Below are 72,089 nucleotides of genomic sequence, written 5' to 3'. Positions count from 1 at the left end.
TTAGGGACAGTTAAGAGTGTCTTTATAATTTTACACAGGTTAGTGAAGTCTGAGATTACCCTTAGATGGTTTCCGTCTGATAGTGTGCATGAATCTATCAGGTGTTGGTGCTTGTTTGTAACCTGATCGATTATGCTTCCACTATCCACCCTCCTCCATTTCAGTCTTAAATTGTTTGTAACGGGGGTTATGTCTCTAGCCCCCAGAGTACTTGTAAACACTGGGGAAGTCCCTAGTCTAATATTCGCCACTAGAGCATTATGGTCCCCAAAGGCAGTCTCAGTTACCTTAGCCATTGTGAGGCAATCAAAAAGCTCAGGTGACATAAAAATATAATCAATAGTTGTCGAATAGTCTCTGCCTCTAAATCTTGGGATATAATTACTTGTGGGAGTGGGGCTTACATCCATAATATTAGTTAATATGTGTTCACGAGTGAAAAAATCCAATTCTAAGCCCCTTTTTGCAGCTCAATCACTTTGGGTATTTATCCCAATTAATTCAGAATTTGGAATCTTAGCATTAAAATCCCCAGCTAGGATAATCCTTTTGCCCATACTTTTATCTGGTGACTCAATAACGTCTGACAGAAGTTTAAAAAGTTCTATAAAAATTTTGTTTGGGATTGAATAGAAATCATTATTATAAACATTAATCACATAGAAAGAAACCTTTCTTTTACATTCAATGATCTGTATATTGGGACTTTTAGTAGGTATTATCTTAATGCTACCACCTGCAGCTATCCTAATACCAATTAATAACCCACCCATAGGTCTACCGAAATCAGGTTTAAATGCAATTATACTATTGCAATGGAAACCCACTATGTGTAGATTGGTAGTGGCCCATGTCTCCTGGAACATTATTATATCTTTATCAGATAGAATCTTTAACCAATCTGGGTCAGATAGTCTTGGTTCCAGCTCTGCGACGTTCCAACTAAGGATCGCAAGGTCAGTTTTAGTTGATGTATTTAGGCAGGCTTTTCCAGTAATGTCATCGTATGCAGTCCCCTCATTTAAACATTTTTGTTCAGGTAGGGACCTGGTCTCACCCTCCCCGGTGCTTACAGTCGCTACAATCTTCTCCTTACTATAGTTTGTCCGTATGGCTGAAGGGCATTCCACTATGGGGGATACTGTTACATTTGCTTCCCTTTCATCCGGGTTGAGCAACAGGTGAATGTTAGGCATCTGATTACCTCTTCTATCAAACTTTCTAGACCCTTCCCGGTCTTTGTGAGATCCGATGGTTGCTGTCAGTCAGTCAACCATCTCCAAACAACTGTATCTATTTGCGGTCGGGACCCCTATAAAGTTTTCCATTAATGCTTCGTCTCTACCCATGTTCCCTCCCCAGTTTCCCCAGTCTTCTCCCCAGTCTTGGTGGCCCATTCTGCTCCAATTCCTATCATAACCTGGCCAAACACGGCTCCTAGGGGGATAAAAGAAGGAAAGTAATTTGGTTTCTATATGTTTATAACGACCTTGTGTTCTCTAGGAGCATATATAATCTACAGTACGCTGGTCCTCAAAAGGAATTTTGACACAGTCACCCTGGGCAGTTTTCCGCTCTTCTCCTATCCAGGGGACTCTGCGCACCGTTAGAATCCTACTTGAGCAGTGTGGGGGTAGGGGTCGGTTGGCGTTGAGCCAGTATTGTACTTTGTTCTTTAGTGACCAACTGGATTCAACAATGTGGTCTGCCACCTCTGGGACCCCAGTCATGACTACTACTAGTGGACTTGCTTCTGGGGGGGAGATTGACTATAGGTCTATACTCTTTTCTCCCCTCTTCTGATCCCTTTCGGGGGGTTTTGGGGGGGCCTTGGGTAAGCTGTCTTTGTGTCTAAAAGGTGCAGAAGGTGCAGAAGAGTTAGCCGGTATAACTAGTGTTTTGTTAACTTGGGCTACTGGTGTCTTTGGCATTACATCTGTATTTACTACTTGTGCAGTCGTTTTCTTGACAGCTGGGTCTACACATTTATTGTTTCTAGGTTTTGTCCCTCTGGCTGAGGTTGCCCCGGGATTAGATGTATTCTGAGTATTATTAGGAGCGTTTTTGGAGGGGGCACTCAATCCAGCCAGTTGTTTTTCTATGTGTGAGAGTCTAGTCTCTATTGGGGACAAATAGGTATTAAAAAGCTCCCCAATTTTTGCTATCAATTTACTAGTTGCGTCACAATGGTTGCATATTTCCCCCCGCGTGGCCAAAACCTCTATACTTTCTGTGTCCAAAACCTCGTTTGTCGCATCTGGGAGTGATTTTCCATTACCATTTTTTGGGGGGTGGTCTATTGCTTCACTTAGCTTTCTCTTTGGTGCACATTTCTCCTTAGCCGTTAGCACCTTTGCTTGTTTCTTTTGCTTCTGTATAGCACCCTCCCTCCTTCCCCTTGACTGCCTATTGCTTATTTCGTCTGGCGTAAGATTAATAACTAATTCTGGTGACTTTTCTAATGCCAGACTTAGTTGAGAGTCCGATAGAAGTTGTGACGTGGACAGATCAACTATATTTGGCATACTATGTGCTTCTGGCCAGACATCTGCTAGAGAACCAGGGTCCTGAGTTTGTTCTGGGGTTCTAGCTAGTGCAAGGGGTCCCAAGGATGAACGTCTGGCCAATGCCAGATCTTGGGAGACTCTGCATTTTAGGAGAATAATGCCTTGGTCTGTAGCTTCATTTGCCCTTGATATGAAGTTATCCAGAGGACCTATAATCTGTGCTCCACCCGCCGCCGTTTTACTTCTGCTACCCCTCGTAGACATATTGCTTATAAGTATGTATTTAACAGATATCAGCTGATACTGTATAATATAAAAAGTAGAGCATACATACAAGATAACTGTGTATGGAAAATGGTGTAAAATAAATAAGCAAAGAGGGGGGCCCGGTCCAGTCTCGAACGGTCTCTAACGGGCTACAACGGGCCCGCCCTTGGCCCGGGCTTCGCGCGACGCGGGGAATGGTGCGAGATTTAATGCGCCTCCTGGCGCGATAGCCCGGTATGCGACTTCCGGTCGCAGGGGCTGTAGGGAGTTGTAGTTTAAAGTCCCCCTCGCTCTCCCCCACTCGGCGGCAGCAGTGAAGATGTGGAGAGTGCTGCAGCGGAGGGGGAGCGGAGACAGCAGCACTGAGAGACAATTTGCGCCTGGTGAGTCAATAGTTCCCGCTCATGTCACCTCTCGGCAGGAAATGAAATGAAAGGAATGGTCCCCGCTCCACCGGGAATGGTGCGAGATTTTATGTGCCTCCTGGCGCAATAGCCCGGTATGCGACTTCCGGTCGCAGGGGCTGTAGGGAGTTGTAGTTTAAAGTCCCCCTCGCTCTCCCCCACTCGGCGGCAGCAGTGTAGATGTGGAGAGTGATGCAGCGGAGGGAGAGTGGAGACAGCAGCACTGAGAGACAATTTGCGCCTGGTGAGTCAATAGTTCCCGCTCGTGTCACCTCTCTGCAGGAAATGAAATGAAAGGAATGTACGTAGTAATCAAAAGGTATTAACCACTTATGATATACAGCCCTATTTACAAATCATGAAGGGCACACATGACTCATTTGTTTTAACTGACTTTAGGCTTGGCACTTTCCATCACCTAAAAAGTTTTTTGGTAAATAACTACTGGTCAAGCTTGCTCTGTAAATACCCATGTGAAGGAATGTCACAGCAAAAAACAGTCCAGGTAGTGCTTTTCTGTAAATTTTACAAAGTAAAGAGAAAGTTTTGGATCCTAGTGATTCTAAAGCTGCTTGGTCTTATGCCATACCGCCCAGTTTTTTTATTTCTTCAGCCTTTAGATAATGAGTACATCAATGGGTCTGTGGCAATCTTCTTAAAAAATGTAATTAGATGTAGAGAAACCGTCCTATTGTGATCCGTTGGTGATGTAAATACAATTATATTTCATGATGAATTCCTTTTCAGTCTCTGCTGAAGATTTGTAACTTTTTAAATAAGCCTATTGTATTGTTATTCATTTTGTATATTACTTTTAGACTTATAAATAGCATTTGTTTTATGTTTGTATGTTGCATTGAAGAAACAGAAAAAAGCTTATTGTGAATGAGTGAATGAATAAATGAATGAATGACTAACACTGGTGATTATTGACGCTCAATGTGCCATGGGCTCTGCTAACCAGGCCAAGGGCCAGTGCTCAGTTTAAAAGGTATATGGAAATTGGTGTAGTTACAATTGGTTCAGGCAACCTATCTGTAATTTCCTAGTATATGCTGGTAGGTCATGTAGGTTTTGAGACCCAGTGGACTTACTTCACTTAATTGTGCAGCTGCTGTCAGCTGTCATGCTAAAGTCCGCACTGTCTTGCAGGCTGGTTTTCAAATAAAACTGGTGTCTGAATTCAACTTTGGAATTAAAAGTATTTTCAAAGTCTAAAACTACCTTTTATTACATATGTCTCCCCTAAGGTCTGCCCTAGATAGTCCAAGGGTAGGGTGCCTTGTTATAAATAGCAGGGAGATTTTAAAATATGTTTTATATGCCCTGGTGAGGGAAAACAGCCAAAGTCATCTTTCCCCATTGTAGTGCTGCTATCTTGATCGACTAACATGGGAAGACTTTATTCAACTTTAATAAAGTCTAACTTTTGACAGGAGTGAACTAGCAATATAATTCAAAGTATCAAAATAATAGTTTCAATAAATCCAACAACTTGCCAAAGTCAGATTTATTATAGATATTGCAGAAAATTGAGTTTTATCAATTACTTTCCTGAAGTTATCTAAAGCAGTACTGTAGCAGCCTCTTTTAATTGACCTGACACCCTGAGCCTAGCTTCTCCCTGATGAGGTATGATGAGTCCTGTGGATGAATTAATACAGCCATTTGTTAGTAGGAGATTTGGCTCCTGGATAAGCAAGGGATAGGAAGGTGGATGGGAAGATAAACTGGTTTTCAAAGAGAGAAGCCCAGATGTCACAGGACTCAGCCCAGCCCCTACTCCTTGACCCCCATCTAGATGGGAGCCCCTTTAATTTGGTTAGGAGAAGGGCTGGAAGGGGATTGTAGGGAAAAGTTGCCACATCTGTGGGTTGGGTTATCCAGACCTGAACTCCAGGAAAATACTTTCTCCATTTAGATTTTTACTGAGATGTGCATTCTGGAACAAAAATATGCCACACTGCCCAGGAAGTTGTCATGGCAGAGGGTGGCAACTTGAAGACCATTAATTGGGGTGTCCAGACCACCACAAATCTCTGCCTGAAAACATCTGGAGAAGAACAACTGCCCTGCTGGATCCCAGAAGGACTGCACCTGCTGCTCTCTAAATGCTATACAACAGAAGGATTTTGTGTGTCTTGAAGCATAGGAATGGACTCCCTGAACAGCCACAGGTAGAAGAGTGCTGGAAGATGATACCTGCAACAACCACTTCAAAGAGAAACTCCAGCAGACCAGCTTCGCTTGGAGTTTACTTGGATTGACCAGGTGCATTGTGGGAGTTGGCGTCTCAGACCCCAAGAAGCACACCAGAGTGTATGAATCCATGACTGTTGCTGTGGACCCTATCTTACCCTCAAGGAGTATTTCAGAAGAAGATCTGAAAACTTGGGAACTTTTTGGTAACTTTTGTGAAAAAGCTCCACGAGAAGATCAGCATCGATGATGAGAGTCAAGCCGGTGACATAGTACTCTGAGTCTGCCTGACTGTACAGAGTTTACCCTTCTGAAAGCTCCAGAGCACCTCATTATTAACGATGAAACGATGAAGACAAAGACCTCCAGGACTCATCGCTGCAGCAGGCCAGCATCTTAGAATCGAAATCAGGATCCGTGGACCAAATCACTCAACCTTGAGAGAAAAAGGTCCAAAAAGTGACCAAGTCAGATGTTAAAAGCTTGACAGGGCATTTGACCCATGCTCCAACTCGGTTGGCCTGAAACTTTCACTTTGTCCTGGTCCAGCTCGACCAGATAGGTGAAACTTTTAGGTGCTACATTTATTTATTTATTTAAACTTTAATAATTCATATCTCCAGTTCCCTATATTGAATATTTGTCATTTTGGTGTCATTTCAAACATAAAAATATACTGTATTGTTATCATTCGGTGTTTGATTTGCTTGTGTTCTGTCTTGATTTTAGAACATGCTTTACACTCCTGACAGTTTATCAGCCAAGCTACCAAGAGTTGAGCAAGGATTAATTTATTGAGATTTAACTGGACCTAATTTGTGATTGTGGTGTTATTACTATCTAATAATAAACCACCTTCCAACACTATTCAAGCAGCAGGGTTTCCCGGGTGGCACAACCTCAGTTGTTCTGCATTGTGTCAGTACTCTGGGGCCACAATTTTGTTAGTGCAGGCCAGTTCCATGACACTCTCAAGAGGATCTTCCAAGCGGTGCTGACAGCTGTCCCCTCACCTCTTCCAAAGACCTGCCAGTCCAATCAGTCGGCTTCCTAGTTGGCTCATCCTCATTGACCCTGTATTACAGTCAGATTGTAGGAGCTGACATGTATTTATTTATTTGCAAAGTTTAATATAATGCTGGCTAGACCTGGAGGTATCAGAGCGCTTAACATGCGGATCAGTGAGTTATAGGTTACATAATTACATATACAGGTATAGACGTAGGAGAAAAAAACATGTGAATTATACAATAATGTGAGTTATCAGCGCGTAAACACATCTTATGGGGAGTGACAAGGTAGAGGGGTAATGGTAAACAGGGGTTAGGAATGCAGGTAGAAAACACAATGGGGAGGCGAGGAAAATAATGTCCGAAGTCCGGCTGGGTAGATGCCGGCCGATGGGTGAACCAGAGCCAAACTCCTCTACAGCTGCACAGAACAGCTCCACACGGCATCAGCCAAGGTTGCTCCGGCACCACGGTAAGTACAGAGAGTTATGGTTTCCGCCCAGGGGGCATTGTCAAAGTTCCATCAAGAGCACCGGTCACGGTGTTGCTGGGAAATGCCGCCTGCCTCATCCTCCAGCTCGCCCCCAGGTCAAGAGCGGAGAGAGGAGAGATAGAAGGGACAGTTCCCAAGTCCGCAGACCTTCCCCATTCCCAGCAGCTGTGGTGAGTGTGGGACATTTGAGCATGATCCCAGTGGTAGGAGGACAATTTGTGCTTCGGAGTGCTACTCCCCTACATACTCTGGAGCAGTCTCCCTGCGTACTCCTGCAGACATACCTCTCTAGGAAGCGCCGCTGGGCGCTCTTACAAGCTTCTTTTGTCATTTGTATTCTATTGGTGTAAATTTCCAGCTTTTTCAGAATGTAGAGAGCATTTCCATGAAACCTTCCGAGAAACTTCACCACTTGCGGTTTCCCACGAATAGCTCTTAGACCACCGCAGGGCACCATAAAGGTATGTTCAGGTAGTCCAGTAGTACCCTAGTTCCTGGATCGCAATACTCCTCCCCATCTGAGGACACTCTGTGGCAGCGTCGCTGGTCTGACACAGTTATCAGCATGGCCATCAAACAGCACAAAAACGCTCTCAGGGATGCGTCCACATACCAAGTGGCTAAGATCTGTAGGTTCCAGCTTCCTGCCACAGTCAGGGATCAGCCTCAGGGCCAACGGAGTCTTGCAGCAAGCCAGGGGGTGAACCACCAATCCAGGGGTGTACTACGCAGGTCTTGCATCCCCCAAGGCCCAACACCGGTTCACCAAGATATGTAGGAGGGCCCGGAGTCTTCAGTTTAGTCAGCAAGTTCTGACTTTCCCTTTAATTCCTATGGGCCTAAAGGCCCATAGGAATGAATGGGGAGTCATTCCTTATTTGTGATTAGCAATTAGCGAATTGCAAATAAGCAAGCAATTTCAAGTGTGCCAGGGTGTCCAAAGGACACCCTGTAGCACCCCTGAAATGGTAATGTACACTGATGTTGTGCACACACATGTCCAAAGGACATGTGTGTGTGTAACATACAACTTAGAAAAATGCACTAAAGTGCATTTTTCTACGTTTTTGCTATTTACCACGTAGTTAGAGTTCGCGGTAAATAGCGGCCCCAGATTGCGAATTCGCAATTTTAAAATGGTTCATGAATTGCATTTAAGGAATCTCAAATTGAGATTCCTTAAATGCAATTAATTGCAATTTAGCGATTTCTAGAATTGCGATTTTTGCATTTGCGATGATGAATCCCAAATGCAAAAATAACGCTGGCAAAGGGCCATATTCTTAGAATCTGGCCCTTTGCGAGCCGATTTCAGTTTGATGAATCTGGCTGTAAGGGTGTATTCCCGGGGATTAGACTACATTTAGAAAGCAAAACTATGACCCTGCTGAACCTAATCATAAAATACTTACTATCATGATCAAACCACTCCAACCCATACCGTACTCAAAAATAATATATTAGCCTCTTTTCAATAAATTCCAAGCAAACCTTCTAGCTCGTAACCAACCTATAATAAAAAAGACTAAAACCTACACTTGCTGTACCATACCTAATCCATACTGTATCACACTCATTAGATAATTTCTCTGTAATGAAGTACCTTCTAACCCATAAACGACCCTGTTTGTTTGCTTTTGGAACTCTGACGTTTGGATGTCTGCTGTGTGCTGGGCCCTCTAATGTAGCCGCAATGACAGTAAGCTACATGGTAAAATGGATTTAGGATGTGAACTCTGGTGACTACCTTTTAAATTCAGGCCTGCTGCTGCACAGCTGGGGTAAGAGGCTCTGATCCAGTTGTGTGTAAACATATGTACACTTGCATGTTCACATGTGCTGGCTAAGAAAGGAATAATATCCAGCTTAGCATAGCATCTGTGCGCAGTATGCGCTGTTGTTCGGAGACACAGATGTTTTTATAAGTCGCTTAATAAGATATTATAATGTGTTAGAGATTGGATATCTGGTTGGCTGGGTACGCACCTTAGCCAGGCAGAACCCACCACAAATAGCTTTTAGTCCACCGCAGGGCACCATAAAGGTATTTTCAGGTAGTCCAGTAGTACCCTAGTTCCTGGGTCGCAATACTCCTCCCCATCTGAGGACACTCTGTGGCAGCGTCGCTGGTCTGACACAGTTATCAGCATGGCCATCAAACAGCACAACAAGGCTCTCAGGGATGCGTCCACATACCAAGTGGCTAAGATCTGTAGGTTCCAGCTTCCTGCCACAGTCAGGGATCAGCCTCAGGGCCAACGGAGTCTTGCAGCAAGCCAGGGGGTGAACCACCAATCCAGGGGTGTACTACGCAGGTCTTGCATCCCCCAAGGCCCAACACCGGTTCACCAAGATATGTAGGGGGGCCCGGAGTCTTCAGTTTAGTCAGCAAGTACTGACTTTCCCATTCATTCCTATGGGCCTAAAGGCCCATAGGAATGAATGGGGAGTCATTCCTTATTTGCGATTAGCAATTAGCGAATTGCAAATAAGCAAGCAATTTCAAGGGTGCCAGGGTATCCAAAGGACACCCTGTAGCACCCCTGAAATGGTAATGTACACTGGTGTTGCGCACACACATGTTCAAAGGACATGTGTGTGTGTAACATACAACTTAGAAAAATGCACTAAAGTGCATTTTTCTAAGTTTTTGCTTTTTACCACGTAGTTAGAGTTTGCGGTAAATAGCGGCCCCAGATTGTGAATTCGCAATTTTAAAATGGTTCATGAATTGCATTTAAGGAATCTCAAATTGAGATTCCTGAAATGCAATTAATCGCAATTTAGCGATTTCTAGAATTGCGATTTTTGCATTTGGGATGATGAATCCCAAATGCAAAAATAGCGCTGGCAAAGGGCCATATTTTTAGAATCTGGCCCTTTGCGAGCCGATTTCGGTTTGATGAATCTGACTGTAAGGGTGTATTCCCGGGCATTAGACTACATTTAGAAAGCAAAACTATGACCCTGCTGAACCTAATCATAAAATACTTACTATCATGATCAAACCACTCCAACCCATACAGTACTCAAAAATAATATATTAGCCACTTTTCAATAAATTTCAAGCAAACCTTCTAGCTCGTAACCAACCTATAATAAAAAAGACTAAAACCTATACTTGCTGTACTATACCTAATCCATACTGTATCACACTCATTAGATAATTTCTCTGTAATGAAGTACCTTCTAACCCATAAAGACCCTGTTTGTTTGCTTTTGGAACTCTGACATTTGGATGTCTGCTGTGTGCTGGGCCCTCTAATGTAGCCTCAATGACAGTAAGCTACATGGTAAAATGGATTTAGGATGTGAACTCTGGTGACTACCTTTTAAATTCAGGCCTGCTGCTGCACAGCTGGGGTAAGAGGCTCTGATCCAGTTGTGTGTAAACATATGTACACTTGCATGTTCACATGTGCTGGCTAAGAAAGGAATAATATCCAGCTTAGCATAGCATCTGTGCGCAGATTGCGCTGTTGTTCGGAGACACAGATGTTTTTGTATGTCGCCTAATAAGATATTATAATGTGTTAGAGATTGGATATCTGGTTGGCTAGGGTACGCACCTTAGCCAGGCAGAACCCACCACTCTAGTCAGGGTAAGTAAGCTACACACCTAGACAACCCCTGTTCACCCCCTTGGTAGACTGGCACATAGCAGTCAGGCTAATCACAGAGGCAATGTGTAAAGTATTTGTACACATACATACAATAACACAGTGAAAACACTACAAAAGGATTCCCCACCAGTTTAGAAAAATAGCCAATATTTATCTAAATCAAACAAGACCAAAAAGACAAAAATCCAACATACACAAATCAAGATTTCACTTTTTAAATATTAAGTCAAGTATACCTCTTAAAAATACAATAGCTCTGGATGTTACTATCATGACGTGTTTGACAGAGTTGAGTCCAAAATTTTGGGGCTGATCACGACGGAGCACGGGCCAGTGATGGAGTCATACAGACCCTGAGTACAGTTCCTTTGAATACGATGACACAACATAGATGTTGTGATGCACCGGGGAGATAAGGCATTGTTGAAGCAGGTACGGTGTCGGGTCATTACTGTCTGTGCATTTCAGTGGCTTATCGGGGCTTGGGATGGTGCGTTGCCCAACAGAAGTGAGGCATCACTGGTGCAGTGAGGCATCACTGGTGCAGTGAGGCATTGGCTACAGAAGTCGGTGAGCTGATGACAGCCGGGACGTTGCAAGGTACAGGGGAGGTGATGTGGCATTGGCAGCAGGGCATCAGTTCCTAATGACAATGTGGATTTGATAAAGCATCGAGGGCCAAGCCACACAGCGTTGACTTCACTGTGTCGATGTCACACCACGGGGCGACAGATGCCATGGTGGAGACGATTTTCACGGACGGTGTTGATACATTACTCGAGACTCACACTGTGGCCGGACATCGGAGGCGCTATGGTGGCATCGGGGTCTGCGTTGTAAGTCGTGGTTGTTTCATCCCGAGGGGGCCACGGCTCTGGTGTGGGCTGAGGTACTGTGTCGAAGTGCGGGACCGGCTCCCATGTCACACTCAAAGTCGATGTACTCATTTCATGTTTAGCACAGCTCTTAGGGTACAGGAACTGGATTAGGCAGCACTTGGCCAGGCAGGACTCCAAGCAGAGGAACCGAGCTGCTGCAGGTGAAGTATTTGATAGCGCTGAGACTTCTTAACTGGAGACAAGCTCAACTCAAGCCCTTGGAAATGTTTGGAAGCAGGATGTAGAAAGCAAAGGCCAGTCCTTTCACTATCAGGAAGCAACAGGCCAACACAGCAAAGCAAACAGCGAAGTGGTAGTCCCTCCTGATAGCTATTTAGCTCTTCTTCCTGGCAGAATGTTCTCAACCCAGAGGTTTATTGAGTATATGGTGTCACAGTTTCAGTACTTATATCCATTTTAACCTTTAAAGTAGGCAAACTTAAAAAGAAAAGTATTTGTAGTGCACAAGTCCCTGTCTTTTTCTGCCATACAACAGGGGGTGGAGACATCTTTGTGTGAGGACAGGCACATCATTATGCATGTTTCAGTGGCAAAATCTCCAACCCCTCTAGCTGAGTAAGGCTCATCAGCCTAGTGATGTATGTCAGGATATGCAGGGCAGACCTCTGCTCCCTATGTGTGACTGCCTAGAGTGAATGCACAAACAGCCCAACTGTCACCCTGACCTAGACGTTTATTCAGAGACAGGTGGAGGCACAGAAATGTTAAAGGAAGACAGTGACAACTTTCTAAAAGTGGCATTTTGAGACCTGCAATTTAGAAACCAACTTTGCTAAAATATGTGTTTTTAAATTGTGAGTCCAGACTAGATACCAAACTCCAATCTTCTTTCAGCTCCCAATTAGCAGATACACTTGTAAGATGTTCCAAGGCAGCTCCAATGCTCAACTATGGAAAGACAGGCCTTCCAGTAGTGAAAAATGAAATAAGTAGTATTTCACTACCAGGACATGTAAACCACAACAGTATTTGTCTCACCCTTGAAATACACTGCACCCTTCCCCTGGAACTAATCTGGTACTTCTTAAGGGGTGCCTTAAATGCAATGAAATGGAAGGTTTGAGCCTGGCAAGTATGTGCACTTTTCAGGTTGAAGTAGCTGTTTAAAACTGCACACACAGACACTGTGGTGGCAGGTCTAAAGCATGTTTGCAGGGCTACTCATGTGGGTGGCACAATCAGTGCTGCAGGCCCACTAGTAGCTTTTAATTTACAGGCCCTGGACAGACACAGTGCACTGCACTAGGGTATTACTAGTAAATCCAATAGGCCAATCATGGAGGAACCAAATATCTCTACATTTTCGACATGGGGCACTTGCACTTTAGCACTGGTCAGCAGTAGGAGAGTGCCCAGAATCCTAACACCAATAAAAACGAAATGCAACACTCAGTCAAAAACAAGAGGTCAAAAGCAAAAGACTGGGGAAACCAGGCCAAAAAATGCCAAAAAATGCCAGGTCTAACATAATTCAATTGTAAATCTGAGAATAATTGTCCCTGTCTCTTTTCGTACTTTAACTAGTATGCATTTTGGTTAAACGGTTCTTATAATGTTGATAGAGCGCGCAAGGACCGACTAGCTCAATTTTACCATACTCACCTTGGGCTCATATAACATTCACACTTTGAACTAGTGGTCCTGCCTAACCAATTTTCTAATTTAATCACTCTATCAGTTTGCCCAGAGGTCTGATTTAGGACTTATACCTGTAAACCATGACTTACCAATCCTTGTCACCTTACTATAAGTCCTGTGGATCAGGGAGTTAGCATAAACAGGTAATATTTAAACAAATTTACTTTTCTTATAATAACCACAGACTCAGGGAAAGTTTTAAAACCTTTATCTATGATAGATTTTCTGAGTCAAATGAAAAAGGGCCACAATCTCTTGACCATAAATTTTACAAGTAAAAATATAACCAGCAGGACATAAAGTTTGTAAGAAATCACAGTAACTCCTTTAGACATTGGTACCTGGGAAGGGTGAGAAAGGGAAATAGCACAAGGACATACCACATAGATTATATTTTCCTAGAATGGTGCAATGACCAATCCTGGCCATGGGCTGGGGTAAAATACGGACCAGGCTCCCGACTAATCAGGTGTCCACAGGAAAAGACAGGTGCAGATCAAGACAGGTGACCTCAGCTAAGTGCAACGCCAGTGTCACACCCCTCCCTCTAGGAAAGCCAATTAGAACCCAGATTGGGTAATCGATTCTTCTGACTGAGTGCTCCACCAGAACCTCTGCTCTCGATCGCCTATTGAGTGCGTTGGGTCAGTGACAGGTAAGCTATTCGGACAAGTTGGACAATTTCTCTACCTGAGCTTACCTTAATTATACCATTTCAAGGGCAATATACAACCCTTAAATGTTGCAAATCTTTGTGTTCCCCTTCAGTGATTGGTCAAATGATGAGGAGAGGTCATCGCACCATACTAAGATGATGTAATTTCAATTTGAATCATATTGATTGAATCCCCACCCAGAATTTTATTTTCCCATGATTTTATTCCGCCCAACAATATTGGTACACATTTTGAATACATTGTATTTGGTAGCTTCCTTTCTAGAGGTCAGATGATCAGGTTCCCAGGCACATGGTGGGTAAGAAGTGTGCTGGCAGGGGTTCAATGTCAGTGCTTCAGCAAATTCAGAGTCAGAGTACGCATGTGCAGAATCATTCAAGATGGTAAATGTGTCATTGATCAGACCCAAAGTACGAGCTAGAAGCAAAATCAAAAAGAAACATTTTAGAATTCAGAAATAAAGGAATGCACTGTATACCACTTATCTCTACTCTATTCCCATTACTTTATTTGAACTTGTGCATTAATGATTAAGCAGAACGAACAAGTTTAGTACAAGCTGCAGCATAAGCATGTGAAATTTTAAGCAGCCATTTCTGGCACTAGTGCGCAGAAGCAAAGTTTTCCCACCAAGGAGAGAGGTACATCATACCACGTGGATGTGACTGACGCATGCGCAGAAGGTTTCCCGCATTTTCGGCTGCCATTTTAATTCATTAGAGTTACTGTTAGTAAAAGCACATAGGCAAGCTTCCCCTAGATGCTAGAAATGTTGTGAAATGTAAATATTAGTAAACAGAACATGTTGGTTAATATATTATAAGTTATTTAGAGAAGGCTGACTACAAGCAAGTTTCGGAATATGTGAAACCTTGCTCCATCAATCCCCTCTTTGATGCTATTTTATATCATCACAAATTAAGGGAGCAGATGCCAACTTCAACATTCTCCCAGTTTAATCTCTTCAATTACTTTAGGAGTTTTCTTTTTACCATTATTCTGATAAACTTTCATTCTTTAATTCTTCCATTTGAATTTCATCAAGTTTGCGTTTCTTTGTTTTCTCATTAATAGTGTACCTTTTTCTATTTCTGCAGCATTTGCACCAAATCATTATCACCAATATTATTAGTGATATTCCTATTATTGGCATCAGTACTTTACCTACAATACTTCTACCGGCATTAGATATCCAAGTGTTGTAAATTGACAGCAATGGGTTAGCATTAGCAGAAGCCATCCTGTAATTAGAAGTTATCTTATCCGTTTTGGGAAAGCCATTTTGTATTTTAGTTTGCCATGTGCTGCCACATGCTCACCATTTGCTCTGTCCTCCCTCAGTGTTGACTGCTCTTGTAATCTGCCTAGAAATGAACTATATTTAGCATCTTCCACCTTTGCACATGCCCAGAAGGGCCTAGCTAGTAGAATGCACCTGCTTCTCTAGTATAACTGTCAGGCTATTTTTGCTGCTGTATGGAGAAGTAACTCTCCTCCACTTTGTTGAGCAAGCAGATCTTGTATGCCCATCTTAGTCATTTTTGCATGCTTACATGAGCCAGGACTGTCCCTTGGTCTTATGATGACTATGTAACCCTAAGCATATATAAGGCCCCAGTTTTCTGTACTCCTTAGACTGCCTCATTCAGTTGCTAAGGCTTCTGTGTGACGTAGTCTCACTCATTTGAGGTTAATAAAGATGTTCTTTTATATTTAAGCTTCTGTGGCAATTTCTTCTTTGTTGTTTTAAAAGGACCAAGTATCAGTGGGACCCCTAAGAAGGTTTTTTGATTTCTTCACAAGTACCAATAGAGGAGAGACCATCAGTAAGTCTCTTCCATGCACTATCAACTTCCAGTGGTTTCAGTTCTTCTTCCAAATGAGTAATGCTCCTTACATACCTTACATACCTTCCAATTTCAACACTTTTATCTGGTATGTAAGTGCAACAATGTTGCGCTTTCAACATTCTACAGTCTCCACCATCTTTTGCCAATAATATATCAAGAGCAAGTCGATTTTGTAAAACCATTGATTTGATCACAACCAATTCGGTATTGATCAATAAGAATCCTCCAACAGTGTCAGTCGATAAGCGATCCACCACTGTAGACAATTTGCTAATTCTTTGAGTATTCAGAACCACTCCCACTGAAGGTATCAATGCACTAAATATATCACCTACAATTTCTGCAAAACTAGCTCGCTTATAACGTGTTAGTTCATTTTCGTGTTCATTGCTTCCAGTGATTCTTTTTACATGGTATACCTTTGGGAATACTCTTCCGAAATAGCAACTCCCATACCAAAGGTCAGGCAGCTTAAAGTAAGCTTTATTCCCACAGATACAATAAACTCCAGGGAATACTGGATCAGTTCCCCCTTTTAGTCCCCAACCCCCAATTATGAGGAAATTATGTTCACATTCACCGGAACCAATGAATACATTGTTATACTCAGTTTTCTTTTTATGAAGACAGATTTTTTCCATCTTTTCAAAGTCCAAAGACATAGCAGCATGAGGTTTGCCAGTTGCCATATATTCCTCCCTTTCAGCCCATTTGGGTATCTGGGGTTTCATTTCGGTGTCTTTTCTATGCACTAACTTACTGTCTGACCTAGCGGCCATGAATATTACCCTACACAACTCAGACCCTACCCAAAAGGCGGGCAATCTGCTCGACCCTATTCTATCTAACTTGGATGCAGTATCCTGTAAGCTCACCTTACCTGTCCCGTGGTCTGACCACTTTGTGCTAGAATTTTCCATTTCATTTGCGCACTCCCTTAATGACCTAGCTATCGCCCCTAAACCTAGAATGACCCGCAACTGGAAGAAATTAGATTGCAACAAATTTAACTCTGCTTTGTCTGATTCTATGCCCCTCACTGAAATCAGTAGCATTGATCAAGTGGACGTCATTCATCGTTGGCTTACATCTGCTGCAGACATTTGTCTCCCACTCCGTAAGCAGACATTTAATATACACCACCCTCCGGCCCCTTAGTTTAATGATCAGCTAAAAAAAGAAAAAACCAGCTGCAAACATCTTGAGCGGAAATGGCGCTCAGACTACGACCCACAAGCTAAACTTCACTATAAAGCTGCTCTAACTAAATACCATTCCCTCTGCAAAACTGCCAGAACTGAATATGTTAATTCATCCATCCTGAACGCTCAAAATCGTCCTAAAGCCTTGTTCAAGGTAGTGCAGGAAATCTCGGGTGCCACCAGTCAACCCAAGGCCCCTTGTTTAGATAAATCACAATGTGATTCCTTAGCAGACTTCTTTGTCTCCAAAATCGAGAGTATATATGTCGATTTTGGTCCATCTAATGTTCATCCAGTTTCTGAACCTACTGCTTCTATTGCCGCAGACTTCTCTCAGCTGGAAGGGGCGGAGATTAAGGTCTGGGACCCACTGACTCCTTCCATACTACTTAACTTAGTGAAAAGCATTAAATCTGGTTCCCCTCTTGATCCATTCCCTCCTCAAATCTTGCTTACCCTTGACCCACCCTCCCTAAAACTCATAGTGGATCTATTGAATACATCTCTTAGGGAGGCTAAGGTCCCCAACTCCTGGAAACATGCGATGGTTGTACCATTGCTCAAAAAGGCCAATGCTGATCCTAGTATTTCCGCCAACTTCCGACCAATTTCCCTGCTTCCAGTCTATTCCAAGATTCTGGAAAAACATATAAACAAGCAACTTACTAGCCATATTGAATCTCACAAAATTTTACATCCCTCACAATCTGGTTTTCGTTCTGGTTTTTCCACAGAATCCACTTTGCTGGGAGTCTCTGAGACCATTCGCCATCTGGTAGACAGAGGGGAGACCGTGGCACTTATTCTATTAGATTTAAGTGCCGCATTTGATACGGTCTCCCATCCCATCCTGATTAACACTCTAAAAACATCTGGCATCACTCATTCTGCCCTTGAATGGCTCATTAGTTTTTTGTCCGATCGGACATTTCAAGTCTTTTCGGCCACCTCGATGTCAAAAATTCATACATCTGCATATGGTGTCCCACAAGGCTCCATCCTAAGCCCCCTTCTCTTTAATTTATATGTTCGACCCTTAGCGGACATTGCAGAGCAGGCAGGGCTCTCTATATTTTCATATGCAGATGACACACAGATTATTTTTTCTCTCTCCACCAGTCATCTTTCCACTACATCATCCCTCTGTCATGGTCTAAACAATATTGCCTCTTGGATGTACATTAATAAGTTAAAACTGAACGGAGGGAAAACGGAACTTCTCCTATTTGGCAACAATCCTGCCTTATGGGGACCCTCCCACTGGCCTGTTCAAATGGGCACTCCTCCCAACCCTTCGAAAACTGCTCGTAACCTGGGAATAATATTCGATGATCAGCTGTCCATGAGACAACATGCTGTGAAAGTCTCCTCCATTTGTACAACCATCCTCAAATGGTTGAGGAAAATCACCTGGATGCTTCCTCTTGAAACCCAGAAAACCGTAGTCCAGGCGTTAATAACATCTCGCCTGGACTATGGCAATGTTCTCTTTCTGGGTGCGGGCAAAGAGGTCATTCGGAAATTACAAACGGTTCAGAACATGGCAGTCCGTCTCCTATGCAAACTACCTTATAAATCTTCCACTTCCTTGCACCGTCGTAGTCTTCACTGGCTAAACATTGACAATCAATGTAAATTCAAGGCTCTTTGTCTTGTACACAAAATTAACACTGGCAAAGCCCCCCAGTATTTGAAATCTCTTATTCATCCGTACCATCCTGCACGCACTCTTCGTTCATCTAGCCAACATAAACTCCTGATCCCCAGGACGAAGAGAGCCAGAATGGGAGGTCGATCTTTTGCTTTTCTGGCCCCATCCCTGTGGAATTCTCTTCCTTTATCCATTCGGATGGAATCCAACTATTTAAAATTCAGAAGGGATGTCAAAACATGGCTTTTTGATCTTTAGTTCTGCTACTGTACACTCTCCTCATTGGTTTAGCGCCGGGAAACCTCCGGGTAGCTGTGCGCTCTATAAAATTAAATATAAATAAATAAATAAATTTTCTATGGAAATCCTGTCTCCTTTTCTCTACTAAGTTTAAAAATACAATTTCTTCTTCATGTAAACTACATGTTAGATTGTCTTTGTGTGCAATAGCTATATCTATTTCTTTCATTGTTAGGAAAAATTCACCAAAGAATTGGGCATCTTTAGTACTAAGGACAGGATTCATTCTCCTACGTATAGGAATTTCAGGAAAATAACATCAATGTTAGAATAATAATACTGCAACCTTCCAGTTTTATAAAACAAACTAGTTAATATGCTACAGGAAATACCATAAGTTAGGGGTAAAAGATGGTAGGTTACACCTTCAGCAACAGAAGTAGGTAATTTCATACAGCCATAACAATCACTAATTTGCATAGTCTCTACATAGTGTACTAATAGACTTGCAAATACATTAATTTCAGTTTAATTTCTATTTCTAATGTGATGTAATTCTATCTCATCTAGTGCTTCTAAATCTGTGTCATTTTGCTTAGCAGCCATCAAGTATGGTATTGCTATTGTCAGTCCTAGCCATACTATAAGTACTATCAATACACTACATATGCATATCCTACAGCAGGTCTTTATACAACTTATTTTTGAGTTTCCAGTAACTCTTTTATCAGCCATTTTTGACTAAGGAGGCCTAACCCCTCTTTGAGAATTTTCACAGAATATTTCTATGTTTTATCTCAAGCTGGCCTCACTTCTTCAATGTCTTGATCAGCAATCAATTCTTCATCACTGTCATCACTGGTTTCTAGATTTTTTCGAAATCTTCAAGGATGATGTATATCCATTCAGGGCCTTTGATTTTATTGTTCAGCTTTATCAGGCGTGGACTTCTCCTTCTTTGATTGCTTGTGGATGGTTCAGTTTGACTTGTCACTTCGTTCACCTGTTCAGGTTCGTCATCTATTGTTACTAGGCGATATTCCAGTCTTTTAACAAAACCAGGCCATCTATCAGCTGTTCTGAGTCTTTTGGCTGGCACTGTGCTTTCTGATTCCTCAAGTGTTCTTTTGTTTTCTTTCAGTTGTGGGACAACTTGATTTTCGTCAACTTCAGGTTTCCTCTCTAACTCACCTACCCCAGGACTTATTGAAGTTGACTCTTTTGCCTGTACCGATCCTTCTATCCTAATCTGACCTGATTTAGGATATGAATTTGTTGGGCCTGGTATTTTTTCTTCATCCTGAATTCTTTTGACTAATCCCGTCTGGTCCTGCACAGGTCTTGCAGATTCTTGATTGTCTTCCACGTGCGCGTTTTGACTATTACCTATCTGTCCCTTCTCAGACAATGGAGTTCTGGTAGGTGTGTCGTTGGTCTGAGTATATTGCTCTTTTCTTATCTGGTCCTCCTCACGATTACCATTGGCTTGGGTTTCTGTAATCTGAGTACGTTCCTCTATGCCTATCTCGTCCTCACTATCAGCCTGACTGTCTAAGTATGTTTGACTTCTTGTTCTCACTCTGATTTCAGGAATGTCAACCGCTGGGATCCATTTATCCTGACTGGTGCTTGGTTGCTCTTCATAAACTATTTCAGGATCAACTTCTTGAGACCCTTCAGCTGCACAACCTTCAGCCTCAACTTCGTCAGGTTCTGGTATCCGCTTGGCATGGCGTCCATGGATCCAGTTTGGAATTCCCTTGCACTTTACATCTGTGGTGGTAACCAATATCACTTGCTCTGGTTTTCCCCACCTTGGTGCTAGGCAAGATTACCGAGTGTGATTCTTTATCAGATCCCAATCTCCAGGGTTCGAGTCATGTGCTGGAGTTGAATGTCTGACTTCTGCATCTTCCCCAACCTGGTGAGAGATAGAACGCACTTGGCCAGCCAGCTCTTTGCAGTACTCGAACACTAAATCATCAGATATAGTTAACAACTGATGTCCTGGCACACATGCTTGCCTCATTGCCCTTCCCATGAGTATCTCAAGCGTACTTAAGCCTGTTTTCTTGTCTGGAATGCTTCTGAGTCCCATTAGAACAAAAGGTAAAGAATCAGGCCATTCCAAATGGGGTGATTCATACATCTTTCCCAATCTTGCTTTTATTATGCCATTCAATTGTTCTACCACTCCAGAAGCCTCTGGGTGATATGCACAGTGCAGTTTTTGCTCAATTTTTAATGCGTCACAAATTAGGCTGATTATTTAATTATTAAAGTGCCTTCCTCGGTCTGATTCAATCGTTACTGGAAAACCGAATCTTGGGATGAGTTCCTGCAAGAAAAGCTTTGCTACTGTTATGCTATCATTCCTGCGAGTAGGGTATGCTTCCACCAATTTAGAAAACAGGCAGACAATGACCAAAATATACTTAAATCCTCGATAAGCAGGTAACTGAATAAAATCAATTTGTAGTCTAATGAAAGGGACTGCTGCTTTCCCAATTTCCCATGGCACACTACAATTTTCTTACCAGGGTTTAATCGTTGACATGTAAGGCATCTCTGGCAAAGATTCTCTGCTATGTTTCTGAACCTTGCATTGAACCAATCTCGTCTAAACAACCTCACCATAGCATCTATCTCTATGTGTGTGTCCCCAAGGTACATTCTAGCCATTGGTGCAAGCATACAGTCAGGTAACACTGGTCTCCCATCTAGGTAGACTATTATGCCATCTTCAGGTCTCACTCGACACCCTATTTTCTGCCAGTCTTCCTTTTCTTTGGGCTCTGCCTCACCTTGTATATCTCCCACTTTCTCCCATGGAATCACAACACACAAAAGCATATGTTGGCAACTGTTTCCACATGCTTCAATTTTCTTGTTTATTTCCATTTTATATTTGGCACAATGTTGAGCCACTTGGTCAGCATTATGATTTCCGGCTGTCACTCTGTCAGTTCCATATTGGTGAGCAGCACATTTGACCACGGCCAATTCTTTAGGTAATTGAATTGCTTCAAGTAATTCCTTTACATATTGTCCATTTTTAACAGGAGTTCCTGAAGAAGTCATGAACTCCCTTTGCATCCAGAGCTGGCCAAAGTCGTGCACAACCCCGTAACCATACCGGCTATCAGTGTAAATAGTTATTTTCCAATTTTTCCCAATTTTGCATGCTTTTATTAAAGCAATCAATTTAGCTACTTGTGAAGACTTGACTCCTAGTAAATAGGATGCTTTGACTATGTTTGATAAAGTGCATACAGCAAAAGCAGCGCTTAGTCCTCCTTCCTCATGGCGCATACACAAGCCATCTACAAATAACTCATGGTCTGGGTCTTTTAAAGGTGCTTCCTGTATGTCTGCTCGAGGTTTAGTACTGAATTCAGTTAAGTCAATACAACCATGTTCAACTTCATCTCTGACTTCCTCAAAGTGAGAATTGGGCAACAAGGTTGCTGGATTTAAAATAGTGCATCTCACTATTGTCATATTCTCCGAGCCAAGGATAATTCTCTCATACTTAGTCATCCAACTAGGTGTTAGGTACTGAGAACGTGTTCTGGTTAACAGAATCACGACTGAATGTGGAACATACACTGTTACAATATGTCCCATAACAATGGATTCACTTTGCTCAAGACTCATGCATGTTGCAGCTACTGCTTTCAGACAACCTGGCAGTGCAGATGCCACTGGGTCCAATGTTGCAGAAAAATATGCCACAGGTCGTCACATTAAACCATGGGTCTGGGTTAGAACTGAAATTGCACAATTGTCTCCTGTGTCAAAAAGTAGTGCAAACTCTTTTGAATAGTCAGGCATCCCTAATGCTGGAGCTTCACATAGACTGTTACGCAATTTTAAAAAGGCAGTCATGTTTTCATCGTCCCACTCGACTGGATCTTTTGCTTGTTTCTTTGTGATTTGAATCAGTGGCTTTTCAAGTACTGCAAATCCCACAATCCACTGTCTGCAGCAACTTACAACTCCGAGAAACATTCTGATTTATTTCTGAGTTTGGGGTAATTTCATGTTCTGAATTATTTTGATTCGTTGAGATGACACTCTCCTGACCCCTCTTTCTATCTGGTGTCCCAGATATTTTATGGAGGTTGTACAGAATTGCAATTTATCTGGAGATACCTTATGCCCACCTTTTGCTAAATGGTTCAGCAATGCAATGGAATTGATCACACAATCATTTCTAGTTCTCAATACCAGCAAAGGTCATCGATATATTGCACCAGGACTTATTTTCCGCCCAGCATCAGTGATTCAAGGCACTTTTTCAGAATCTGTTTAGAGATGAATGGATTTTCCGTGTACCCCTGAGGGACACGATCCCAAACGTAAACATGGTCGTTAAATTTGAACAAGAATAAAAATGTGCTATCTGGATGCAGCGGGATGGAAAAGAATGCATGGCATAAATCAATTACATTGAACCACCCGGCACCCCATGGTATTTGATACAGAATTACAGATGGATTTGGTACTACTGGGCAACATGGGACGACAATTGTATTAATTTTGCGGAGGTCTTGGACCACCCTGTACTTCCCGTTTGGTTTCTTTATGCCAATTACAGGTGAATTACAAGGACTGCTCATTATTTCTTCCAGAATACCTTGTTCAACCAAACGCCCTATTTCTAGTGCAACTCCTGCTTTTATATTGGGACTCATTTTGTGCTGTCGAATGTTTGGGTAAACTGCACCTTCTTTTACTGTCACTTTTATGGGATCAACATCTGCCATTAGGCCTACTTCTTTCCCAGTAAAATCACAAGCATCAGGATTTACAAAGGTTTTTAGTTCTCAGGGTAAGTCTTCTAGAGACATCTTTTTAACTTCTGTTTCCTGTCTAGCCAGCATAATTTCATACACTCAGTCTACATCTGGAGTCTGAATTTCAACACCATTTGGTGTACAAAAGAATGTGCAGTTCATTTTGCACAGTAGATCTCTTCCTAGCAAGTTTACCGGGCTAGAATCGCACAGTACAAATCTGTGTGTTTCTCAGAAGTTGCCAATACGAACTTCCATAGGTTCTGTGACAGGGGTTCTAATTTGTTTATTAGAAATGCCCACTACTTGGATTGCTTCTCCCGAGAGGGGTAGGTTTGGGATGTCTGCTGTTCTCACAGTAGAACGGGTAGCACCAGTGTCAAACAAAAACGTAACATCATTTACCTCCACTTTCCCTTCAATGTAAGGACCTGACTGATCTACCGATAAGGATGCGCCAAGTACGCAATCCTCTGTCCCCCCTCTCAGACACCGTCAATCTTCAAATTAAAAAAATGTATCCTGCAAAAGAAACTGTGGTGTTACTGTATTTTTCTTGCCACTTCCCTAACGAAATCCGGTTTCCACACTGTATTTTGGTTGACTCACAAAATCTGGCATAGGGGCTTGAGACAAGTGATTCTTTATTACCTGTTGCGGCTGTCTCATTGACACCTCATTCTGCATCTGTGGATTTAAATTTTTAGTTTGTACATTATCATTCTGCATTAATTTACACTTGTTTCTCCATTGCCCAAATTTTCCCACACCCATGACAAGGAAACTTTTTCTTCGCCTCTTCTTTACTCATTTTCCCCCCTGGGTTTGCCCCACTTACTTCACTTTGGCCTTCCCCTCTTTTCTGATTATTTGCTCGCTGACTTAACTGGAGTTCCTGTTGTTCTGCCATTTTAACTTGAGCCCACATTACTTTTTCTTCTAATTTTTTCCGTTTCTTCTCTAGGGTATTCCTCACTAGGCAAGTCTACAGTGATCTTGCACTAAGGCAACAAATCAGCTGGAACAACAATGTCAAATAAACCATCTAAATCCTTCAACAATACTTTCGACACTTTCACAAACCTTTCGACTTGTAGGTACCATTCTACAGGTTTTTCTCTATGCTTTGAGAAATCATTAGTAAATGATAAAGGGCCAGATGTAGGTACCCTAATACCGGTCGGAAACGGCCGAACTCGGCCGTTTCCGACCGGTATTACGGTTTCCAGATGTAGGGCATGCATTTACAGAATCAATATTTTACCGATTCTGTATTTACCGATTCGGTAAAATTACCGAATCGGTAAATACAGACTCGGTAAAAAAACGATTCTGTAAATGCAGATGTAGCTGGCACAAGTCAGAGTGCCACAGGGCTTTAAGAATGGGTATTTAACCACCCAATCCCATTGGGTGGTAAAATACCGAATACAGGTGTGCATGCACATGTGTGCATGCACACCAGTGCCATGTGACATGAGACACACAGGCATGCCCTTAGGGCATGTCTGTGTGCCACATGGCACACGTGCCTGAATTCAGGGTGCTAGAGGGTGTCAAAGTGACACCCCCTGCACCCTTGCAAAAATCGGTATTTACCGAATCTGTAAATACCGATTCAGTAATGACCATTGATTCCTATGGGCTGCAATGCCCATAGGAATCAATGGGCTTTACCGATTCGGTATTATCTGAAATACCTACATTTCCCCCCTTCTAATTTACCACTTCTTAAATACCGAATCGGTATGATTCGGTATTTTAGAAGTGGTAATTTAGAATTACCTACATCAGGCCCAAAATATCCTATTGGACCATGGGACATGTACATAACCTCCTCCTGGCACTTCTCTCATTGGACACAACCTTTCAACCTCTTCTGCTTCTTTTAGTAATTGTCCATCTAACTTTCCATTTGTCTAGATCTCCCCATTTTTGCAACAACAACAACAATTCTTTTATCTGCAATTTATGACCTGACACATTCAAGTTTTCCAGGAGTTTCAGAATTAACTTGCTTATCTCCATACAAAATGAACTACAGGACCTATTGTTAGAGGTATTGTCAGGGCTTCAGGACTTGTATTTAATTGGGAAATGTTCTGAATTAATTCTCTACCCTGTTTATTTAATGCTTCCTTTTCTCTTTCTTGATGTACCTTTCCTAAGGAGGTTTCATGTATAACTTGTGGAACTAAAGGGGGTTGTAAAAACAGAGCACTAGGAGTAACTCTCTGAGTGGCACATGCATCAACGTAGGCTTTTGAGATTCCTAAATAACGATTTATAAGGAATCGCTATTTAGGAATCGCAAAAGACTATGCATGTAGGAATCGCTAAAAAACAGCGATTCCTAAACATTCCTTAATTGCTACTCACAAATTGCTAGTCGCAATTAAGGAATGCTGTCCCATTCATTCCTATGGGCCTACAGTCCCATAGGAATGAATTGGAGATTGCATGAGCAATTTGCGAGTACCAGTAGGTACTCGCAAATTTCTCATGCAATTTCAAGTGTGCAAGGGTGTCAAAATGACACCCTATTGCACCGCTGAAATTGATCTCTGCACATATGTTGCACACACACATGCCCTAAGGGCATGTGTGTGCGCAACATGAAACTTTGAAAAATGCACAAAAGTGCATTTTTCAAAGGTTTTGCAAATTACCATGAAGTTTAACTTCATGGTGATTTCCTACTCCTATGAGCGAAATCGCTAATTTTTTAACTTTCATGGATTGCATTTAAGGATTCTCAATTTGGGATTCCTTAAAGTCAATAGCAATTTAAGGAATCGCAATTTAGAGATTCTTTAAATTGCGACTTTTGCATTTGGGATGATGCATCCCAAATGCAAAAATACCGGTGGCAAAGGGGCGGATTCTGAGAATCTGCCCGTTTGCGACCGGTTTTTGGTTGATTGCGAAGGGCAATGAGTTTCTTCTTGATAAGGTGGCGGATTTTTCATTAATAAGTCATCTAATAAATCGGCATTCGAATCACCACCAGTCATTAAACTTTTCCCTGTATTTTTACTTCCTGATGGTTCTCCTGTGGTAAAAACAGGATATAATCCTTCTCCTAGCATGGACTGTCTCCACCTTTACATTTACTGATCTTGTGTCTTCTTTGGGAATCAAGGGTAAAACATACAATTTCTGTCACTTCTGGACCTCTCGCGCTCAAACGCCTCGGTCTCCCACTCTTCTAGGGCTTCATATTGCCTTAATCTTGGTTGTGGATCTAATTTATTTATACGATTTCTTAAGTTGTACAAAATTCTGCCATTGAAGGTACCATGTTCTGGAAATGCAAAAATACCGTCCTCCTTGGTGTACTCTGTCCAGTTCTCTAACCACACGCATGTGTGATAGCCCCTTTATAACATCGTGTATGATGCAGGCGTATTTGGTGGTGGAATAATAATCCCTTCTCTAGTTTTAATAACTTTGTCTTTTTTGAAATAATTCTTTATTCTTTTGAAAAGCGACATCTTTCTCTTTTCTCCGTACATGATATAAGGTCTTCCTCTAATTTGTTGTTCTCTCGCAAATCCTAAATATTTTCTATCAGGACGGTTTCCTATAAATGCTGGATCTAAATGCCACATATACCGCTATTTAATTTTGCACGAAACGTAAATAAATTTAACTAACTCAGTTTGTTTATTTTGCAGAAATATTTCTCCAATACCAGCGCGTTTCTTAATTTTAACGACCAATGAGATTTAGACTTACAAGAAGCATTAACAAATAATTGCGCTGCTTTTCTGTGACGTGAATCTCACTCTCTGCACTCACCCCTCCTTTACAATTTCCTCACTACTACACACCTGCTGTTTGTACCAATTCCAGCACGGCTCTCTGTGACGTCAGTGCAGCACCCGCGACTGACTCCCTCCTTTGCAAGGTTATATGACAATTCAATTTCCTTTCAAATTTCAATTATACATTTCATTAATTAACAACATGAAACATTTTCTACAGTGCCTGATTGACTAAAAAGAAAAGATAATTTATTTCACAACGAGTAAACCTAATTCCGCCTACTCTTCATACACTGCGAGTAAAACAACCTTCCGTTTATTCTTCTTTTAAGCAAAAAGCACCTGCTATTCCTTCAGAATTACCCTTTCTAGGTGATATAAGACCAAAGTTTCACCAGCGAATTCCTTGCTACCAATCACTATCACAACTATACTTAAGAAAAATAAACCCTAACTAGTCCTTCAAGTTTTACCTAACTTTACGCACCTATTCCTCAAGGTAAGTAACCTCACAACAGTATTGCTTCTATTTACCAATTGCTGTCTTTATCCCGGGATATTCCAGACAACATTTAACAATACGAAAACAGTTTTGTTTAGCACATGAAAATAAAATATCAATATTCAATAATTTAACAATCAATATGTAACTAACTACCTATTATTAACTAATCCTTAACCATACTACTGCTACCAAAAAAGTATACTGATAGAGCGCGCAGGGACTACATTTTACCATACTCACCTTGGGCCCATATAACATTTACACTTTGAACTAGTAGTCCTGCCTAACCGATTTTCTAATTTAATCACTCTATCAGTTTGCCCAGAGGTCCGATTTAGGACTTATACCTGTAAACCATGACTTATCAATCTTTGTCACCTTACTATAAGTCCTGTGGATCAAGGAGTTAGCATAAACAGGTAATATTTAAACACATTTACTTTTCTTATAATAACCACAGACTCAGGGAAAGATATAAAACCTTTATTTATGATAGATTTTCTGAGTCAAATGACAAAGGGCCACAATCTTGTGACCATAAATTTTACAAGTAAGAATATAACCAGCAGGACATAAAGTTAATAAGAAATCACAGTAACTCCTTTAGACATTGGTACCTGGGAAGGGTGAGAAAGGGAAATAGCACTATAATATACCACATAGATTATATTAATGGTTCAATTACAAATCCTGGCCATGGGCTGGGGCAAAATACGGACCAGGATCAGGTTCCTGACTAATCAGGTACCCACAGAAAAAAACAGGTGCAGATCAGGACAGGTGACCTCAGCTATGTGCAACGCCAGCGTCACACCCCTCTCTCTAGGAAAGCCAATTAAAACCCCGATTGGGTAATAAATTCTTCTGACAGAGTGCTTCGCCAGCACCCCTGCTCAAGATCGCCTATTGAGTGCATTGGGTCAGTGACAGGTCAGCTATTCGGAAAAGTCGGACAATTTCTCTATCTGAGCCTACCTTAGTTATACCATTTCAAGGGCAATGAACCACCCCTTAATGTTGCAATTCTATGTGTTCCCCTTCAGTGATTGGTTAAAAGACGAGGAGAGGTCATCACACCATACTAAGATGATGTAATTTGAATTTGAATCATATTGATTGAATCCCCACCCACAATTTTATTTTCCCATGATTTTATTCTGCCCAACAATATTGGTACACATTTTGAATACATTGTATTTGGTAGCTTCCATTCTAGAGGTCAGATGATCAGGTTCCCAGGCACTTCGTGGGTTAGAAGTGGGCTGGCAGTGGTTTAATGTCAATGCTTCAGCAAATTCAGAGTCAGAGTACGCATGTGCAGAATCATCCAAGATGGAAGATGTTTCACTGATCAGGCCCTAAGTACGAGCTGGTAGCAAAATCAAAAAGAAACATTTTAGAATACAGAAATAAATTAATGCACTGTATACCACTTATCTCTACTCTATTCCCATTACTTTATTTTAACTTGTGCATTAATGATTAAGCAGAACGAACAAGTTTAGTAAAAGCTGCAGCATAAGCATGTGAAATTCTAAGCAGCTATTTCTGGCACTAGTGCGGCGAAGCAAAGTTTTCCCACCAAGCAGAGAGGTACGTCATGCCACGTAGATGTGACAGACGAATGCGCAGAAGGTTTCCCGCAGTTTCGGCGGCCATTTTAATGCATTAGAGTTACTGTTAATAAAAGCACATAGGCAAGCTTCCCCTAGATGCTAGAAATGTCGTGAAATGTAAACATTAGTAAACAGAACATGTTGGTTAATATATTATAAGTTATTTAGAAAGGGCTGAATACAAGCAAGTTTCGGAATATGTGAAACCTTGCTCCATCAATGTGATTATTGATTGGTATCAGGAAGAAAGTTCATTGGTGTCCCACAGATTGGGTATGCGGATCCCTTTGTTCAAAAGTGCTTCCTTTCTATTTTTAAATCTCTTCAAATGGAGGGTGGGTTGAGAATAAGTGTAGTGCCCTTTGACATCTCTGGGTTGAGCCTCTTTGGGGCTACTCCAGAAGTGGGTATTAAAGACTTCATAAGACAAACAGGAGCCCTGCTAGTGGCAGAAGGCCTGGATTCTTAGGAAGCGCAGGTGTGGAGAGTGATTTCCTGTGAAGACTGTGGGGCACTGTTGCCTGGCGGACCCCAGGTTAGGTAACTCCCAGGGCTGGACAGGCATTTACAGCAAGTTGCACCAGAAGCTGACAATGCTACAGTACCAGAGGCTACAGAAACACACCATTTTTCATAGAGTTACATTTGGAGGGTCAGGAATCCCCAGAAGTGTGGTCCTTGTGGCTGAGGCACCCACGTGAATAAGTCCATCTCTTAAGATAGAATTGTAAAAATGGTTCATGTGCAGCAAATTCTTTACTGAAATGGATTGTTTGTAAATGCTGGCTCTGACTGCTGATGAGAGTTCTCAGGTGGGTGATCCTGAGAGCATCCACACTATTTTAAAATATATGTATTGGTTATGCAATGGTGTAGAAAATTAAATAATATAGCTAGTCCTGGTTTTAGTCTTCTTTGTTATATACTGGTTATGAGCTGGGAGGTTATGCTTATGAATGAGTGTGCTTTTGCTATGTATGTGTTGGTATTTGCTGGGCATTATTTAGGTTGATTTTGGTTATGAAGAACATGGGATTGTTCGACTTAAGTTGAGCTCAGTGTGGTTTCACCATAATATTATTTTTTGTATATATTATGAGTTGGGTTAGTTTGTCCATTAAATGATCTTCCAGATCTTGCAGACACTAGACAATTTGATACTGAGAATATTAATTTCACGAAGCAAAATCCCCATGTAACCTTAAGTGTCTTATCCACCTTTACCATGGACATGTTGTAGGTGGTCACTGCAAACACCAAACCAATTATCTTCTCATATCAGCACATCACACCCTATTTACCTAAGGAATATTTTGTGCCTTCTACAAATCAAACATTCAATGATGATTTACTCTCTTCTTTCAAGAGACCCAATCCTGACCTGGACATGCCTAACATCTACCAACACATCCTAAGCCTCCTCTTCCTCTCCAGGATACAGCTAAGATGTGTCACCAGTACTGTAATCGAAATCATCCAATTGTAGATTACGCACTTTGTGTTTTCAATGAAGGAATAGCTTTCCGTTCTGTATCACACTTTCTTCAGTTTTTTATGCTACTGACCATGAAATACATGTAAATATCCAAAGAAACTGAATGGAAAAGGTTTATCTGATTTAGATCCTATCTTTTAGAACTCAATACATTAAAATCGGCAATTATTTAACCAAATCCATTAGCACCCCATATATAGTACCTCAAGACTCTATCCTTGCCTTATTACTTTTTCAGCCCTGTGAGGGGCAGGTAGGCAATCTCTTTTTTTTTTTTTAGAAAAAGATGATAATCGCTTGTCCAACTGACATCGTAATAGGTCCCAATATTTTTCAAACTAATTAACATTTTTTAGGGCCTTCAAAACATAGATGAGAGAGAGTGTGTGTGTGTTTCTGTCAGAGTGGACATGTGAAATCTGACAGACACTTCACATTACCTGGCTGAAAGCACTTGTGCTCAACTATTTACTACAGAATGCATTTTTTAGAGGGGTGTAACACCCCAAACAGCCCCTTGGAGCTACACCCCTGCTGGCAATATGAAAGTTTCATAAGTGTTAGACCGGCTTTTCCGGCGGGTTTATCCCTACACCTTTTGTTTTTGGCCTCATGTTTTGGACCCTTGTTTTGTTTTATGATTTTGGGCACTTAATCACTGCTGATCAGTGCTGAAGTGCATATTCTCTTCCTGTAAATTGTGTTTATGGATTGGTGATTCCATGATTGGCATATATGATTTACTGGTAAGTTCTTAGTACAGTGCAATGTGTGTGCCCAGGGCCTGTAAATTAAATGCTACTAGGGGTCTGCAGCACTGATTGTGCCACCCACATGAACAGCCTGTAAATGTAACTCAGACCTGCCACTGCAGTGTCTGTGCGCAGTTTGGTACTGCCATGTTGACCTGGCAAGTGCATCCACTTGCCAGGCCCTAAACTTCCCTTTTCTTATATGTAAGACACCCCTAAAGTAGGCCAAAGGTAGCCCCATGGGCAGAGCGCAGTGTATGTGTGAGGTAGGACATGTTTACCCCATTAATAACAGTAAGCATTTGGGAGATATTATTTAAAATCATGTTCACCAACATTTAATGAATGTGTCTTGCCTAGATGGATGGGAATACTATTCATTATTACTCGCTTTCTACCACACTGTAAAAAAACACTTCATGTACAACATATACAGTGTTGCATCCGGCAGAAAACAAGCCCACATGTTCATATTACTTGCAAGAAGATGTGCCTCTTTTATTCTGTGTATCTCAGCTATGTTGTAAAACCTGCCTTCTTCTAACGCATTTTTCAGTGCAGAGATTCCTTCAGCAAGCAATCCAAACAATACAAATCCCTGCAGAAGACTATTTACCTTAAATTTACAATGTTTGATATTCTTCGCAATTCCGAGTGCCCTTTCAAAATAACTGCTAATTGGAGAACATTGCATTTTAATGTAGATTTGCACTAACAGTGAAACAAAATATTTTTATGATAAAAACAAGCAGCCGTTCTTTCAACTTGTTTAAAATATACTCAAAATGGACTATAGAAGCCCGAAGACTAACATTTCACCAAGCTAGATTCCGAAGAGATTGCTTTACCATCCACAACATCATGGAGTTGCCCATTCTTGCACTGAGGGCACTTAAAGACAGATAAAAACGTATTTGCATGTTTTATCAACTTCTTAACAGCCTTTGACAGAGTAAACCAGGCCAAATTATGGTAAAAACTGGAGGCCTGGGGAATTGAGAATAGTCTGTTAAAATGTATATCTGATTTACATAGCGATATGCGGGTAAGAGTGAAACTCTTCCATGTTAAAGGAATGTCCCCAAACATATGCACCACATGGGCTAAAACAAGGTTGAGTCTTAGCTTCGCTTCTGTTCAATTTATATATTTCCGATTTAATGGAGGTGCTGCAGGAAGACAAGGGAGATTTCCCCAAACTAGGAAACACTAAAATAGAATATCTGGCTTACGCCGATGATATTGTTATGCTATCAACTATGCAGATTGGGCTCCAAAATAAGCTGACCAGTTTACATGCATACAATTTGGCTAACAATTTGCAGATTTATATAAGCAAAACAAAAATTGTGGGATTCGGCCGCAAACACCCACGTTACTCCTGGTTCATTCATAGGGCCGGATGAATTTGAGCAAGTGCCCAACTACTCATATTTGGGGATGAAATTTGATAACGAATAAAACTGAAAAGTCCACATGGAATACAAACAACTGAAATTGGTGGTTGAATCCGGTGCCATGAAAAGCGTAATATACTACTGAATCAACTGTGACTGTTGCTAATGCAAACTGCCTCCAGCCGGTACTTATGGAGCTGGATGCTGGACCCCGGAAATTACCAGGAGAACAGAAACATTATTTATCGGTAGTAAAAGGAAAATACTTGGAAAGAGACTCCCTAATGTTTAATCAGGTTAAAATTGGGCCTGTTATCAGTCATGGCCCGAATACGTATCAACCATGTTCATTATTGCATAGACTGTAAGGGGCGTCCAAGAACACAAGATATGTACTAAAAGAAGTACTGGCCAACGCAAAAAGTTATTCTCTAGTTGTAGATTTCAGCGGATCCTGGTCAATTAAAATCTGCCACCTAAAAGTGAATTAGGCAAAATGACCAGAGCTGCTTGGAAGCTGCTGTAAAGCAAGAAATTGAAATGGCCAACGGCCTCCTTGATGCAGCCGCTGTCGGTAGTGGGATGACCTGCAGGGCGGTGACATGGGGAGGGGGCGGGGCAGGGTGGGGGGTAGTAATGTATGGATTACGGAGGTTTACAGGTAAGTAAACATATAAATAAATAAAACGAAACAATGAGAATATAAGATTTACATTTGTCATATATTGTGCGTGGTTTTAAGTAACTGGAACAATAAATATCTCTTACTCTCTTGCTTACTTACTTACTCAGATTTGTCGCACTTTTGTTTACTACTACAGACTATAATGCTTTCCTCACTTCAATATCTGGGAATGTTAACACAATCAGCACAAGTATCATCTTTTAAACTACCAAAATGAGGAAGAACAGCTGTGTAACATGTTTTGTAAATGCCCATCCCCTTGAGTTAGATGCAACATATTTTGAAATCTTCAAAGTGTGCTGCAGATGAAGCTTTTGTAGCAAATAATGCAAATCTCCTTTATATGGAGAACACATAGTCGCTGCAGAATCAGGTAATTTCAGAGTATAACTAATGGTGAGGCGCTTATGTTAATTGAATTACTGGAGCTACAAAAGGTGCCCAGACTATCTAGCAAATGACATAGCTAAGTTACAGAGGCGTGCAAGCATTGGAAGAGCCTATAAGTCTCCCTTCTAACTCTCGGGTGCCTAACTGATGGCTATGCCAGTGCTTATTGTTTGCCTTTGTTTTTAGCAAATCCTCTTGGAAGATGAGCACCCATACATGCACACCAATGCGGCTATCTTCCTAGGAATTTTCTTATACCTTATAACAAAAGCCATTTGAAGAGAGCTGCCTTACATTTATACACATGCTCATCCACAGATTGTCACCTTCAGAAGCTTTTTTTGTGACAATTCATGCGTGCACACACACATGGACGGCCATCTTTGATTTTATTTCTAAATAATAATAAAAAAGGATGCCAAGATGGTCACCCAGGTGTCTCATCTGTGCGGTCTCATAGACGGTAATCTTTAGAATGTTTCTGTTATACTTAATTATTTTTTTACCATTCCAAGTTGGGCAATGGTCACAATTGTGGGATGTCACACATATAAACAGAAGTGAGCAGCCTTGTAGACGTTTACAGCCATTGTGCCCTCATAAAAAGTACTAATTTAAAATAAACGTAAAAAAACAAAAAAAGCGGGAAAAGGACAGCTGATGGAGGAAGGAGAGTGGGTGGGAAAGCACTGGATGAGATAGGCGGGATGAAGTGGGAACAGAGAGAGAAGGGGTCAGGGAATGAAAGGAGAGCAGCAGAAAGATAGGAAGAGGCAAGAGTTACAACAGTCTCTCTTGCGATGAAATGAAATCGCTGCATGGGAGATCGAAGGACAGAAACGGCCAGAAGAATATGGTGGGAGAGCCACTACCCCGCGGAATGATCTAAGATCTGATTTCTGATGTATCGAGCCAATAACTGAAGATGGAGGAAAAGACAAAGTCAATGCTTTAAAGTATGTTGATCCAAAGCCCACTCTAAATATATGTTAATGTGTTTGGTACATCAGGCCTGGCTACGACAGACAACTGTAGCTGTCTGAAAAGAGATATAAAAAAGTGCTGGCTGTGAGTGGGAATGTTACATGGATCCTTTCAGGTGGGTATATTATCAGATTTATTCCGTACATCTGAACCTATTCTAATATCTAAATCATGACAAAAGTTAAATGCATGCATCAACTTAACTTAGACAATTAAATGATTCTTTCAAAACAATAATGCTATGTTTTGTGAATGATTTAATCTCTCTAGAAGAAAATGTATCTTTCCCATTTGAGATACACAGTTCTCATAGTGTTGCATCGAGCATTGTGCCTCGCAAGGGGGCGCAAGAACGACACAATGCTAAAGTCAGCTTTATCAAGCCATGCAAGTCCACCTTGCGTGGCCCTGCAAAGCTTGATAAATCTGGAGTAACGCAAGGCAGCACAAATCGCTGCTGTGTTTTGCTCCGCCCCAGGAAGGCATTCCATCAGTGGATCGTGGGTGTTCCTATGCATCCACCCATGGATTTTGGCGCATATTCAGATTTACCATTAGTGATTGACCTGGGAATGCGTCAAAAATGCTACACCTCCCCTGAAGAGCTGTGTGCTGCAAGTCGAAAAGGACTCTTACGAATTGTTTTTGTGCAGGAAAGTGTCTATTCCTGCATAAAAACAATCCTGCCTACAACACAGGCACCCTTGCACAATGACGCAAGGGTGTGTGCTTTGGCACTAGGATAAGCCAAAAGTGCACCAGTGCAAGGAAAGGACAGGAGTGCACAGCATAATGTTAAATACGGTGCATTCCTGTCTTTTTAAGCACTGCAGCTCAGCAAGGTGGCTTGCTGCATTGGACTGTATGAAAGTTTAAAATACACAGCACATGGAATCTTGGAGGCTATAGTGTTGTATGGAAAGCAAAATTATTGGTTAAGTATTCATTGTTACTTAGTCAAGGTCCCCACTTCATATACATGTTTAACTTACGCTGTTGTGCTTAGCCCAGCATCTACGAATTGAAGGAAACATAAAGTGTTCTCTAGCAAAAACCTTCGAGAGCAGGACCAGTTAAGACATCGGGAGTCTGCCAAGGCAAGAGTGTAATTTATCCCCAGTTCTATTTCATTTCCATTGAAATCGTTCCCGAATGCAATTAAAATATGTGAGGTGAATAGAATTGTATTAAGAAAATGAATAAAGGAAATTCCTTGAAGAAATGAATACGTATTACGATGATTTAGAAAGAAAATAAATGTAACCATATTCGTAAAATCAAAATAATCATTCTAGGTTAGAAATTATTTTGAGTGCTCCTCGGCAATAAAATATATACAAAAATTAGATTAATGTTTAGGTATAAAACCGACAGATGATTAGGAATGCTTTTTAATTCCCACTGTGGTAAAATATAAGGTTTAATAAAAATCCAGATTGCACTTTGTACAGCTATACCAATTCCTAGTGGCATAACAACATTTCATTTGGCTGAACACTCTATATAAACTGCTACAGCCGTGGTGGTATAATTTCCCAACAGAATTGCCACATCCTGAAATAAAAGGGAGCATATATATATACCCAGATCTTGATCTTAATGCCTTAGTAAATTAGAAGATGGCACACTTGGCTTCATGGCAGCCAGATTGGCTGGGAGTCTTTTCAATTCCAGATGTTGTTGGAAAAAGAACTATAGACCGTCGTACAAATATCTCTGACAGCTAAAAACCCACTAATGTAAGACTAAGTAGTCAGACGCTCCGTTTTACCAATGGTGTTATCCCCTTTATTTTTGTATTTTATTTTGTACTATTTGTGCAGCTGAACTCTAAAGTCTGTGAAACTGACATCACCTATTGCAACTTCTGTATTAAGGGCGTTTCCTTTCATTCTCATTTCATCCCCCTGTTACTGACTGGAATAACATAATTTAATATACCAGGCTAATTTCCAAAGGTGAAATAGTGATAACTAGTATATTGTAAAATAACTGTAGATGCACAGACTCCTCTCCCCAACAGGGGTTCTATATGAAGCCGATGGGGAAACATTCGTACCTTTCCGTTAAGAACTCTGCTTCCGTCGTACAATGAATGTAGTTTATGTGCATCGCTGTTATGACTCTATCTTTTCGCACATCAATCCAATTTCTTCACATTCCCAGCTGGCTAAACATAATAACATATTCTGGAGGAAGGAAACAACTGAGTAAGATTATTATGCATACATTGTCTACTTTCATCCCTTGCAAACGCACCCATGTGTTTATCGAACACATGCTCTGCATTGGAAAAATATATTATACATTGAAATTGGCTCGTGCACAAAATAAATCTAAACCAGACAGAACTGTGTCATTTTTGAGCTTGATCAAAATCTGTTTTGTATTTTCTTCAGCTAAAATATACACCAGTATACTGACTACCAGGGAAGTGAATGATGGTAACTCCTCTGCTGCGAAATGCTTTGTTAAAGTCTTAAGTATGAGGCATTGTAATTGATGAACTCTTTAAAACATAGTTGAATTTTCACAAATGGACACGATTAACCTCAGAATAGTTAAATAAACCTCTAACTGGGTGGTTACCTTAAAATAGAGATACAAGGGCAATATTTGAAGCATCATTTGGTTTACACATTTCAGGGTCAATTAGAGGGATAATTCACAACAAATACGGCTCAGTATGCACTACCACATTGTAGTGCTGAGAGCTCGGTTGAGGACAATGAAGTTACTTGGGCTAATATTGACCTTCTGCTCCAATAGACTAATGTTTGTATTTCAATTTTTCACTGATTGTTTCAGAGGATTCTTCCCTCAGTGGATGGAATAATCTATTCGTTCTAAAAACTTTCTGCATCATATTTTACTAGTCAGTTCAGTTCAGTAACTCTTTATTCGATGATTAAAAAACATCATAAAAGTACACATATTTACAAAGTTTAAAATAGAATTACATCTGAACAGCGTCTTGAATTACATATAACATCTAGATAAAATGTATGTTCTTAAGTGGTCCAGTAGTTAGCCCTCTCCTCTTGTATTTCTTAACCTCAAAGCAACCTTGATGAAATTGATAATACAACATAGTGTCCATGGGTCGTTTGCTCTTTGCAGAAAAAGTAAGGCGGTTTTGGCATGACGAAAGTTCTCCTGTTCTAAAATGTCCACCAAACATTTACGCCTAGGATATTTATAAAAGGGGCACAAAAGTAAAAAATGAAGGGTGTCCTGCGGAGACCGATTGTCGCAGCCGCAGGCACCCTTCTACTCAATTGTCAATGTAAAACCTGGTGGATCAGCCAGTATATGTGGTAATAAATTAAGCCTAAAACGAGTCATTAAAAACCTATCCTGTGCGTTATGCATCAAATACCGGTATGGCTCCATGCCCTCGTTATTCTTTAAAAGACTGTGGGCACCTACTGAGTGTTTGGTCATTTCCCCTTCTGCTCTACGTGTAGAAAGCTGATCAGACAACAATCTTTTGATTTTCAATTTATAAGGGTGTGAGATTGTACTGGGGTTAATGAAGAGATCCTTCCGATCTATACCCTCCAAAGTGACCTTGACATACTTTAGCCATGGAATTTGTAACCCTTTGTCCCTGTGCAGACAGTCTCTCAAAATTTGTCTGCTTAAGTCTTCCTCAGGGTTTACCCAGATTTTTAGCCATGCCATGAACGGTCTTAGCTTGACCTGGTCCTCAATGAAAGGTCTCTCCAGTTCACTATGCACAATTACAGCTGGGGTACTCTGGGGGACTTTTAAGATCCTTCGCATATATTTCTTTTCCTGCAGTTGCAATTGCTCAACATTAACGTAACCCCACACTTCTGAACCGTACGTAACTTTCGAGCAGCCTATAGAGCTATAAAGGTTCATGACCTGTTCCGGGGACCAGCGACCCAATCTTCGGCCAAAATTTGCTCTGGCGCCATTTGAGGATATTAGTTTTGTGCAGCGCTCCTCCACTAAGGATTTAAATTTTAGTGCTCTGTCGAATAGCAAACCCAAGTAAGAGAAAGACTGCACCTTTTCTAGTATGTGATTCCCTATTTTATATGAGAACTTCCTACAAGGTTTAGTTCCAGTCAACATCACGAAGGACTTGCTCAGGTTCACCAACAGGTCCAAGGTGTCCATAAATTTTACAAAACCATTGATTAGGCGTTGCAAGCCCCTCGGAGTGCGGGCAAGCAGGACCGCGTCATCCGTGTATAAAAGCACCGGTATATGACGCGTTCCTACTCTTGGGCAATCTATATTTAAAGCGATCAAGGCCTGCTCTAGGTTGTTGATGTAAAGCAAGAACAAGAAGGGGACAAGGATGCAGCCCTGTCTCACTTTGCTAGTACAAGGGAATGGTTCTGTGTTCCCCCCCTCCGTTTATAGCGGGCTTTGGTTGTGGTGTCCCGATGTAACTCACTAAGGATGTTGATCAGACCTGGGTCAATTCCCATATCCCTCATCAAGACCCATAGCTTTTTCCTATTAACATGGTCGAATGCAGCTGCTAAGTCCATGAACCCCAAATAGATAGCTTCATTGCTGGCTTTGGTGTATTTTGCAACCAGCAGATAGAGATTGAGGCATTGGTCACTTGTGGACCTCCCTGTCCGAAAGCCATACTGGATATCCGTAATTATGTGTGGGTCTTCTGTCCATTCCATGAGCCGCTGCAAGATCACCCGACCCAAGATTTTGGCTGAGACATCAATCAGGGAGATTGGTCTATAGCATTGGGGATTGTCCCTATTGCCTTTCTTGAAGATGGGAACAATAACTGCAGTAGACCAGGAGCGAGGTAGACCATACTTGAAGGCCGCATTTAACACTCTTGTGAGAATAGGGGCCCAAAAATCTATGTTACTCAGGTACAGGTCGGGTGGTGAGCCATCAGGGCCCGGGGCTGTATTACGGGTAAGGCCCTGGATCCCCTCGGTTATTTCTGCTAGAGAAAACTCAATAACTGGACCCTGTTGGCCAACCCACCCCCTCTCCAGATCTATATCCTGGTTGTGATTGCACAATTCCTCAAAATGTGATACCCACTGTTCTGGTAAGATATTTGTCCCAATCCCAGGGGTATTACTATCATGAAAACATGGATTATTGATAATCCTCCAGAATTGTGACATGTCGCTTCTTTCTCCAGCATCCCTTAGGTCTGCCCATGCTTCGGTTTGAAGAGTGAACTTTCTTTGTTGCAGCGCATTTTTATATGTCCGTCTGCATTGGGCTATTCTTAGCTTACTAGTCATTAAAGGCCCTCTCCCTTGTAATAGTGTATTGTTTGAGACTCTAGCCGCTAACTCAGGGAGAAGGGCTTTAACAAATGGTATTGCCCTCAGCAGCAGGCATCAATGGAATATTATCATTAAAGTTTCCGAAGAAGTTTCAAGCAACGCGGTGGGCGCGTGTTGTGGGCGCTTGAGACCCTCAGAAGGTGTGCCCTGTGATCTTGGACACACGGAGAAGTGAGACTCGGACGCGCTGGGAGCGTGTCGTGGTGCACAGGAGACATTGGTGATGAGCGCCTGGTCAACATGTGCATCGAAGGTGTGGCGAGTTTCGGACGCCCTGGGAGCATGTTGTGGTGCACCGCAGGCATTGGTGAAGAGCGTCTGGTCAGAGTGTGCATCGGAGGTGAAGTGAGACTCGGACATGCAGGGTGCATATCGTGGTGCACCGCAGGCCCTGGTGAAGAGCGCTTGGTCATAGAGTACACCAGAGGAGAAGTGAGGCTCAGACACGGTGAGCGTGTTGTGGTACAGCCGACGGCGTTGGTGAAGAGCACCTGGATATCAGGGCACCAGAGTTGGAGTAATTCTCTATGAAGCAGTATGCGTACTTTGGTGCAACATGGGACTGTGGAGGTGATCGGCTGATCCTTGTGTGCACTGGAAGAAAGTTAGTCTCTGCAGCGCGGTGTGCCTTTCTTTGTGCCAACTGAGACCGCAGGAAGGAGTGCCTGGTGAACGTGCACTCAGGGTCGATGTGAAGTCCCATCAGCGTTGTGTGTGTGGCTTTGTGCCAGAGGATACCTGGAGGGTGTTGTGATAGGACCTTGACTTTGGTCATTAGTCTGCACTCTCCCCGGAGCTCCTGCTCTTCGTCGCTGCCTGCGGAGCCCCGGGCCTTGGGTGTTCGAGGCTGCTGCCTCCAAGGTTTTGTGATTTTGTGCTAATTGTGTTACTTTGTTACTTTGGTTTTGCTTTTCTGTGTCCGCTAATTTGAGCATCTATCTTCGTTTTTGTTCTGTTTCCTTGTCACCTTCACTGAGTCCTCCCCATCTGTGCCTGCCCCCTCGCGCTTCCCCCATTCCCGCTAGTGCTGCCCTAGCCCTACCCCTTTACCCGTGCCTGTTCTCCCACCTCCCAGCTGAGCCTCCCTCCCCTCCCCTATATAATGCAGACTGCTGCGCGGTCACGCTGTTGGTGCGCCTAAGGCAAGCCCGTCTGCGCCCGTCCGCCCCTGTACCGTGCCCAGCACCAGAACCCCTGGCCCACGCGGGAGCCATGACACCCGATGACGCTACGACGCCGGCTTCCTCCACGGACTCAACACCAGGTGATCATCAAACTGCTTCCAGTCCAGCCCGACACTCACCCATGGACCCTTCACCTGCCATGGCTGCCGCTTCACCAGCCGCCGGACACCCGCGTGCCTCACCCCACCGATCAGAGAAGAACGCAACCACCTCAGATGCATACTACTCAACTCCTGCTCTGTCCACAAGCACGCCGTCGAACTATGGGACCTACATGACTCAGCCTCCCCGGACGGATCACTGAAATAATATCGAGGGACAAAATATCGACTTGCCAAAATATCGTGGACAAAATATCGACAGTCAAAATATCGAGTTTGTATCTACAAACAGGTAAGTACAAAAATATCAAGTACAAAATATCGTTAACAATAATATAGATGTAAAAAATATCGACTTTATTAAAAACAGTGTTAAATTAAATTAATATTAAATTTTAATTACTAAAATATACTTAAAATACTTAAATTAAATTATAATAATTAAATAATAAATGAAAATAATAAAAAAAAAATTTTACAATCTTATTTGTTGACCCTGAACCCTAAAAATACCCCTTTACCCAAAAACCCAAAACTGACCCTGAACCCTAAAAATACCCCTTTACCCAAAAACTGAAAACTGACCCTGAACCCTAAAAATGCCCCTTTACCCAAAAACTGAAAACTGACCCTGAACCCTAAAAATACCCCTTTACCCAAGAACTGAAAACTGACCCTGAACCCTAAAAATAGCCCTTTACCCATGAACTGAAAACTGACCCTGAACCCTAAAAATACCCCTTTACCCATGAACTGAAAACTGACCCTGAACCCTAAAAATGCCCCTTTACCCTAAAACTGAAAACTGACCCTGAACCCTAAAAATGCTCCTTTACCCAAAATGTATCAATATTATTTAATTACCAATTAATTATTAATTAACAATAACAATAAAGTAAATATATTAGCACATTAGCTGTAATTATTTTAATAATTAATATTATTTTTTCCAAATTAATTACTTAAAAATAACACAAAATTATATATATTAAAAATGTACTCTAATTAATGTAATTAACTAATTACAATTAATTAATTACCAATTAATTACTAATACAAAATATGTTCAAAATTATATTAATTAACTAATTAATATTAATTAATTATCAATTAATTATTAATTAAAAATATTAACAAACATATATTAATTAATTAATTATTATTAAATTACTTCCCACCCTATTCCCCTATAAACCCACAACCCGCTACAGAATTACATTACGCAATTATTATAAAAACAAAATTCATTTAATAAAATATTTTATAACATTAAGACACACTTTTCACACATATTATTACATAAAAATACACTATAAAATATTATATATTATTAAAAATTCGATATTTTTGCTATCTATATTTTATACAGTCGATATTACTTCACTTACCTGAAAAACGATATTTTTGTAGTCGATATTCTGTCCAGTCGATATTTTGTCCAGTCTATATTTAAAACTCGATATTATGTCCAGTCGATATTTTGGAGTCGATATTTTGTCTGTACACCTCCCCAGACATCGCCTTCCTAACAGAGACCTGGATGAACCCCTTCTTGGCACTCGACATCGCTATAGCCATCCCAGATGGATAATAGATCACCACACCAACAAACCAGGAGGAGGAATTGCCGTCATCTACAGGAACACCCTCAGAGTCTCGACCCGTACAACAGAAACCTACAACACCACCGAACACCTGCACTTCCAGATCCACACCGACCCCAACATCACTCTCAGAGGAACACTCATCTATAGACCCCCAGTCCCTGGCCACAGTTCATCGACGCCATCTCCGACATCATCGGCATGCACGCTCTTGCGTCCACAGACTACATCCTCCTCGTAGACCTGAATTTCAACCTAGAGAACACCAACAACAACAACTCTGCCGCTCTGCTTGATAACCTCACCAACCTTGGACTCAAACAGCTTGTCACGACCCCTACCCACACCGCCGGTGACACGATCTAACACATCTTCTCAGCCAGCAACTACGTCAGCTTTAGCCACACCACCGAACTCCAGTGGACCGACCACCACTGCGTCCACTTCATCATCAAGAAACCCACCGTGCAGCACCACCCATTACGGATCCCCTACCGCAGCTGGAACAGGGTCACAGAAGATCAGCTCATCACCACCCTCAATCGAGACGCACCGCCAAACACCACCGACACAGCCGCCACCAACCTCAAGCAATGAATCGGCGACTGCGCCAACACTCTCGCTCCGATCAAAAAACCCTCAAAGAGATGCACCAACTAAAAAGGCCAGCTGGTTCGCCACCGACCTACAGGAAACCAAGTGGATGCCAAAGACTCGAGAAAAAATTGTGCCACGAAAAGACATGGGAAAACCACGATTCCCTAAAGAACGCCATCCGCAAGCACCACCAACTCATCCGAGCCACCAAAAGGACCTCCTTCAAGGAATGCATTGACAACCACGCACACAACAGCAAAGAGCTCTTCAACATACTGAAGGAGCTCTCCAATCCCAGCTCCAGCTGCAATGATATCCCGTCGTCGCAAGACCTAAGCACCTCCCTAGCCACCTTCTTTCACCGCAAGATCACAGACATCCATGACAGCATCAATACCCGAGCCCCTCCTTACAGCTGCCAGCACTGCAGACTCATCACCAACCCCCTGCTCTCCTGGACCCATGTCAACAACACCATCAAGAACATGAACACTATCCACTCCGGCTCACCAACCGACCCCTGCCCTCACCACATCTTCAACAAAGCAAACAGCATCATCAAACCCCAACTTCGCAAGATCATCAACAGCTCTTTCGAGACAGCCACCTTCCCAGAAAGCTGGAAGCACGCCAAGATCAACACCCTACTCAAGAAACCCACTGTGGACCTAAAAGACCTCAAGAACTTCCGGCCCTTCTCCCTTTATCCGTTCCCGGTGAAAGTCATCAAAAAGATTGTCAACAAACAACTGACCTACTTCCTTGAGGAGAACAACATCCTGGACTTTTCCCAATTCTGTTTCCACAGCAATAACAGCACCAAAACCGCCCTCATAGCTGCCACAGATGACATCAGGATCCTACTGGACAACGGTGAAACCGCGGCCCTCATCCTCCTGGACCTCTCGGCCGCCTTTGACACCGTCTGTCACCACATGCTACGCACACGCCTACACGACGCAGGAATACGCGACACAGCCCTGGACTGGATCACCTCCTTCCTCACAGACAGAACCCAGAGGGTCCGCCTCCCGCCTTTCCGTTCTGAAGCCACCAAGATCATCTGCGGCATGCCCCAAGGATCATCCCTCAGCCCTACCCTCCTCAACGCCTACATGGCACCGCTCGCCAACATCGTTGGCTCGCACAATCTTAACATTTTCTCCTATGCCGACAACAGATCCTCTCACTCACCAAAAACCCAGCCACTGCCAAAACCCACCTTCACAAAGGAATGAAGGCCGCCGCCAGCTGGATGAAGAACATCCGCCTGAAACTTAACTCGGACAAGACAGAGGTCCTCATCCTCGGACCCACTCCCGCTACATGGGATGACTTTTGGTGGCCTGCAGCCCTGGGAGCCGCACCCACACCCACCGACCATGCACGCAACCTGGGGTTCATCCTAGACTCATCGCTCTCAATGACCCAGCAAGTCAACGCCATTTCCTCCTCCTGCTTCAACACCCTCCGCATGCTCCGCAAGATCTACAGATGGATCCCCACTAGAACCAGAAGGACGGTCACACTGGCCCTCATCAGCAGCAGGCTGCACTAGGGCAACGCCCTCTACCCAGGAACCACAGCCAAACTCCAGAAGAGACTCCAATGCATGCAGAATGCCCCCGAACGCCTCATCCTCGACATACCCCACCACACCCACATCACTGCCCACCTGAAGGACCTGCCTGCACTGGCTCCCAGTCAAGAAGAAGATCACCTTTAAGCTCCTCACCCATGCCCACAAAGCACTACACAACGCTGGACCAGCATACCTCAACAAGCATCTCACCTTCTACACCCTGAACAGCCAGCTCCGCTCCTATGACCTCACCCTCGCCACCATCCCACGCATCCCCAGGATCTCCACCGGCAGCAGATCCTTCTCCTACCTCACGGCCAAGACATGGAACACCCACCCACACAGCTGCGACAGACCCAGGACCTTTCTGACCTTCAGGCGACTTCTCAAGGCCTGGCTGTTTGAGCAGTAGCTGCACCCCCATCCCCGCTCAGCGCCTTTAGACCCTCACGTGTGATTAGTGCTCTCTACAAGTACTTGATTGATTGATTGATTGATTGCGGTGAACGTGCACCCGAGTAATGTAATACCAGGGGTGTGGGGTACGTGTGCCCTGCAGCCACCTGAGACCTTCCTAACAGTCGCAGCCCGAATTAGCAGCCCTGGAGGAGCTGAGCGGCCAGGCTGAGCCGCTGAGGCCCATTGAGAGAGTTATGCACAGAAGACCCAGTTCGCTGAAGGAGAAGAGGAAAGTTGGGTCGCGCCCCCAAGTAATGTGGATTACTACCTGGGCAGGTGTGGGCTCGGAGGAACACTCTCTCGGCCTCTAAGTCCTCCTGGCGACGTGAGCCATTGCTTTGGCTCAGATTGGGGCCGGTACTGGCCAACGGAGTGGCAGTACTGGGGACAGAGTGAAAGGCTGCATTTTATGTCATTGTGGATATGTGTAGGAGGGGCAACTGTTATCGAAGAGGCTGATTGTCGTAATTCACTTTGCCAATATTGCTGCTAAAGAACTGCAACACTGTCTTATGATGCCTGCCATTATTTCTGCATAACAAAGTACACGATTGTAGCGCCACGAATTGCATTATTTCTCCATTGCAAAGTACAGGAATTGCAGTGCCGGCATTGCATTATTTCTTTATTGCAAAGTACATGATTGTAGTTACTTATTGCATTATTCCTTAAATTGCAAAGTACATGATTGTAGTGGCATGCATTGCATATTTCTTTATTGCAAAGTACGTGCTTGGGTTGTGACGCATTGCATTATTCCTTTATTGCTCAGTTCATGATTGTAGCGGTACGCATTGCATTATTTCTCCCATTGCAAGGAACCGGTATGTATTGTTACGCATTGTATTATTTCTCCTTTGCCCAGCACAGGATTGTATTATTACGCAGTGCATTATTGTTTGTCCATTGCAACATGTGTGATTCTAGCATTGCGACCAGCATAGCATTTTGAAAGCGGTGGTTGGGATTTGAACCTACCAGCCAGCCGGAACAAATAATCCCCTTTCTTATATGTTGACTTTTGTATTGTGTGGTCTGATCGTGTATATTTTTAAATAAAGTTTATACTTGTTTAATCAAACTCGTGTGGAGTCGATTTGTGGTGTCATCAGCGGGTTGCTGTGGGAGTGGTTGCAAATACTGTACACTCATGCCCTGAAGATAGACCTGGCTGCTGTTGCCAAACTACTAAGCGGGTGAGCAGGGCTATCTCAAACGGTGTCCTTACTTGACCCAACATTTAGTGGGGAGTCCTGGGTCTCGCATTTGGTGACAGTGGTGAGGGACGGGGAATCTGGCTTCCAACAATAATGCTGCATGTTAAAGCTTCAAGGGCTTCCTATTGATGAACTGGTTAATTTATTTGGTTGTTGAACATTTGTGTTTCTCCTACCATTGCTGTACTTTTATTTATTTTTTGAAAGGTCTCCTGTATTTTTGTGGTCTAATATTAGTATTACAACAACACCTCTCAAAGTTATACCTGCACCCAAATAAATGGTGCCTCCACTGTTGAGTAGAACCATGTGTGAGTGATACACCAAAAAGATCAGCGCTCAATATCTATTGTTTTTTCAAATTATGTCTATAGACAGAGCAAAATTAATCAGTTCCAATACTGGATTTGAGGATTATTTAATTGAGGTAGTTTACATCCAAAGTTCACTCAAATTCGTTCAGATGTGTTGTATGTTGAAATTTCTTTATTGGCAATATACAAAATATTCACACCAGGGTAGCCAACGCATTTTGTCACTTTCTCGAGAAGTCTTCAGGGCTTTGTCCTTACAGACAAACGTTTCTCAAACCATCTGTTCATATTAGTTTGTCCAGAAGGTCCTTGATTAATGAAATAGAGGTCTTTGTTCTAGAAAAGGAATATTCGAGTTCAGCAAGTTTATAATTTTAGCCCATGTTGGCAGTTGAATCTAATCAGTAATGTTAGGTGTATGTGCACCATCCCCGGCTTAAGAGTCCAAACCATGGGGTCGATTAGGATCGCGGACGGACTTGAGTCCGTCCGCGACCCCAGAGTATGAGGGAACGTCCGCATGGGCTGCGGCGTTCCCTCATGTGCGATTAGGATGTGACCGCCACCCTGGCGGTCACATCCTGGATATTTAACATTGCGGCGGGTGCTGCTTGAAGCAGCACCCGCCGCAATGTTAAAAGTGCATGTGTAACATTTACATGCACAAAGCGGCAGGCACCGCGCGGTGCCTGCCGCATTGTGCATGTAAATGCTGGGGGGTACCATAGGTACCCCCCATGTGCACCCCCCACCCACCAACACCCTGGGGGCCCGCAACGGGCCCCCAAAATCCAAAGTACACATGCTTTTCCACGGCGGAAAAACAGCCGCGGAAAAGCATGTTTTAAAATGCTTCCTAATTTGGCCGGCGGTGTCTGATAGACACTGCCAGCCAAATGAGAGCTTTTCCGCCGCGGTTGTAATCCGACCGCGGCGGAAAAGCAGCGGACAGAAACCAAGACCCACCAGCCATCGTAATGTGGCGGTGGGTCTTTGGTGAGCCCGCAATGGATTTTCCGCCTCCTCCGGGCCGGAGGTGGCTTCCGCCGGCCCGGAGGAGGCGGAAAATCCTCCATCCTAATCGGCCCCCATGTGTGAATGAGTTATCAATAGTTGGTGCTGGTGGTATTAATTTTACCTTTAATTTGCTTTTATTTCATGATCATGCAGGATTGTTTCATTGAACTATCATAGCATGGATATTAGTACTTATGCTCTTGTAAAAGCAAACACTTGTGTTATACGAATTCATTTTCAAAAAATTTGGCTTAAAGGATGTGTGCATGCTATTTTATGAAAAAAACACATTCACTTTGTTGGATTACTTTTTTCAAATAGGCAACATTCAGCATGTATATAATGTTTTGGAAGAGTGCCACACTATTTTAAAGATTGATTCTGGTTTGTGAAAAACAGTATTTTATTGACTACCCATATGAATTCGTGAAGTTTGTATTTTGCAAAACATTACAATTGTTCTTATATAAACAAATAATTAGCATGGACGTAAATTATATAATTCGTCTTTCTGTTTAAAAGTATTTTTTTACATAATTAAAAAGTAATATCATCTTGTTCTGACTAAATGCTTGGAGTTTAAATACAAAATTTCCATAACTATGTTGTGTTAATCATACACTGGAGAGCCCACAGATAACAAACGTTACTAAAAGCAGTGGAGAAATACATGCTTACTACTACTACACTGAATTATTGAATGCGCTTATCAACATAGCATCACCAAGTACATTTCTTACTTCCTGCTTAATGTACTTTCTGGAAATAAAGCAAGTTGCACAATGCAATTAACAATTCTGCAGAATCTGTAGTATTCGGCAGGCATTAAACCAACTCCCAACACATACCTTTGTTGATATGGCTTTATGCTCTATCCTATATTCATCATTCAAATAAATGCAATACAATTTTCTTTATTTATTCAATTACTCAAGCACTGCATGAGTGACATTTTTCAAAGGAACCAGTTATTGAAACATAGATCATTCTACATAGAGTCCTTATTCTTAAAACTGGCTCTCCTGCCGACCCTCTGAGGCCAACGCAGTTCAGGGAGTCACTCTCTATTTTTCGGGCCCCACTCTGTCAAATAGTTAATTCCTCCTATACAAATGCAACTGTTCCGGTACTATGGAAACAGGCATGGGTATCCCCTATTCTTAAAAAGCCTACGTTGGATTCATCCAAACCTGAAAACTTTAGACCCATTTCTCTCCTCCCTTGGGTGGCTAAGGTTGCAGAGGCACATAACAACAACGTGCTTACTCAGTTCTTGAACTCCAATAATATCTTGGATGCATCTCAGAATGGGTTTCAATCGGGCCACAGTATGGAGACTACTCTCCTGGCCACTACTGAGCATCTGCGGTCCATTCTTGATGCTGGTCAAAGTGCGGCACTGATCCTGTTAGATCTCAGTGCCGCCTTTGACACGGTCTCGCATGGCATCCTGCTACAGCGGCTAGAGGAAGCTGGGGTGATCGGGTCGGCTCTGGAATGGTTCAGATCCTTTATGATTGAAAGATCGTTCCGAGTGTCCGCTCCCCCGTTTCTCTCTCAGGTCCATTCCATTGGCCAGGGGGGACCCCAGGGGTCGGCATTGAGTCCTTCGTTGTTCAATCTTTACGTCCAGCCTTTGGCTGCTGTCGCCAGGCAATGGACCTTGTTATGGTCTCATATGCTGACGATACGCAGCTGGTTGTTACCTTGGCTGAAGGGTCTACCCCGAATGCCTCTAGGTTTAGAGCTGGAATGGTTGCTGTAGCTGAATAGATGGCTACTAACTGTCTGCAACTAAATGCCAACAAAATTGAGGTTTTGTTGGTCGGGAGGAATGCGAGCCTGTGGAGTGAGCATTGGTGGCCAACTGTTCTGGGTGATATCCCCATGCCAAAGTCTGTGGTAAAAAATCTTGGGGTGTGGATGGACTCATCCCTCAGCTTTCAGGATCATACCAGGAAAGTGGCTGGCACATGCTTTGGCCTTCTGTGGGGTCTCAAGCACCTTTTGAAGTTTTTCGATCCCGCTACACGTCAGCTAGTTGTACAGGCGACTATTCTATATCGCCTGGATTTTGCCAGTTCCCTTTTACTTGGAGCAAATAAGTCTGAAATACTTTGGATGCAACATGTTCAAAATGCTGCAGCCAGAATCTTGGTAGGTCTCCCGTGATTCTTTTCTGCTGGTGGCAGTATACGGAGGCTGCATTGGCGTCCTATGGAGAAGCGTATTCAATTCAAGGCACTGTGCCTGTCTTTTAAGATAGTGAAACTTGCTAGCCCTAACTTGTTGAGTAACCTGCTTCTCCATATGTCCCCTCCCGCAGGCTGCGTTTGGCGGGGCAGCAGCTGGTTGTTGTACTGCGGGTTAAGCGCAGCCGTGCGGGGATACGGTCCTTTCGTTACCTTGCAGCTAGGTTGTGGAACTCTTTGCCTGAATGGATTAGTGGCACAGACTGTCTACTTGCCTTTAGGAAAGCTGTTAAAACCTCTCTTTTCTTTAGTTTAGTCTATGATGTTATGTCAGCTGAAATGGTTTTAGGTTGATGTCTGTGTTATACTTCGTAGCTGGAAGCACCGGGACGCCCCTTTGCTGGGGCAGCTGCGCCCTATACAAAACGCAATAACATAACATAACATAACTTCCATTTGTCAAACAGTCTGCATTTAACATTTTTACAAGACGCAGAACTAATGGCTTAATGGCTTAATTATAAGCCTTAATATGTACCCTACTCATGAAATTCCCCTGTGGGAACATTATTGATGTTATCTGTGATTACCTTAATTAATCTACAGAAGGGTGAGGAGAGGATGCATAGTTTAATCCGCAAAACCACCCTTTGAAGGGCAAAAAGCTATAAAGAGGACATGTTCTCACACAAACAGAACGAACATGATGGATTGATGTATCATAATTACAGGGCATAGCTTTTGATTGCATATCTGTACATACTACCAAGAATACAGTGACGCTCACTATGGGTGATCCTTACCTTGTCACAAAATGAAAATATTATTGAATATCTGGTATTGGGTTTGTCCCCTGCCAACAACAGATACTTTGCACCTAAAATGTCCACAATGTGCAACTTAACCAAACAGGTAAAATTATTTGATAGAACAACCCGTCTTTCAAACAAGTCAGTATTGATAGGAGGTTAACTGCCAATGTAGCCTATGCTTTAAACCTTCAGTGTAAGGTGTAGTGACAGGTACCTGTGAAAAGAGTACTATCATCATGCATATGGGATAGTGGTGAAAACATGACCAAAATATACTGCATACCAAAAAAAGTCATAGCTGCAAGGTATGATACCTTCATCTAATCCAGCCTTTTTACCCATCTGCACTTTATAGGTGGCTTTTTTTAGTCCATCGTTTACAGTGCTAGCCTTAAAAGTTCAAGTTCCAGATTACAGTGTAATGCCTGTAAAAAGGTCAGGACTGACTTAAAGTGAGATATTTGCAATGGGGACACTTGGCAGCTGTGAATGTATACACAACAGCAGCACTACCTTAATGTAGTCTGGCTTAACTGCTAAATCCCCTAGCCCCGGTCCGAAACAGCTGTGTGCCGAGTGTTCGGAGGGCTTCCGGGAAGTTCAGCCTCACTTCCTGTGGGGTCGGCGCTCTAGCCTATGCACATCCTAACCTACTTAATTTCCTGCTCATGCGCATGCACAGCGGACGCGATCAGTACCCGGTGGCAGAGGGCTGACGCTAGTTGCTCGTGTGGCTGTTTATGACTGTTTGTATTGTTTTGCATGTGAGGAATTTACATTTTAAAAATTATTTCTTCGATCTGCGCTTACCTGCTTAATCCCTTAGCCCCGGTCCCACGCGGCTGTGTGCTGATTGTTCGGAGGGCTTCCAGGGAGTTCAGCCTCACTTCCTGTGGGGTCGGCGCTCTAGCCTATGCGCATCCTGACCTACTTAATTTCCTGCTCATGTGCACGGCTGCGCCCATCCGCGGCCTGCCGGGGCTAGGGGCCAGGCATTATGCTCATTTTTTTGGCGTATGCTTCCCAAGAACTAGTTGCACTTCGGGGCAACTGGGCCCTCCCTGGCTACATTCTTTTACGCATCAAAGACACTGGTATTTTAAATCCCAGCCCCACTGCATCCCTTCCCCTCCACATAGGCCAGCCGATTCACTCCCTGCTTCAAGTTACGGTATCTGTGCCTTTCCAGCCTCCCTTGACCCAGCCCGCCCCCAAGACAGTGGCAGCCTATCTCCTCAACACTCGTTCTGTAGTCAAACATCAGCTTGAACTTTTTACATTTTTGGACACTGTTAAACCTGACATGCTGTTTCTCACTGAAACATGGCTCTCATCTGGTTCCTCTCCTGACATATTAGCGGCAATCCCTGACTCTTACTATATTTTACGCTCAGACCGCCCGGATTGGAAAGCCCGAGGGGGCGTTGCAGTAATCATTCATTCCAATTTTCAGTTTCTGCTTATGCCTTTCCCCACTAATGTAGCGGTGGGGTTTCTCCTCATTTGTTCCACCTCCACTACTGCTCCTCTAACTTGCGTTCTTTTTTATCGCCCACCGCAGTCCATGCCCTTTTTTCTTCAGGCAGTCAAGGAACTGTTGGCTACGCTGGTTGTAAATAACTCTAGCATATTGTTGTTGGGCGACTTCAATTTCTGGCCCTCTGATCCTCGGGAGGAACCCCACTCTAAAGAATTCACTGACCTACATTGTAATTTGACCCTTTCCGAGCACCTGCACTCCCCGACACATATTCATGGCCATATACTGGACCAGGTTTGGTCAATTAACTTACACATTCCTACTCCTACCATCAGCCCATGTCCTTGGTCTGACCACCTCTTTATTTAATTTTCCTTCGACCTTGTGGAGCCTAGTAAACCTCTGATTCCATCCAACACCTGGGCTAAAAAATGGAGACGAGTGGACATACTCTGCTCTTCCCTCTCATCCTCACGTCCTAACCTACTTGACCTCTCCCCTCATTCACAGTCCATCGCAATTAATAACTGGCTTTCGTTAGCCTGCGATCAGTTGGCCCCTCTAAAACGTCTCAGAATCGCTGCCTTCATGATTCCAATAGATGGTTTACCCCCGAGTTAAAATCTAAAAAGTTGGCCTTAGGCAAGCTGAGCGACATTGGAGGCTAAGGTATTGCCCTACTTTAAAATCACTGTACCCCACTTTGCTACATGACTATAAGAAGTCTATTCTTCAGGCTAAATCAGATTATTTCACTTCAAAAATCCTTCTTTCAGCTAATAAGCCTAAAGATATTGTTTTGATTGTCCATGATCTGTCCACTTCTGCAAGAGCCACCCTCAAGCCTTCCCCCTCACAAGCCCTCTGTAACTCTCTCAATGAGTATTTCATTGACAAAATCAGCACAATTAAAGCTAATATCCCTCTTCCCTCACCCAACTTCTCTTGCCCTGATCTTCCCTCTAACCCTTACCGTCTGGAACAGTGCCCCCAGATATATGGGGAAACTTTTTCTTCCTTACTTACCAAAGTTAAATCTGGTTCCCCTTCTGACAGCTGTCCTGTTCACTTACTAAAAGCGATCTTCTCTGTCTGTCCGGATCCCCCGTTATCACTTCTCAACAATTCCCTCTCACTGGGGACGGTCCCTGACCTCTTCAAATCTGCTAAAATTATTCCCATCTTGAAGAAGGCAGGGGCCGATCCGTCCTCTCCTTGTAATTTTTGCCCTATTTCTTTGCTTCCTTTTTTGGGGAAAATCGTGGAGAGCCATGTTACAGCTTGTCTTAGCTCTTTCATTGAGAATACGCATTTTTTAGACCCCCACCAGGCAGGCTTTCGTCCTGCGCATTCCACAGAGTCCGTCATCCTCTCTGTGTTGGATGAGCTTAGATGTGGAGCTGATGCAAACTCTTTCCAGGCCTTGGTCCTTCTGGACCTGTCAGCTGCCTTTGACACGGTCGATCATACCATCCTGATCGATCGTGTCAAGGGCGCTGGCCTTCGGGGATCCTCTCTGGCTTGGATCTCTTCGTTCTTGGAGAATCGCCATCAGGCCGTTCAGCTGGCCGGCTTCTCCGCCGCTGCCCGCCATATTACCTGTGGTGTCCCCCAAGGTTCTTCTCTTCCCCTCTTCTTTTCAATCTCTACATTCTTCCCCTTATCTCTGTTCTTCAAAAATTGGACCTCACAGTGTTTAACTACGCCGATGACCTCCAACTTATTTTTGACATCCCTTCTTCCTCTTCTTCCATTCTCAACTTTCAATAAATTATGACTTTCATCAGCCACTGGATGAATTTTAACCACCTTACGCTCAATCCCGATAAGACCGAGCTGGTGCTAACTGGGGGTGCCTCCAGTCCCTGGTCCTTGTCTTTCTGGCCCGCTTCTCTTGGTCCCCCTCCCTCTCCCTCTGCCTCTGTTAAAAGTCTTGGTATTAAAATCAGTAGTGATCTCTCCATGCACTCCCAAATCAGTGTGGTGGTCTCATCTTGCTTTCTCAATTTACGTATTATACGTAAAATCTCTCGTTTCTTTTCTAATGCGGCACTGAAACTAATCTTGCTCGCCATGGTCATATCACCTCTGGATTACGGAAATGCTCTGTACTTTGATATTCCGGCATACGAGCTTCGCCGTCTCCAACTAATCCAGAACCAGGCTGACAGGTTAGTCTACAAATGTCCAAAACATTACCATGTTACCCCTCTTTTAAAGACATTACATTGGCTACCTCTCTCCGAAAGCTCTTTTTTCAAACTCGGCTGTTTGATTTTTAAGGCTCTAGCCGGCACAGCTCCTGCCTTTACAGCCGCAAAACTTAAGGCTTACGTTCCCACACATGACCTTCGGTCTTCATCTAAACACCTTCTGTGCATTCCCCGCTGTAAAAGGAAGAAACATGGCGGCATGAATTTCTCCTTTTTTGGCTCCTTCCTTTTGGAATTCTCTACCCCTTAGTATTAGGACCACTGCTTCTTACATGGACTTTTGTAAGGCTCTGAAGACCCGGCTCTTTTTGCAAGCTTTTGCCGAGTAGGTTGCCCCCCTGCTTTTCACGTACTCCATCCTCAGCGCCAAGAAACCGTTTGGTCTACGAGCGCTCTATAAAACTCTTAACTTTAACGAGTGCAGAAATGCAATGACAAGCATGCTTAAAGTATCACCTTTCAGGTCTCTAAGAATGCAGAGTGATAAATTAATTTGGTCATATTCAGAATTATAAAGGTTTTACAAGGTACTCTGCTGTTAGCAGAGTTGGCCACCCCTATAATATCATAGTATTCAGGAAGAAGGAAGTGAATGACTCCCAAATGTGCCCCGGAATTTGTTTATTAAAACATTTGAATATACCACTCTTACAATTAAAACCTATTAATAGTCCTGTACCCTGGGTCTCTCAAACCCCCCGACAAAAGCTGAGCTGAAACGTATCTACTGGGATTGGATAGGTGTCAGAGATCTCAGCAATCCAAATCTAGGAAGGCTGACAGAGTAGTTTTTTCATCATAAACCATTTAGAGCCTTTGAACCTTATCTAGATCTGATTAAAATCCCAAGAGACAGGACCCTATATATTCAATTTATACTTGGCACAATACCAATACGACTTCACTAAGAATTGGCACCCTCTTAACCAGACCAGCATAGAATGTCCGTCTTGTGGGAATTCCAAAGAGAGCATTGCACACTTTATGTTTGTCTGTCCTGCTTATGTCGCCACTAGATCCTGTTGGCTTGTACCAATCTGCAAACAACTAGGTACCACTGACCATCGAGATGCCCTTTGTATACTTAGAACTGACCCAAGAACTTTATATGTTTGTGCTGTTGCCAATTACTTTGGTCGAGCCTGGCTAATCAGGCGCCGGGCTATACTAAGGGCCACCAATAATTGATATAGTGGTTAAGATCAAAACCACTGTAAAGTTGGTGCTTCTAATGCCACTGTTTGATCTAGATAATGAATTTCTCATACCTTAAATCCGATTGCCTCTGTGTTTTAAACTGATTTTTAACTAAATTGCTTATTTACAACATTGTCAAAAGCTTTAGTTTTTTATTGAATCAAGAAGTACTTTGTTTTATCCTTTTATTCACTTGATTAACTATATTTTAAAAGCTGTAAACTTTAATGAACAAAGTAGAATTAGGTTGCCTGCTTTTATTTGCTAAAGAATTAACTTTTATATTGACATTTTTTATTGCTTTTATGATATTTATATCGAAATAAAGCTTGATTGACTTGACTTGAATAGTCCTGTAAACCAGACAGAGTCCTGGCAGAGTTAGTGTGGGAGGTAATGAGAAGTGAGAGAGGGTAATGAGATGTGAGTGTGAGGCCAATACACACACTTTTATACTTAAAACAGTCTAACATATGTGCATTGGGCACACTGTCAATGGGAAGACACTACAATGTCAGACACAGTATACACTGAATTACTTATCCTTTGAATTAAATGTGTGCTTAATAACAATCACTACACAACAACTTGATTTGTAAGCACTGGAAAAACACAATTGACGTCTTTTTTGAGGATGTGGCAGGTGAATAAACACTGATAGGCACCAGTTTCAAAAGGTTTGGAAAACACTACAGAATTTTACAAAAAACGACAGGATTGCTTACTATGAACAAAGCTGACAAGCAACTAGAGTTCCCAAACTCGTGGCAGCTGACAGTGAAAGTGGCTATCCATGCTGAGGCCAGTGCTCAGAATGCCTTACCTAAAGCCACCCACTGTCTTGACTCCTGGTAACTCCACCAGTGTCTATTTTGGCCATCTGGCCATTCTGCTGACCTTTAATGAGCATACCAATCAATCAATGATACAATTTGTAATGCGCACTACTCACCCGTGAGGGTCTCAAAGCGCTGGGGTGGGGAAGGCTGCTACTGCTCAAAAAGCTTTCTGAAGGTCAGCAGGTCCTGGGTCTGCCGTAGGTGGATCGGGAGGGTGTTCCAGGTCTTGGCAGCGAGGTGGGAAAATGATCTGCCGCTGGAGGTCGCTCTTTGGAAGCGGGGGACTGTGGCAAGGGCAGCGCAGTGGAGCTGGCGGGTGAGGGTGTAGAAGCTGAGTCCTCTGTTGAGGTACGTTGGTCCGGTGCTGTGGAGTGCCTTGTGTGCGTGGGTGAGGAGCTTGAAGGTTATCCTCTTGTTGACCGGGAGCCAGTGCAGGTCTCTCAGGTGGGTGTGATGTGGCTGAGGTGAGGGATGTCGAGGATCAGGTGTGCAGAGGCGTTCTGGATGCGTTGGAGCCGTCTCAGGAGTTTCGCTGAGGCTCCTGCATAGGGGGCGTTTCCGTAGTCAAACCTGCTGCTGAAGAGGGCCTGGGTGACCGTTCTTCTCGTTTCAGTGGAGATCCACTTGTTGATCCTGCGGAGCATGCGGAGGGTGTTGAAGCAGGAGAAGGAGACAGAGTTGACCTGATAGTCATGGAGAGGGTGGAGTCGAGGATGACCCCTAGGTTGCGTGCGTGGTCGATGGTTTTTGGAGCGATTCCCAGTGCGGTCCACCACGTGGAGTCATCCTAGGCCGAACGGATGGATCCGAGGATGAGGAACTCCGTCTTGTTCGAGTTCAGCTTCAGTCGGCTGTTCCTCATCCATTCAACGACGGCCTTCATTCTTTCCTGAAGGTTGGTTTTGGCAGTGTGGGTGTCCTTGGTGAGGGAGAGGATAAGCTGGGGGTGCCATGTAAATGTTAAACAGAGTTGGGCTGAGGGATGAGCCCTGGGGTATGCCGCAGATGAACTTTGTGGCTTTGGAGCAGAAGGGGGGAAGGTGGGCGGCGATGAGGGAAGTCTCTGTGCTGTGGTTGCTGCGGAACCCAGACTGGGAAGGGTCCAGGATGTTGTTCTCCTCAAGGTAGTGGGTAAGTTGCTCGTTGATGGTCTTCTCCATGACTTTTGCTGGGAACGGGAACAGGGAGATGGGCTGGAAGTTCTTGAGGTCCTTGGGGTCCGCCTTGGGTTTCTTGAGAAAGGCTTTGATCTTGATGTGCTTCCAGCTCTCCGGGAAGGTTGCTGTCTCGAAGGAGGTGTTGATGACTTTCCAAAGATGGAGTGCGATGGATGTGCAGGCTTTGTTGAAGATGTGGTGTGGGCATGGGTCTGACAGGGATCAGGAGTGGGTGGTGTTCATGATCTTGATGGTGTAGTTGTCATTGATGTTGGTCCTGGAGAGCAGGCGGGTGGTGCGGATGGTGGTGGTGGGGGCGGATGTCTCAGTGGTTGTTGGGGTGGTCGTGACGTTGAAGCTGTGGTGGATGTCTGCGATCTTGCTGTGGAAGAAGGTGACCAGCGAGTCGCACAGGTCTTGCGAGGGTGGGACGTTGTTGGTGTTGGAGCGGGGATTGGAGAGTTCCTTCACAATGTTAAAGAGCTCTTTGTTGTTGTGCGCCTTGTTGTCTAGGCGGTCTTTGAAGGAGGACCTTTTGGCGGATCTGATGAGGTGATGGTGTCTGCGGGTGGCGTTCTTGTAGGCTGCGTGGCTGTCCGGTGTTCGTTCACTGAGCCAGATTTTCTCCAGCTTTTTGCAGGTTTGCTTGGAGGCCCGGAGGTCTTCAGTGTACCAGCTGGTGTTGTCGTTGGTGTGACTGTTGGAGGGTTTTTTGATCGGGGCAAGGGTTTTGGGCCAGTCGTTGATCCACTGTCGGAGGTTATGGGCGGCGATGTCCGGGTCGGTGGGGTCGGTGGGTGGGCTCTGAGCGAGGGTGATAGTTAGCTGGTCTTTGGTGACTTTGCTCCAGCAGAGGCGAGGCATCTGTTGGGTGCGGTAGTGCGTGGTGGGTTGCTTGAAGGTGAAGTGGATGCAGCGATGGTCAGTCCAGTGGAGTTCGGTGGTGTGGTTGAAGGAGATGTGGGGGCTTGTGGAGAAGATGGGGTCAAGCGTGTGACTGGCAGAGTGGGTGGATGATGTTGTAGTGTAGTTCCTATTTTCCCTATAGGCCCTGCGCATGGGCGGAAAATCCGTTCCGCTCGCGGATTTTGCGGATTTTCGGTAAATTCGCAATCCGCGAACTCCCGCGAATTTACCGAAAATCCGCAAATCCGCGAGCGGCGGATTTTTCCGGGGGCAAAAGTTCAAAACTTGCAGCCTGGCCTGTTGTAACTATTTTAGGATGGCGCCGGCAAGCTGCCAGCGCCATCCTAAAATAGTTACTAAGTTAGCTTCAACAGGAAGCTCTAATAGATAAATAAAGCAGGTGCTCGATTTTATCTATTAGAGCTTCCTGTTGAAGCTAACTTAGTAACTATTTTAGGATGGCGCTGGCAGCTTGCCGGCGCCATCCTAAAATAGTTACAACAGGCCAGGCTGAACTGATCTTTCTCTGACCTTTTATGCACACAAGAGGCATGTGAACTCTCATGGAAGCCCCGCACGTTTGGCCCCGCGCACACACTCGCGGTTTGCACCCACTATGATGGACAGCTCATTCAAGGGACCCCTGCGCCCTTCGGGGCGATTGCATAGTAACACACACATGGGCGCTCGAACTAGTTGATGCTCAAATTCAGTGACTCATTCATTAGCCCAAAAACAATCATGAGCGTCTTCGAGGCTGGACAGGTGTGCCTCTTCCCAAATCTACCGTGGAAAGTCAGCTGTGATGCTGGGTAGAGGCCTTTGCATCCTTGACTTTCATGAGCGCAATCCCCGTGCTGTTCCTGTGACCAGGAGCTTCTTTCTCTTCATATTATTGTGTTTGCACGGGTTGCTGCAAGTTCGCACGCGTATTGTACAATTTCGCAATTTATAAATTGTACAAAACCCTCGCGAGCTTGCAGAAACCCGTGCGAACATAAAAAAATAAAAAAATCCGCAAATTCGCGAGAATTCGCGGATTTTGCGGATTGCGAGTTCGCAAATCCGCGAACGCGAGATCTGCAAAATTTGCCCATGCTTAATTGGAATAACATAAACAGCAGTGTAGACGTAGGACTGCGGTCTTCTAGGTCTCTACTGACTATGTCAGACTTATTTGGGTTTGTACCAGCTAGCTCAGAGGTCACTGGAAACTTTCTTGACTGAATAGGAAGTGATCAGCTTCCCTGGCTCAGACAAGAAGGGATTCAGTTTTCCAACAACCGCATTAACATGACAACTTTGCTCCTCAGAATAAGAGTCAATCTCTAGAGTTGTGTGAAACAATAGACAGCTATTTCACTTAGTCAGTTGTGCAGAATTACTTTCACCAGTTATGCAGAGAATAGAGAGACAGGCGTTTTCAATAAAAGGTATTAATTATTGAACAGTCTTCCTTCTCATGCAAGAGAATTGAATTGCCACAATTGCAAGACTGTTATTATAAAAAGTGCGTACAGTAAAAGGAGTATTGCAAAATAATACTGTAAAAGCATTGATATGGTTTCTTAGCCATAAGATGGTTAAAATGAATAAAATATATACATTCATATATACATTTGGCTAACATCCTCAACTGGTGCTTCTAACTACGCCTACCCCAGTGTACCTGACCTAAGCCTAATACGTGGGAGGGAGTAAGTAAGTAGCAGTTTAAGTTAAGTTGGTTTTGCCAAGGGTTTGCTTCAAGAATTCTCTCTAAGGGTTTAGTCAGCACCGTACCTCTGGAATAGAATGTTGGAGGTCTGGTATCTCCTCTCAGGACTCGATATTCCAGTTACCCGCAAGGGTAGGCTGGAAACGCCGGAGCTGGATTTTCTCGGCAGGAGAAAAGACAGCGTCTTTCTCAGCGCGTCAAGGAGGAGGGGCAGCGTTCGTGGGCTTCTCGCATCTGCTGGGCTCTCTGCAAGGGACAGCTGTTCTGCTCCAGTATTCCCCACCACCGTGTTTGCTTAAGGCAACGTTGGTATTTTTATACCTGAAAGGTGCAGAGTTTGACGTAAGTTTTTGGACATAAGACGTCAATAAAGATGTCACTAAGAACTGGTCGTTCTTACAGTGCTCGCAAGAGTTCTATCACTAATCAAAACAAAGCAAGCGGGGCTTTCCCAGGTTGCTGGGGGGTTTGAGCTGTCGAAAGAACTCGGTGTGTTATCCAGGAACCTAAGGAAGTGGCTTCTGCTGTGTCATGTACTGTAATGAAATGCAGAGACGAGTTACTGAAATATGGCTCTGATCATTTATGCCATTATAGGGATATCTATTGATTATAGCCGTATAGGGGCATGAGGTCACAATATTGATCGGGTTCCTAGATAGAACACAACACCCACTCCACGAATTTACGTCCATCAATTTACTAAAAACTAAAGCAATAAGATGCGCGTGTATTCCTACCCACCCCAAAATACATATTGCATTTGAAATGGCGTATGTGAAATACATGAGAATATAGATACTGTACGTTTTTCAAGCATAGTAATCATTCAAAAATTATTGCATATGTAATCAGTTTGAATGATTTTGCGAAAAAATTCCAAATGAAATGTCTCTTAATACAGAAAAGAAGTGCGAGACTATTTCATCACATATAAATATAATTGCTGTAAAAAATGTGCTAGAGGCTGAGGTAAAGTTTTTGTCTCAAGATCTACTAAAAATAGAAGCGCTGTTCTTTATGAATAGTTCTACTTTAAGCAAAAGTATTTGTTCCAGAAAAAAGGTAAATATTTTGAAAATTGTCTGATTCAAAAAATATTTCATGGGGAGTGGGAAAAAAGAGTTCCAAACGCTTTTCAGTAGCTTTTGTTTATCAAAGCTGAAGGCCGAATTCAGAGTTCATTGGAACGCTGTGCGCCGGATTGTTTTCCAAAATTCATTGTTTCTGTTCAGGGGAGAACATCATATCAGACAGGCTCTCAAAGTATAGGTCTACATATTCAGGTGATAATTCGACCAGGTTCGATAGGGCAGTAACCTGGCAGTTGTGAAAATGATTGCTATCATCGATGTCTGGATCAGCAATGCTCACAGAAGGTCGTACCTGGGTGATGCTGCTTTCATTTATTGCTTCACTGCCGCCACCTAGTTGTAGCACAGGAGTCTCAATGAATGCCGTCATCAGGATTGGTAGCCGCTGGGGACAACACGATGTGTGAGCCGTTACAGGACTTAGCAAAGTATCGATTTCCATTGGTACTGCTGATGGTAGTACAAGACAGGTGTCTAACACGCATTCTTCTCCGCATAGCATACATCGAAGCACAGGTAAGATGCAGGTCTGCCATATAGGTCTGAATGAAAGAAACCAGGTCATGTTCAGATCTCTCAGCCGGGCCAATCCAAGGACCTTAGTTATGCGGCTCCGGTAGCGTATTGCTAGGATCTTTTCTTCCATCCTTGCCGGAGTCATGTCTGTGTTTTGGCTTGCCATATCGGAGCAGAAGGGTCAAAAATGAAATGCCTGCTACGAGTCCCAAAATTTGTGGTAGGCCGCCAAAGACTGAATGGACAAAATTGGGAATAATGCCCAGAACTGCTTTGAATGGTGTTAACAGTCCCGAAAAAAGTGTCTTAAATACGTTTGAGATACCAATGGCATCCGACATATTTAGGATTTGGCTGAGCATTTCTGTGAAATGCACGGGGCAATTTGTTGATAAAAGTTCATGTATCTCCGATGTCCTTGCAACTTGGAGATCATACATTTCTTTTGATGACGTGATGGGCACTGTTGTCTGCAAAAGCACATACTTCATTCTGCTTAAAGTATCAATTTGTATAGAAGAGATATTCAAAGGAGGCCAAATCGGCGTCTCGGAATCTCCAGGGCCGTTTGGAAACAATGCTTGCATACAGTAAGTGACCATGGAAGTCACGCTTACGAGATATGCTTTCCCTGGCACCAAGCCACAACAGCTGTGATCCGTTATTAGAATGTAACTCCCGTTAGAAAGTTGCCTAAAGAAGGGCTCTATCTGCGTTGCAGGTGTGATGTGCTGGTGGCATGAAAGGTTGTTTGAAGTCCCTTCACAGGCCCCATGTAAATTAATACCCTGGCACAAAAGTATACCGCTTAGTGAATGTTTGCAATTTTCACCACTAAGAAATACATTTTTGTCGTTGTCACTGTAGCATGTGTGTGTATATGGTAATTTCCATGATGACTTAATGTACCCTTTACCCAACCTTTCATACTGGCCTGTCGGTATATACTCAAGGCAATTTTTAAATCGGAAAGTTGTTATCGGAATTGTGATAATCTTGTGTATTATCCATTCAATGACAGGTCTTTCTGACATTGTCAATGGTAATCTCTCAAGTTTTTCGATGCTCAGGATTGTATAGTCTGCTCCTTTCTGTGCCAAACTGATTTGTTTATCAGTAAGGTTAAATATGGAAAACAATGACGTTGTGTTGATTAAACGCCATGGCACATAGCCTGAACGAAGATTTTGTAACGTCCAGCCTAGCTGTACAATAAAACGTAATTGGGACTGGCCATGTTGTAACATTAGCAAGTCTTTATCTATTATATCGATGGCAGATGATACAATACTGTCCAGTGAATATATTCTGGAGGACAGAGTCATTAACCCATTGTCCACAACAGAAAGTGATTTTTCCAAATTAATACGATCAATTTCTCGTATTTTTTCTGCTGTTTCAATTTGCATTACTTTCCATGCCTCATTGTATGCTGCATATACACTTGCCGCTATGAAACGTTTTTGACGCTGTTTGCGTGGTCCCATAATGAAATCAAGCAAGTCAGCACCATCTTTAAGTAAAGATAAGTGTTGCTTAATTTCTGCCAGTGTGGATGTTTCTAGCCATTCAAGGCACAGTTTCCCTACACTGTATGTTGTTACTATCCCTGGATGTTGTCTCTGGGAGTATCTAGGGTCTGGTCTGGTCATTTTTAACCCCTGTGTTTTGTTTAGGAATCTATCTTGACAGTTATTAGTGTCTTCTTGCCAGATTAACCACTTTTTCCAATCAGGATGTGTTCTGTTTTGATGTAAAATTTGGTATACATCTATTTCAATATCTGTGGTAGCATTATCAGGTATTGTCTTTGGAATAGACGATTTGTTTAGGCCCTTAATCTTAGCTAGGCCAAGACAGGTTGTTTGATGAATTGTGTCATTTAAGAACATTATTTGTTCTGGGATCATGCAGGCTCGAAATAATGCTTCTAGGCCTTGTACCTGCCAATCTTTTGTACCCCAGATTGTTTTTGTTTCAATGTTGTTCTTCCAGAAATCAAAACCAAATGTAATCATGTTTTCATAAAATGCTTCTGAATATATCAATTTAGTATTCGTCAGCATGGTTTTCATCCCTGTTTTATCCAACAGTTTATAATAAAATGTTTCTGCATTACTTGTGTTAAACCCTGAGAAGTATTGGAATTTCTCATAGAATGTTTTTGAACTGCTTTCAGGTGGAGTAGCATAATGTTCCCATTGGTTATATTTAAAAACATTTCTAGGTTGAGCAGATTTATGTAAATAGTGATCTGCGTAATGTGAAAAACAGTACATCTGATCATAATTAGATGACCCTTGTAAATAATCATGTTCTGTAAATTTTGCTGACAACACTATTCAATTCATAAACTTTTATTCGATTATAAAAAATTTACATAATCATAAAAAGTACACATTTTTCTTAAAAAAGAACCATCATTTTTGCACTGGGGTTTACATATTTACATCTTATAAAACAATGTTCTGTCGGATTCTTGTTACTATTTTTAAAAAGGTTGCTATCATTTTGGCTTCGTGCGGGTTTGCCGGTGACTGTAAATAGGCAAGCGCTGGATAGGTGTTTCTATGACCACTTAGGCGTAGAAGAGGGAGGATCCATTTTTTCCTGGCCACACTGTAGTATTTGCAGAATAGTGTGACATGGACCGTTGACTGCTTGGAGACCCCGTCACAGGGACAACAGGTCATGATCCGTGACCAGTTATTCTGTTCTGGAAATGAGACCAGGCGAAAGAAGAGGTCAAACCGGAGTCTGGTCAATAAGAACTTTTCATGGTTCGAGAGAAAGAACGTGAGATAAGGCTGTATCAGTTTCCCTGATTGCAGTTTGGAGATTTTTTCATTTTGAGCTTTCACTATCTCCACTTGGTTCCGAAGTTCTCTCAGGTGGCCTATACACAGTTCTTTCAGCTGCTTCTTGGATATGTCTTCAATCGAAGCTGGGTCAGAAAAGTATTGCTCCCGGTTGAGATCTTGGAAAAATTTAAAAACGTAATTGAGCCAGGGGATTTTTCTCCAGTGAGCTAGGCTAAGACAGTCTGTGATGAGGGCACGTGTTACGTGGCTTTCTGGGTTGCACCATATGCGATGCCATAGGATGAGAGGTTGGCAGCGTATGGTGTCTGTCACAAGTTCCATCCCTAGCTCTCGATGGGATGCTAATATCGGAGAGCTTTGGGGGAGGGCCAGTACATATTTAATAAAGGCATTCTCCGTGGCCTGTAGTTGCTTGATGCACCCATAACCCCAGATGCCTGCTCCGTAGCTCGCCACACTGTGGCATTTTGCATAGTATAGAGTTATGAGTTCTGATGGAGCAGGTTTGCCTAGTTTTCTGGAGAAAGCGCAAAGAGCGGATGTTACTCGGCGAAAATTAAGATTTCTGGCTTCTATGGCTTTTCGCCAGGTCATTAAGTCGTCAACAAGTATGCCCAAATATGGATATACTGACGTTTTTTCCAGCTTAATGTTGTTTATGTATATAGATTTTGAGTTCCCTGGTTTGGATCCTATGGACATTGTAAATGTTTTCTTTGTGTTTACTTTTAGTCCCAGTGAGTCCATGAACATCACATATTTGTCCAGTTGTCGTTGTAATTGGTTGGCTGTGCGGGCCAGGATGACCGAGTCGTCGGCGTAGAGTAGGATGGGTATGGGGCGGCGAGCTATTTGCGGGAGGTCCTGGCTCCCTGCCAACATTGCTTCTTCAATCCCGTTGGTATATAGATTGAATAGGAAGGGGGCCAATACGCACCCCTGCCTTACTCCTCGCGTGATTTTGAAAGGGCGCGATATGTCGCCGCCAATGCCGTAACGCACTCGCCCTTCTGCGTTGGTGTATAGGCCCCTGAGAAAAGCCAGTATCTCTGGATCTACTCCGAGTTTTGACATGATTTCCCACAATTTGGAGTGCTGAACACAGTCAAAAGCCGCGCTTAAGTCTACGTAGACTAGATAGATCTTCCCTTCTTTTGCATGGGCGTACTTCCCGGCAAGAAGCGTCAAGTTTAGGGCTTGCTCCACCGTGCCGAGTCCCTTCTGGAAGCCGTATTGCAGGTCGGTGAAGATGTTATTTGCCTTGGCCCAAGATTGTAAGCGGTCCAGAAGTAGTCGACCTGCAATTTTACCCGTAGAATCCAGAAGGGAGATCGGCCGGTAGCACGCAGGGTCATTTCGGTCCCCTTTCTTAAATATTGGCAAAAGAGTGGATGAAGACCATGAGGGAAGGAGACCGACTTGGGCGACTGCGGTCATTACCCTGGTTATTATTAAAGACCAGTAGTCGCTGTTGTGCAGGAACACGTCCATGGGTACCCCGTCTGGTCCGGGAGCCTTGCCAGTTTTTGACGCTTGTATCGCTTTTCTGACCTCGGTTACTGTAAAGCGTAAGTTAATTGGAAGAAAAAGGGTTTCTACCTCGGCCACGCGTTCTGTTTGGGGTGTGTCAGATGCCGAGCCGAAAATTTTTGTGAAGTGGAGGACCCATTCATTTTCTGTTACTGCGACATCGAGGTGATTTGGATCGGTGTCATTTTCCAGGAAGGGTGATCTAATAGTCTGCCAAAAAGTGGTGCTATCTTTTTTTAATGCGCTCTCGTGTAATTGGCACCAAAGATCTCTCTTGATCTGGCGCCTTCGATTTTTCCTTGTCTCATTATACAGTTTCCTCCGGGATGAGATTAGTTGGACGTCTCTTGGTTTCTGCCGAAGGGCTTCTTTTAAAGCTGAGAGGGCTTTTGTACAGTCCGAGTTAAACCATCTATTGGTCTGAGATGTTGGTTTGTTTGTCCTGAATTTAACTAGCTCATCTCTTATAGCCCCTTGTATGTTGTGAAAGGAGGCAATGATTAGTTCAGGAGAAGCTTCTGCGGACAGACAGTCCCTTTGCCATGGGAGCGTTTTTTCAAGAATCCTTTGCGTGGTCGTCTCAGGGTCAACTTTAGCCCATTTAACTGCAAAGCCGTTCCTTTTCTTTAGTGTTATTGTTTGCTGGTCGAGAGAGCTAGTTCTCGTTATGGGGGGATCTGCTTTCCACATTGTGATTTCCACGCTTAGGGGATAGTGGTCGCTGATCGGGCTGGATCCTACTTTGTAATTTATTAACGTATTCTTGCACGTGTTAGAGGCTAGGATGAAATCGATGGTGGATGCGCAACCTCTCCCATGGAAGGTGGGTTGGAATTCCTGTACCGGGTCCACTAGCTCGTTTACAAAGTCTAGGTCCAGGGTAAATATGATTTCGTTCAGCTTGTTTCCGCTTTGTGAGTGTGCAAAGTGAGGGACCGGGTTACCGGTTACAGATAGTAGGCCACAGGTTCCGGTTTTATGATTTAGACATATTGGGTGGTTGAAATCGCCACCCCAAATAAATTTTATTGTTGCACTTGGATTTGAGTTTTGCAGTGTGGAAATATAATCCACCATTTCGACCAGGTTTATGCAGCAGTCCTGGGTGCCTGTGTTGCTATAGTAGTTGATAAGTATGTAGGTATTCGTTGATACAGTGGCATGATGTGTGATTTGAATAATCTGGAAGGCAGACGTTTCTTTTATTAGTTTTACCGTGGATGCTAGAGTGTTAGAGAAGTAGGTCGTGAGACCGCCTTTGGGTCTTCCCATTGTGCTTGGCGTCGCTTTTGTGAAAAATGTCTTGTATCCCGGTAGATGGAGGGGGGATAAACGCCAGGTCTCTTGTAAGCACAAGATTGGATGGCTTCGTGCTATTTCCAGCCATTGGGGGCATGTTATTTTGCTGGCTAGGCCTGCAACGTTCCAAAAAGCTATGCCTACGGCAGTGGCCTCATTAATTGTCGAGGTGGCGAGAGTGATTTTACCACTGGTTGTGACTTCTGTGGTTACAGGTTGCTCAGTGGGTGATCTTGCACTCGTGACCGAGATCTCAAAGGGACAGGGAATTGAAAGGTTATTTTGTTGAGTCATGGAGGGCTCTGCTAGTTCAGGTTGTTCAGGAGAATTTTTCTGGTGCTTATCGAGGACTAGGGGGTAGGGAACTTCAGCTAAATAATGAAAGACAGCTATGGGTTCATTCCGAACGACCGTGAGCGGTCAATCGATCATATCAAGACCCTCATAGCGGTTATGGGTTGGGAAGCCCTGCCAGCCTTCATATGCGGGATATGGTCTATCCTGCCAATATGGGGCTTGGGTATCACCATACCTTTCTCTGGGTCCTCCCCTATCTTGGTACTCACAAGGGAAGTCCCGCCGATTCCACGGTGTTTGACGCCATGGATCTTGGTTTCGTCGGGGTTTGGGAAGATGGTGCCATTCCCAGGGAGGGGGGTTGATTTGTTGTTTCATTGGGGGGTAAAACAGAGAGAGGTGGCAGGCGTCTACTCCTCCTTTTTTCTCGAGTTGTGGCCAGGCACATATGTAATCAACCGTTGCGGGATCTTTGCATGTTACTATAATGCAGTCACCGCGTATTGATTTCTTGGTTTTGCCTATCCAGGCTACCCTACGTGCTGATATAATTCCTCCTGATAGATGGGATTCAAGGGGTCTATTTATGCTAAGCCACTGCATGGCCTTGTTTTTAAGCGACCATGCGGTTTCTGGGGTGTCATCTACTAACTCGGGGACTCCTGTTAAAACTTTTGTGTAGGGAGTAGCTTCAGGGGGTAGATAGGCAGGGCGTCTAACTACAGGATGTTTTTTCGGGGTGGTTTGCGATGTGATCTTGGGTGTTTTTTGGGGGGGTAGGGAGTTCGTGTGCTGAGAACCAGGTTTCTCCTGAGGAATTCTGCTAGAATCCAAATTTTGTGCTGGGCATGAGGTTAGTGTCTCAGCCTTACTTCTAGTATCTATCTGTTGCCCTTTGTTTTGTTGTAGTGGCTTCTGTTGTGTTGGTTTCTCCTGCTGGGGATGGGATACATTTGTTATTGGTTTGGTTGTGTTTGTCGATGAGTTGGGATTCGTTTGTACTATACGTGCTGTATTTGAGGAATTTGCTACTTTCTGATTTTGTTTCTGGTTTTGCTTTTTTGGTGGATGTGTAGTACTTCGCTGTCCCTTTACATCTATCCTGGTGTTTGTGTCTAGGAGAGTAGCTGATATTATCGTTAATTGAGCCTCAAGATTTCTGATGCTCAGCTGGATGGGTTTCAGATACTGGTAAAGTAGGTCTTTGGTGGTGGTTAACACTTGGGTTGTAATACTGCAGGTCCTACATTGCTCAGTTTGGTTATTGATATTGGATATTGGCTTGTGCGGGAGGGTGATGTCAGGAATGTGCAGTATGCTGTTAGAGCATGGGGAGTTTGAGTTAATTACAGGTGGGTTTTGTGTATTTTCACTACGTGGTAATCGGGTTACTGATGTTGCCTTTTCCCTTACGTCGTGCTGGGGTGAGATGTCTTGAGTTAGGATATCTCCTTGCGTTTGACAGCCAGCTAGGTCTGGAGTTGCTTCCAAGTCTTCTAATGATAATGAAGAGGATTCCAGCTCGGAGTGAGTAACTGACAGGTCGACTACTGAGGGGACAGTATTGAATTCTGTGGTTAGAGGGAGCACTGGGAGTGAGCTATTTTGGGAGGTCAAATTGATTGGAGAAGCCACATTCGCTATAGCGCCTAGTGATGAGCGTTTGGCGTTTGCGCTCATGAGGTCCAAAGAGACCCTCTTTTCCATTAGGGCTATGCTTTGATTTATTGTTTCATTTACCCGCGATATAAACAAGTCAATGGGGCCAGTTACCTGTGCTACCTCCTGCGCGTGTTTAGACTTCGATTTGGGTTTAGAGGTGCTTCTGGTTTTGGGAGCCATAATGTTTGTTTGTTACCGGGTTGTCGATATAAGAGGGATGGCCCGGTCCGGTCTCTATCGGGCACTAACGGGCAACAACGGGCCCGCCCTTGGCCCGGGCTTCGCCCCGGGCTGCGTCCCGCGCGCGTCCCGCGCAGCGGGTGCCGCGAGAAGTTATTGCACTTCGTTGGGGCGGGGCACTGGAAGGGGGCGCGGCTCACGCAGGAAGAGGACCAGCTGTAGATGGTGAATGCTGGTCCTCGCAGTCCTGGGGCCGGCGCCTCGTCCTCCTCTGCGGCTCCCTCTCCCGGTCGCGGTGCAGGGCTTCAGGTGATGACAGATGCTACTCCCGTAGCGGAAAAACGGCAGCTGGTTAAAGCGGTGAGTCCTGTGGCAGTTTGAGCTGTCTCTGCGAGTGGCACCCGCGCAGCGGGTGCCGCGAGAAGTTATTGCACTTCGTTGGGGCGGGGCACTGGAAGGGGGCGCGGCTCACGCAGGAAGAGGACCAGCTGTAGATGGTGAATGCTGGTCCTCGCAGTCCTGGGGCCGGCGCCTCGTCCTCCTCTGCGGCTCCCTCTCCCGGTCGCGGTGCAGGGCTTCAGGTGATGACAGATGCTACTCCCGTAGCGGAAAAACGGCAGCTGGTTAAAGCGGTGAGTCCTGTGGCAGTTTGAGCTGTCTCTGCGAGTGGCACCCGCGCAGCGGGTGCCGCGAGAAGTTATTGCACTTCGTTGGGGCGGGGCACTGGAAGGGGGCGCGGCTCACGCAGGAAGAGGACCAGCTGTAGATGGTGAATGCTGGTCCTCGCAGTCCTGGGGCCGGCGCCTCGTCCTCCTCTGCGGCTCCCTCTCCCGGTCGCGGTGCAGGGCTTCAGGTGATGACAGATGCTACTCCCGTAGCGGAAAAACGGCAGCTGGTTAAAGCGGTGAGTCCTGTGGCAGTTTGAGCTGTCTCTGCGAGTGGCACCCGCGCAGCGGGTGCCGCGAGAAGTTATTGCACTTCGTTGGGGCGGGGCACTGGAAGGGGGCGCGGCTCACGCAGGAAGAGGACCAGCTGTAGATGGTGAATGCTGGTCCTCGCAGTCCTGGGGCCGGCGCCTCGTCCTCCTCTGCGGCTCCCTCTCCCGGTCGCGGTGCAGGGCTTCAGGTGATGACAGATGCTACTCCCGTAGCGGAAAAACGGCAGCTGGTTAAAGCGGTGAGTCCTGTGGCAGTTTGAGCTGTCTCTGCGAGTGGCTGACAACACTAAATCCGACATCATATTATTTATACTTTCAAAATCCCAATCATCAGAGAATGTACTTGGTTTTACAAAGTCACTTAATGAAACCTTGAACTGGTGAGGGTATTTCAAGATCTCGACCAGGCCATATATTTCATAGTCAGTCTTGTCCCACACTACCCCGCCGGGTATTGGAATGGCTGTGACATTTACTGATGATAGTACTCTTTTCTTGACGTGAGATGATTTGTGAGGTTTCAGAACTAAGTTGATGTTCTGACTTGCTGTGTCCATTGAACTGTATTTTCCCTAAATGAATTTTCCCAAACAAAGTACCATGATGAGCCAAAGCAGGAGGAAAAATACACCTAGCCCAAACCAAAACTCTAACCATGGAGAAATAAGATAAGTTTCCTTGAGTTGATGAAAGAGTTCTGTTGCCTTTTCTTTAAAAGTCTTTGTTTCTGGCGTCACTTCAGGGTCGCTTTGATCTTCAGAAAAGTTATCGAAATTGATGAGGTAGCCAGAGGCAGTTCTGT

The sequence above is a fragment of the Lissotriton vulgaris genome, chromosome 2_1, assembly GCF_964263255.1.
Source record: "Lissotriton vulgaris chromosome 2_1, aLisVul1.2, whole genome shotgun sequence".
NCBI lineage: Eukaryota > Metazoa > Chordata > Amphibia > Caudata > Salamandridae > Lissotriton > Lissotriton vulgaris.
The sequence above is the reverse complement of the archived record's forward strand: the minus strand, read 5'-3'. Positions refer to the sequence as shown.